Raw genomic sequence first — 71,288 nt, 5'->3', positions numbered from 1 at the left:
CAGATTTGAATCAAAAGATGAGTTCACAGAAAGTGAAGCGTCGGGTGGGAAAATATGAGCTTGGTAAAACTATCGGTGAAGGAACATTTGCAAAAGTGAGGTTTGCAAGGAACTCCGAGACGGGGGATGCCGTTGCCATCAAGATCCTTGACAAGGAGAAGATTCTGAAGCACAAGCTGGTGGAACAGGTCTATTTCAATTTATCGTATCAATTTTTATCCCTAACTTCGTTGTCCCTTTGATGATGTTTTTCAATGTCTTTCATAGGGAAGTGCATATCTGGTCCTGTCAATAACTAGAAGTTGAATTTGTTTAAAATATACGTCATTAGTAAGTTCCTTTCAAAGTTAAATTTGTTTAAAATATGTGTCATTAGCAAGTTTCTTTCAAAGCTGAGGTGCGATTTGTTTAAAATATGTGTCATTCGTAAGTTTCTTTCAAAGCTGAGGTGCGATCATCGCATTCTTATTAGTAAATGAATCAAAGCTGTGTCAGGGAGCACCTCTGCTGTCCAACTGCTGCACTTGATTCAGCTGGCTTGCTTCCAAGATGCTCCAATCTGGTTTGTTTCGCACTTGCTAAATCAGCTAGAAATTTATGCATCATAATGAGAGGTTCTTACGTATATTACCCACCTTTTTTTATTTTAAGTGGCTATATATTCCCTGAGGCAACAACAAAAAGCAATTTAACTATAAAATGGTATTAGACATTTTAAGTGCACCAGAATTGTCACTTATAACTTCAGTTGTCTCTATGTAGATTTATGCTCAGTTTATGACTTCCTCTTGTTTGTTTCATCTTTTTATATGGTTTGGTACTCACTGTCTTTATGTGTCATACTTGATTTGATTTTAATTATTGAGTGTTTTTAGAGAAGTATTGCATGAAGCCACCATTTTATAGGCTAGTAAATTAACTCTGATGAAGTGCAAGTACATTAATAATATGATTGGGTTGTCAATTGTCATAGCATTCCTTGCTCAGTTAATCTTTAACTAATTTACTCTTAAAAGTTGCACTATGCTAAGATCTATAATTACATTGTTGTCCAGATTAAGCGGGAAATCAGCACTATGAAGTTGATAAAGCATCCTAATGTTGTTCAGCTGTATGAGGTAGGGCTGGCAGGCTTCATTTAGTTTCAATTATTTTGCACAAACAGAACCCTTTGAACTCTCATATTACCTCATCTTTTTTAATGCATATTTGATAGATATGATTCAAACGCTTCTTCTCTATGTTCAGGTTATGGGAAGCAAGACAAAGATCTTCATTGTTCTGGAATTTGTTACCGGAGGCGAGTTATTTGACAAAATCGTAAGTTGTGAGCCTTATTATGTTGTCTTATAATCTTTTCTATGTTGGAGTAGGCAATGTACAAGAATACAAAATAGAAAGTTGCAGATTTGTGTTTGTAATTTGTAACATGACTGAGAATTATATATATACATATATATATTCAAAATTTCATATTTTCTGACCTTTGTGTTGACTGATGAAAATTTTGTTGTGAAGGTTAACCATGGCCGAATGAGGGAGGATGAAGCGCGCCGGTATTTCCACCAGTTGATTAATGCTGTTGATTATTGTCATAGTAGGGGTGTTTACCACCGAGACTTGAAGGTAAATTGCTTTTAGTGTTACTTTCTAATAATGAAGTTTTGAATTTTAAAGTTTTAACATGACATGAGTGTCAAATTCTGCATTTGATGACAGCCAGAAAATCTTCTACTTGATGCATATGGCAATTTAAAGATTTCTGATTTCGGATTAAGTGCGCTCTCTCAGCAAGTCAGGGTAACAACACATCCCTCACTGCTTTATTTATGCACAAAGTATAGGTGTATCTCATTGCATCCATCTTGGCTTAGTTATTAAATAGTTTTTCTATTTGCCTAGCTTATTATTTCTTCTCTAATGCTATTGATGTTGAATACTTGAATGTAATTGAAATATTCCATTTACTTTATTGATTCTCTTCTAAAGTGACAACTTTAACATGATGCCCATTCCAGGATGATGGCTTGCTTCATACTACTTGTGGAACTCCAAATTATGTTGCTCCTGAGGTGCTTGATTATTCTTATGTTCCTTGTTGAAAATATATTTTTATAAATTTGTAAACTTAAATCATTCAAACAAATATTTTCATGGTAGGTCCTTGATGATAGAGGATATGATGGAGCACTGGCAGACTTGTGGTCCTGTGGTGTTATCTTGTTTGTATTGCTTGCAGGCTACTTGCCTTTTGATGAATCCAATCTCATGAATCTTTACAGAAAGGTGAAAGTTGTACCCAATTCGGATGGCTTTTTTGTCTCTATTCCTTCTTATCATTAATTAAATGCCACATTTTACATGCAGATTTCTGTTGCTGAATTTACATATCCATCTTGGCTATCTTTCGGTGCAATGAGATTGCTTACAAGAATTCTCGATCCCAACCCCATGACGGTATGCACTCGTATTACCATCCAAAGATCTCAATGTGTATTATATACTTTATATGATGTTTGTTAGATTTATTTTTAAACATGGGATGCTTTCCAATCAAAAGGTAATGAGCTGGCATTTGTCCGCACAGCCTACGTACAAGTAGGATGGATTGTCAGACATCAATGAACTTTAAATATTGATCGATATGTGGATCAATAAAGCTCTGCATATCATATGTATTCAAGTGAATCCAATGGTACTCCTATTTTGTACAGATGGAACACATTTATGATATTGAACTTGCTCACGGGAATATTGGCCAAAGTAAAATCAATGAACTCTCATGACTGTATCAAGCATGTTTTGTGTATTTAATTTTTAAAGTTTTTTATACTTAGCGGCTATCACTAATTGTTAACACTATTTAACAATTAGGAGTGGGAATTTCACGGAATCTTTATTCTTCATTTTACGCCGTAGTTTGGTGATTCTAAAATTTGCTAGTTTGATGCTTTTTAACCTTTGCTTCATTAACTTCGTCCAAATTGATTGTTTGTTGTCTTTATTTCAGTGTTTTTTAATGTCTTAACTGTTTTTTTCAATGATGGATTGCAGCGAATAACAATCTCTGAAATATTGGAAGATGAATGGTTTAAAAAAGGCTACAAGCCACCTGTATTTGAAGAGAAATATGAGGGAAATTTTAACGATGTAGAGGCGGCTTTCAAGGACTCTGAAGTGAGTCAAACAGAATTTTAGCATTCAAAGTTTTAGTAGAAGTTTCAGTGTGATATATATACTTCTTTGAAGCATATGATACTGTTTATATCCAGATATATAAAGAGTGTTACAATTACGGATATTTGATAATGTGCCAGGAAGCTTGTGTCACAGAGAAAACGGAAGAGCAACCTGCTGCGATGAATGCCTTTCAATTAATATCTATGTCAAAGGGTCTCAATCTTGGAAATTTGTTCGATGTAGAGCAGGTTTGAATGCCTGATATGTTATTACAAAAACATTTTGTCTGATGGTGTTTGTGACCCTTGCATACTTTTCTCTTCTTTTATAGGAATTCAAAAGGGAGACAAGATTTACATCAAAGTGTCCAGCTAAAGAAATCATTACCAAGATTGAAGCGGCAGCGAAACCTCTTGGCTTTGACATTCAAAAAAAGAATTACAAGGTTTTCTGCCTGTTTTTTACTATTTATTATAATATGTACATAATGTCATATCTCAGGTTGAACATTGTAGATTTTATGCACAAATTGTTTACTCAAGACACCCGTTTTTCGTATTTTGGCAGATGAAACTAGAACATGTTAAAGCCGGGAGGAAGGGAAATCTCAATATCGCTACAGAGGTTAGATTGAAACTTTGATTTGCATTAACTATTGACTTGGTGGTAAGTTCTTTATTGTAATATTTGGTTCTTGTTAAACATCCAGATTTTTCAAGTGGCTCCTTCTCTTCATATGGTTGAAGTGCGAAAAGCTAAAGGTGACACATTGGAGTTCCACAAGGTATACTGCCTTTAATCTTAATAGCAAGAAAGAACCAACTTATTTATTGCATGAATAACTTCAGTTACAAACACAGTTATATAATTCTACTTGTTTATTGCTGAAGACACTCCAAATTAACAAAATAAACGCATCGACATCATTATAATATTCATCAGCATGCAACTTTGTTCTATTATTAACAACTGCATTGCATTGAATCACTGCAAAGAAAGAAATTTTTTCGTATGAGCAGTTATATTTTAATTCGTTTGAAATTCATCTGTTTGTAGTTTTACAAGAAGCTTTCATCAAGTCTCAAGGATGTTGTTTGGAAATCAGATTCAGATATGCAAGAGCAAGCTCCAAAGTAATTCACTACAAAGATATTACCTCAGCTTCCTTGTCCTCTATCGGTAACTCCCATTCCTGGGAGGATTTTGTGGAGTATATCATGTCATATTTTCATTCTTTTAGTCTAGTTTCTGTTGTAAATGTTAGGCTGAAACATTTCTTTCATTGCTTTCCGCTCGTCTGATGGAAAGTGTGCTAAAAAGCCTTAGTGAGTGTGTTGTACTTGTGTACAGAATTTGCTTTATGTAATATGTAAATCCTTAAGTATAATGAAGTATATTTTCTTTTTGGGTAAATTATTCACTCAATTATTCGGTTGATGACATTGGGTTGATGTGACCGTCCATATCACCAAGGTTTTACCATGTTGGTGATATGTCACTCATTGGCATTCCAACGGCTAACAATGCCATGCGAAAGTGTTAGAGAAAAAAATGATGTCTCTATAGCCATGCCGCGTTGACATGATGAGAAAAGAGGTGGCATGTATCATTATGTTACGAGCACTAGTGATTTAATTGAAGGCAATTGAAATTTTTTATAATTCGATAATCGAAACATAAATACCCAAATAATTGGGTAACTTTCTACATATTTCACCCTTTTTCTTTTTTCCTTCGAGTTTTAGCTTTGTTGACACTAAATTCAAAACTGAAGTTGAGGAATTTTAATGAAAAACCACAGATGCAGAGTGTAGAACACTAATCTGAGAAGTCCTTCTCCATAACCTCCTCCGGCGAGGCGCTTATTCAAGACTCAAATTTTCCGATCATTCTTGTTATCTCAAGCTTCAACAACACCACTCTGGTTTTCATCAGAGGCATCATTTGCCATCTTTGGATCTTTATCTTCAACCAACTTCTTTTCATCAAGAAGAACCATCTTGGTCCATTCTCTGAATATCTCAGTTGTGTTTTCATCTGCCAAATTTAAAGCCAGAGTTTAACATAAACTAATTCATGAAATGCTATACATGAGCAATGAATGAACAAGAAATACCCAGTCTAGGGACAGTGTGGCCATGAGGGAGCCTAATGATCAGTGGATTGTGAAAGGCACTGGCCAAGTCCTCTGAAGGAACTTTAAGCCAGTCCTTGGCTCCTATAAAGTGCACAGATCTCACTTTGATGGGGTCTTTGTAAGCAATTTCATAGATGCTTGGATCTTTGAACTTGCTCCCTGAGATTGAAACAAAAAACTTGAAGGGTGGATGGTCTTGCAATATCTTTCCCTGAGAAATAAAACCAAAACCTTAATGACTTTGAGTATATTAAAACTACATAGACAAATTAAGTTCATTTTTCTTAAGCATGTTACCTGAGCTTGGTAGCCGAGTAACAAGGCAGATAGTTTTGCACCCTGAAACAAAGAATAAGTACCATTCAGTATATGTCTTTCATTCAAAGTCTATAAACAAGAGAGTACCTGAGAGAAGCCAAGGAGTCCATCAAAGGGGCCATGTTCAGTGATGTAATCACACAAGAAGGAAACAGACTCATCCAAATTGGTGTACTCATTAAATTCCTGCACACACACACACACACACAGGATGTGATCAAAGATGGGAATCAAAACCAAAATACCTTGCCACATGACACTTGTTTATAAATAAAAAAATTAAAAACCTTGACGAACTGAAACCACTCAAAATATGGTGGTGGAAAGATGCCCTCTATGTCTGACTTTCCAGTAGCAGGGTGCTTACCATCTGGGAAGAACTGCAGATAATTGACACCATTAGCATGATAGATTGAAAGATAGGGATAAATCTACAGAGAGAGAGAGAGAGAGAGAGAGAGAGAGAAGAAGAAGAAGAACCATAGAGAAATGTTGTAAGATAGAGGGATCCCATTTGCTGATCTGTTTCTGGAGAAAGCGTCCGCTGGTTCGGAAGCCATGAAGACACAGCAGCTTCATCTTCAGGAGATGTGTTCAGCAGTTCTTGGTACCAAGATTTCAAATTTGATGCCTGGAAAGAGCTCTGGCCTACAGAGCTAGAAGACTTCAAATTTGAATTACCAAGAGATGAGAGAAAGAAGCTGCAATACAAATATCTGTCCGCAGTAGTTGTTACCTACCACTTTCAATTCTCCCAACTGTCAGGAGTGTGTCTCATCATAGGTAAGGGGTAAAAACAATCCAATGAAACCATGACTGTAACTGCCCGTTTGGATGTAAGTAATCATCCCCCTCTAGAGGGGGATGTTTACTAATCCCAATGGATACCCATGTTTGGGTATCCATTGGGCTGGCTTGATTACCTTTGAGAGGGGCTAAGAAGTCACTTGGGGAAGGTAATACTCATTACCCCCAATATTGGGGGTAATGGTCATTCCTAGCACCTTAAAAGTCCATATTGCCCCTTATTAATATTTTTCAGATCTTTTCTTTCTCCTTTCCTCTCCATCCAACAAACCCTTTCTCCTCCTCCCATCTAAAGAATTTCACCAGCTGAGAATTTGTGATTGACAAAGGAATGCGTTAATCTTGGAGGTCTGCACAGATCAACCATTATTGATCATCATCAACAAAGGAGCGCGTGGATTTGTGAGGTCTAAACCTTCAGCAACTTCAATCGTTTTCTCTACAGGGCTGCAAACATCAAGGTAATACTTGCATCATGATCCTTGTGTATCTTCCTGCATATCTACTGAGCATGGCACCAAACATTTGACTGATGTTCTACTGATGGTGTGTGTGTGACGTCTGAACCTTCAACAATTCCTACATTTGACTGATGGTAGGAATTGTTTTACTGCATTTTGATGCTTTGTTTGCATAATGGAAGACTTGAGCTAGTAAATGCCCATCCATATAAATGACCAGGAACTTTCATTTTTCTTTTTGAACTCCAACAAAAGTCAAGATCAGCAAAGCAAATAAAATGTCACATTGCTTTTTTTTATCAACTTTAAAGCAATTATGGACCAAATTTGAAGTGGGTGGGAAGATTTATTTTTGGTCTATATATTTTTTTATTTGCTCCACTGAACTCAATATTTAAATAATATTAATACTATATTTATGAAATTCATTGAAAATGCATGTCTCTGTCACTTTGGTGAAATTGTATTAATATTTATATTACTTCAAGCCAAATTTTCAAGTTGAAGAATGCTTGCAGGAATGATTTTCATGATTAATTGTTACCTTTTTTTTTACAAAAATCTTTCTCCATAATTTATTGTTTCTGAAGTACTCTAGTTCTTTTGGATTGCAAACAATGTTTTGCCAACAACAAAGCAATGTTTTTATTAAATTAATGTTTTTTACAGTATTCTGACTTTTTTGGAGAACATGTCCATGATGTATTCAATAAAACAACAGAACATAACAACATAGGCATAGAACTTGTCAGGCATTTATTGTTTGTTCATATATTAATTAATAAAGCATAAAATAACAACATATGCATAATAATTTGTAGACATTATTGTATGAGATGCTTATACAATCCATGTGTAATTCATTTTCCAGAAATGGATGAGATTGAGGAGCTCCGGCTATATTTTGCTATCTATATGTGCTACTTTTATGTTTTGAACATCATGATTGCTACTTGTGCAAACGTGGAAAGCAACAATAGAGGTAGAATGATTCAATGCGAGATTGAGTCATCATCAAGTAGACGTCGTAAACAATATGATTACTTGAACAGGGTGGTTTACGAAAGCGACATTAAGTGCATTGACAAACTGCGCATGGATCGTCAATGTTTTCATAAATTATGTCGATTGCTAACCACCAACGGTGGGTTACGGGGCACGAAAAATGTATTAGTTGAGGAGATGGTTGCAATGTTTCTAAACATTATAGCACATCATGTAAAAAATAGAATAATTAAATTTGACTTCTTGCGATCTGCCAAAACAGTTAGTCGACATTTCCATGTCTGCTTTTAAAAATCAATTATTCTATGCCATGGTGTTCTACTTAAGAAGCCTGAACCTCTCAATGAAAATTCAAATGATCATAGGTGGAAGTGGTTCAAGGTAACAACATTCGTCTATTTTTGTTATTTCATTTTATTATTAGTGGACATAGTGTAAGTGATAACTTTTTTTTTAACCTAGAATTGCCTTGGAGCATTGGATGGTACACATATCCGAGTGAATGTGCCTAGAGTTGATCGACCACGATATAGAACAAGGAAATCTGAAATAACCACTAATGTACTCGGTGTTTGCAGTCACGACATGCAATTTATATATGTCTTGTCTGGATGGGAGGGTTCTGCACATGATGGCCGAGTTCTTAGGGACGCTATTACGAAACCTAATGGACTAAAGGTCCCAAATGGTATACAAAATTTCTATAAGTTTATTAAATTAATCTCACAAAAAAATATTATGTAATACAAATATATTTTCTTATTAGGTTTCTATTATTTGGTCGATTCGGGATATGCAAATTGCCCAGGATTTCTTGCACCTTTTCGAGGTCAACGATATCATTTGAGTTCTTGGAGTGATGGCCATCAACCAGTAACTCCAGAAGAATTTTTTAATATGAAACATGCCAGTGCTAGAAATGTAATCGAGAGGACTTTTGGCCTCTTAAAAATTAGGTGGAAAATTCTAGCTAGTCCAAGCTTTTACAGCATAGCCACCCAACGGCGTATTATCAATGTGTGTTGCTTGCTACATAATTTCATTAGAAAGGAGATGATTGAAGACCCTGCAGAAGATGAAGTGGGCACTCTATCTTTGGAAGAAAACATAGAAGATGAAATTGGTAATATCACAACCGTTGAACCAACAAATGAGTGGACTGAATTAAGGAATCAAATGGCTGTGGACATGTTCAACACTTGGCGATCAAGCCAAGTGATTCATTAGCTATTTATGTACTTTGAATGCTTTAATGCAAAACTTTTTCCTTTGGTATTGTATTCGTACATTTTAATATTATATATGCCAAACATGTTTGAGATATTTTGTATTTGTGTGCCATATATTTTATATTGGTTCTTAATTTCCCAAATGATATCATCTACCTTATTACTTTATTTATTTTATGTTTTTGTATAGTATGGACTCAGAATCTCAACAAAGGGGTCGTGGACAAAATAAACGATACTGGACGGCAGAAGAAGACAAGGCTCTAATTGATGCCTTGGTTGAGCTTTCTGTCAATCCCATTTGGAGGGCTAAAAATGGGTTTCGAGGTGGATATCTCCTTCAGTAGGAAAAAATGATAAAAGACAAAATTCCACAGACCATGTTGAAAGCAGTGCCGAATATTGAATCCCGGGTAAAAATTATTGAGAACTAAAACCATCGCAATTGTCGATATCTTACGTGTTAGTGGGTTTGATTGGAACTATGAACGTAGTACCATCATGTGTGAGAAAAAGTGCATATGATGAATATGTCAAGGTATAAATAATTATTTTGAGTAATTTTTCTTATGAACTATACATGTTATTTATGGTATTAATTTTTCGTTCTTATAATTGATATTCATGGTTTGTATGGTATGCATGTAACACAGGGCACATAAGGAAGTCACTTGGTTTGTATGGGAAGTCTTTTTCCATTTTTTTCAATTATCTTGTTGCGCTTTTTACAAAAAGATAGGGCTTATGGCAATGCAAGGGCTGATATCGGAGATGAGGCAAGACAGTGGAAAAATGAGGGACGATAATATTTTTCGAGGAGGATGTGGGTTTTTCTCAAGTGCCTATTGAGGAATTTTTCTATGCCTTCTCAAGAAAAATGATGAAACTCCATTGCCAACACCTATGGAATCGAACAGAGCGTACTCAAAGACATCTACACAAAGAAAAAGAAAAGGAATTCCAACAGAATCAACTATGGACCAAATTTCATAGAATTTTTCGCAGCTTTTGTAGAAATGGTTGGTCCAGAATTTAAAATCTTGGCTGATGCGGCAACAAGAAATGCAGAATCCGCATCTCGACATGCTCGATGCATCTGCTCGTAATACATCGAAATTGCAACTATTAGAGAAGAAGCTAGGCTAGAAATTGAAGGAAAGAAAAAAATTACTAAGTCAAGTACTTTTTTTAATATTGAAGGACTTAATGACGATGAGGCACTAATCATGTTGCAAGCGTTGGCAAAAAGATGAGGATCAACTTAAGGTGTTCGGGACCTTCCAAATGACAAGAAATTACGGTTTTGTCGCATATATTTAGCCAAAATGCCGTATATTCCTCCCGTGGTGTAAATCAACCTCGGTAAGCATGTCGTATTGCCTTTTCATAAGTTTCTTATCATTAATTTTCATATCTCTTGTATATGACTAGAAGCAATTCCATGAATTAAAATTTCCATGCAACTTGCCTTTCAATTGATATTTCATTCACATAGTTTTTTTTATATATTATGCAATTCATTTTTTTAAAGCTCTCAGCACCTTGTTATTTCATCAAAGCTATAATAGTGGGTTCTAATGATTTTTCATGCACAAACTGATGATTGTCACGTGAATTTTGTATCATCAAAGCTATAATAGCTATAGTTAATCACATTTTTTATGCTTGTTTTTATGTTTCCTAACTGACTTTTTTTATTATTTTTTTATTTTAATTTGATCTTTTATACAGTAAGGAGGAACAAAAAAAGCTGAATATCACCTCTCGACGTAGAAATGGAAGCAAGGAATTGGCAGTTGGTAACAAGTCAATGATGTAGTAGTGTTTGAAGGGAACTTCTCTTCATATTTTGGTATTTACATAAAAAAATACTTTTGGATGATGTTATGAATGAATGTTTTGTTTTTTTGTGTGTTTCTATGTGGCACCTGTAGGTGGAACAAGATGATGGTTTGTTTATCTTAATACTTGTGTTTGGTTGATAATTGTCAAGGAACAAGATGAATTATATATTTTACCTTAATACTTTGGATGATGTTATGAATGAATGTTTGGTCTGTTTAGCTTAATACTTAACTAAAATAGTGTACAGGGACCAAATTTAATATTAGAATTTTACTTGGATGGGATTTTGTTTTGTTTGATTGTATTTTGTGTTTTTTTAATGAGTGTGTGAAACAAATTTGAACAAAATGAGATTGATAATATTTCATATGAATTTTTTTTAATTAAATGAATTATGATAATATGTAATTATAATATATAATTTAATAGATAATTATAAAATGAATTATATATTTTAATATATAATTATAAGACTTATGAATTATGAATTATGAATTTTGTGGTTTGTTTGATTGGATTTTGTGTTCATATGGTTGTATTAATTGAATGATAAATACATATTTTAAAATTTAATTATAATGACTATAGTTAATTACATAATTTAATACATAATTATAATATATAATTATAACGGCTATAGTTAATTACATAATTTAATAATTAATTATAATGATTATAGTTAATTTAAATATTAAAAATAAACCCATTTGTGAATTATAAACATTATTTTTATACCAAGGGTATAATAGTAATATTCTCATTCATTCTCATCTAACTTTTTACATTCCCAATAAATTTCTCCCCAACCAAACAAAATTTTCATTCCCATCCTCCTACCTAAAAGTTTTTCATTCCCATCCTCCTACCCTAAAAGTTTTTCATTCACACATTCCCATTCCCATTCCCCAATCCAAACGCTACCTAAATTTTTTTTTTTTTAAAAAAATAAAGGTGGATAAATCATTATTTTATTAGAAACGAGAAGTACGAGACAAGATTAACACACAGAAGAAAATAAACACTAAAGTAAGAGAATAAAACAACTAAGGTCTCATCAACAGTGATGCAATTAGTACAAAAAAAAAAGGAAAACAAATAGAGGACTGAGAAGAGAAAAAGAAAGAAAACAGCTGGATCGGCAAAAACATCTGTCTGAAGTCACAGGTCTATTCGAGCTGCCTGGAGGAGCTAATTACTCCTGAGCTATGGAAGGATCTGCATCGCCTATATCGTTTGCGATTAGTGCGCTCATGAAGTAGAGGGAGCATTTTATCCTTTGGGAAGCTTCGTTAAATGTTTGCAACTCGTGCGCTCATAAACTTGGGTCGTTTATTTATTTATTTATTTATTTATTTTATAAGATAGATAAAATATGATTTATTAAAAATAAAAGTAATATAAAATGATAAGGACAAAGCAGCTAATTTAAAATTGAATGAAATAAGAAAAACAAAATAAGATAAGATTTACAGGTTCACTGGAGGTGAATAAAAAAAGACCACAAAGATAACTAAAAAAATACCAAGTACAAAGGACGAAACATGAAGTCTCACAAAATTGAGGTTTTTTTTAATCATTAGGAGTGATTTCTTAAGTTTAGTCTTTGGAGAATTTGGAGCTGTATTTATTCAAAACAATAAGCATATGATTAATTTTGCATGGTTGAAATTTTGCATCTAAAAAGGATAAAAAAAATTAAAATAAAATAAAATTTGTTGCAATTGTTGTAGAAGATAAGAAAAATAATCAAATTTATTTTTGTTTAAATCGGTGAAACTGGTGGTGTGGAAGATAATAAAATTTATTTTTTAACATTCTAAAAGAAAGTTGAAAAATAAAAAAAAACCAATTTTTGTATAAGATAGTTTACTTAATATTTAGATTGAATTTTAGTGCATAAAAAATAATATTAATCAAGTTTAAATTCTAGTTATTGAAAACCTATATAACACGTGTCACTTTTTAATGTCAACAAACAACTTTTCACATGTTAAAGGAGCTCTACACTACAGACCGATGGATCAGATACTCATTGGTTTGTTTACCACTGTTTGCTTTATGCATTTTTTACTTTGGAGATTAATTTTCACTATATTAAGGCAACATGATTCATGCATTTATATATAAATTGAGTATTGCTCACGCTTTACCTCACTTTTGTCCGGTGTTCGGTGAGATTGCAACAGAAGAAAGAAAAGAAAAAGAAAAAGGGAAACAGAAGCAGGGAACTTGTACGCAACCTTCATGCATATTGTATTACACAACTTCAAGATCATTGAAAAATAAAGATAACCTGGATTCATTACTTGAGGCTTATTCTAAAATAAAGTAGATAAATAAAATTCATCCACAAAAACTCATAATAATATAAAACAGAGAAAAACCACAGATACAGAGTGTAGAACGCTAATCTGAGAAGTTATTCATAACCACCTCTGGCAAGAGGGTTGATTATTCAAGACTCAAATTTTTTTCATCATTGCTATCTCAAGCTTCAACAACAACACTCTGGCTTTCACCAGAGGTATCATTTGACGTCTTTGAATCATTATCTTCAGACAAAGTCTTTGGATCATTATCTTCAGCCAAACTCTTTCCATCAAGAAGAACCGTCTTGGTCCATTCTTTGAGTAGCTCAGTTGTGTTTTCATCTGTTAAATTCAAAGCCAAAGATTAACATAAACTAATTCATGAAATGCTGTACAAGAACATGAATTAACAACAATACCAAGTCTAGGGACAGTGTGCCCTTGAGGATGCCTGATGATCAGTGGATTGTGAAAGGCACTGGCAAAGTCCTCTGAAGGAACTTTAAGCCAGTCCTTGGCTCCTATAAAGTGGACAGATTTCACTTTGATGGGTTCTTTGTAAGCAATTTCACAGATGCTTGGATCTCTGAACTTGCTCCCTGAGATTGAAATAAAAAACTTGAAGGGTGGATGGTTCTGTAATATCTTTCCCTGAGAAATAAAACCAAAATCTTAATGACTATTGGTACATTAAATTTCGAGTAGTATTAACTACATAGGCAAACTAACTTCATGAGTATAAGTATGTCACCTGAGCTTGGTATCCGAGCATTAAGGCTGATAGTGTTGAACCCTGAAACAACCACAAGTACCAGTCAGTATCCCTCTATCATTCAGCTGTATCTCAAACTCTTTAAAACTAGAGAGCACCTGAGAGAAGCCAAGGAGTCCGTCAAAGGGGCCATGTTCAGTGATGTAATCACACAAGAAGGAAATACACTCCTCCAAATTGGTGTACTCAGTGAATTCCTGCACACACAGGATGTGATCAAATATGGGAATCAAAACCAAAATGCCTTGGCACATGACACTTGTTTATTAAAAAAAAAAACCTTGGCGAACTGGAACCACTCAAAATATGGTGGTGGAAAGATGCCCTCTATGTCCGACTTCCCAGCAGCAGGGTACTTGCCATCTGGGAAAACCTGCAAACAATTGACACCCTTAGCATGATAGATAGATAAATATAGATTTCGAGAGATGAAGAGAGAGAAAGAAGAACCATAGAGAAATCTTGGAAGATAGAGGGATCCCACTTGCTGATCTGTTTCTGGAGAAAGCTTCCACTGGTTCGGAAGCCATGAAGACACAGCACCTTCATCTTCAGGAGATGTCCAGCAGCTCTCGGTATCAAGTGTTCAAGATTTAAAGACCAAGAGATGAAAGAAAGAAGCAACAAGACAAATACCACACAGTGGTAGCTGATACCTACCACTCTCAATTTTCCAACTGTCAGAAGTTTCTGCCAATTAATTGTATTACTAATTCAAGTGGTTGGCCGGTCAAAGATCATAAACCTGGTGCTATGTATCAATCTCATGAGGTGATGCTTGCAAGATGTTCATAAAATTCAAACCAATAATACATCATTCCCATAATTCCCAACAAAAGAATCACATAAAGGGTCATTCAAGCATCATATAAATTTCTAGAAAGAACAACCATGACTGGAATGAATATATGACTTCAATAAACTTCAATTCAGATAGGAAAAATACCTACAGACTATCCAAGCCAAACCCAAACACTCCAAACATAATATAGAAAGAAACTGACAGAGGACAAAGATTCATAAAATACATAAAGACATAACATGAGAGAAGGCCGAGAAAGAATGATCCTTCTCTCAATCCACAACTTGGGCCAACCAAATAATTTACCTGCAAGAGACCAAATAAAAACCATATTATGATATACCATCTGTCCAGAAACTTTTATCTTTCAGATGTTACTGAAAGGGCTTCCTCACTTGGCCATCATGACTTTGACAAACTCTTCATAGTTGATCTGGCCATCACCATCAACATCAGCCTCCCGTATCATCTCATCAACTTCCTCATCAGTCAGCTTCTCACCGAGGTTGGTCATGACATGGCGGAGTTCAGCAGCTGAGATGAAACCATTCTGGTCCTTGTCAAAAACACGGAAAGCCTCCCTGAGCTCCTCCTCAGAGTCAGTGTCCTTCATCTTGCGGGCCATAAGGTTGAGGAACTCTGGGAAGTCAATTGTCCCATTACCGTCAACATCCACCTCATTTATCATGTCCTGCAGCTCTGCCTCTGTCGGGTTTTGCCCCAGTGAACGCATCACAGTTCCCAGCTCCTTCGTTGTGATGCAACCTGTTAGTTTCCATGCAATGTTTGACAAATTAATCGTACGCTCAATTAAACCGACACAAAATCATATTCAACCAATCCTAGTAACCTTTGACTGAGTAACTATAATACCAAAGACTCAAAGTCACAGGTACATACTTTGTGTGAGGAGAAAGCCAGAAATAGCAATCAGGGGCCAGTTAATTATCAAATGGTCAAAACTAACAGTCTACTTGAATAATTAAATAATTTAAAATAATGGTCATAAATGACAAAAGATCCAATTTTGGGCATGCAAACTCCTCAAGCAGATATTTCAGAAAAGTAGATTGTTGCATTTTGCATATATAATTAGTTCCTAAGAACATAGAAGCCAAGCCTAAGGAGGAGGATATAATGAATATCACTTCAAGGAACTTTGCAATTGGCCATCCGATGGCAGTGCTAAATCATCAAACACACAAAAACATCACCTTGTGTGATAGTTTTGCAAGCATATTAACACACAAATTAGAAGGTCAATCAGATCAAAATTAGTTGTATCATGAAAAACAACATAAACAAAGGCAAATAAGACAAGAGTCCCATGCCAGCTTAAATTTAAAGTTAAGTGGAGAAATTCTTAGATAATTGGTTTTCACCATCTTGAAAACTTCGAATAGGTTTTACTTAATCATGCATCAACAACTATAAACATTCATGGGCATCAATTTTGCATTACACACAGGATCAACCATGCTGACAACTATGTTATCTATACCATGTCCAGATCTATTTAATAAAAAATTTTGGTACAATCACTAATCATACACAAATACTACACACTCAAGGTTTGGTTCAACACTTCCAATGTTAATAAAAGCGACCATTTAAAATATTTTACTAAAGATCTATAATAAATATTCCCTAAAGAATACGCTAAGCAATCGCTAAAAGGCACTGAGTATGTTTTGAATAGTTTACCCAATAATTTAAAACTTTTACATCATTTTCATAATGAACTTTAAGATAAAATCCAACAAACATTTTGCTGGTAGAAAGCCATTATAAGGTTACAACCAAATCAACACCACTCCAAGAAATACAAAAACTCATATCCTCATGAAGGAGAACAACCACAGTTTACAAATCGGATTTCATCATTGTGATTCAAACTACCCAACATTATTAAGATGTTTTACTTCCAGGATCTACGGATCACAAACGAAACATGGCAAACTAGAAAGGACTAACATCGCCGAACATCAAACCTCTGCAAATCAAAATCAATATTTGTTCGATTGGATAGAAAAAAAAAGCAAAAAAACAGGTTGGCATAGATCTAATATAAACAAACAAACAATTCGATGCCTGATCAACAAAATTACATCTCATGATCCAGATCACCAACCAAAACAAAAAAATGACTGAAAACCCTACAGATAACACCGATCACCACGATTCAATAAAAGAAGAACCGGATCAAAGGCACAGGATCAAGCGCACAAGGAAAACAACAGTAAAAGTGAAAAAAATCAAGAGATTAATGCGGATCGAACGCGAAAAATGGGATAAAAAATCAAAAGAGAAGTCATAGGGATCAGATCAGACCGTCTCCATCCTTGTCGAACAAGCTAAAGGCCTCCTTGAACTCAGAGATCTGATCATCGGTGAGCTGATCCGCCATTGAAGGTGCTGACGATGCTTCTCCGACGAACTTCGAGAAGAGAGATCGAAGAAGGAGAGATGGAGAGATAGAGATGCAAACAATTTCGGGGGTTGTTATTTTATACGCGTGGACAACTCCGAAGTCCCTAAAAAGACGTAAATACCCTCCACTATACCCTATAATTACACCACTTCGGGATAAGGTTGAAAAGGGTATATAGGAAATTTTCTATATTACATGATTTTATTTCCCTTGGTTGTAGAGTATGATATTCAGTGGGTCTTATTTTATTATTATTTTTTATATGTTAATAAACTAGACCAAGAAGGAAACTTTATTTACAATTTTTAATTTAAAAGTAATAAATAGTCCTCGTTGATGAGTTAATTATATAGACTACTATACATGTCCTGTATGATTTCCTTGTTAATTTAGATTCTTTAAAATATTTTTAAAATGAAAAATAAACAGGATATTATGTTGTAAAAACTTATTTCAAATGCCAACTTATTTATAATAATTTTTTTTTGAAAAAGATGGATAAATAACATTCATTAAAAATAAAATGGTACAAGATAGTTTAAGAGTAAACCACTAGATATGGTACAACAAAGCCAAAACAAAACAGCGACCTAGAACCAGCTGAGGAAGCATAACTCCCTCCAATTCTTCAACAGAACTCTAGCCCGTGCTCTGACATGGGGTCTCCTCATATGTTGTAACCACCTCCGGATTCGCAACACGAGGTCCCATAAACTAGAGGCTTCTATGAATGGTCTTCATGGAATCTTCCAACTTCTCTTTGTTATACTCTGTAAAAGATGAGAACCAGGAAGTAGCATGCGGTCAACTTTCAGAATAATCACATGTGCATGCAAGAAATTGGCGTTAAAAATACAATCATTTCTAGCAAGCCTGACATTCCAGACAAGCGCTTTTATGACTAAGTCCCCCAAGATCCTAAATGAAGGACTCAACGACGCCCTCCAAGAATCCCACAGGCTACCCATGGAGGAAGGTGGCTCAGGCAACTGTAACAGGTTAACAAAATAATCCCAAAGGAGTTTAGCGAAAGGGCACTGAAGGAAGAGATGATCAACTGTCTCCATTGCCGAATGACACAGAACACAGGTTGTAGTTGGGAGCTTGTTGCATTTTCTTTTTGCCAAATTCTCAAGTGATGGGATCCTATTCTTCCACACAAGCCAACTGAACAGGTTGATTTTTCGAGGGCAAATGTTGCGCCAGAAGAACTTCGCTATCGGACATCGCAACCCACCATCGTTTAGAAAATTATAGAAAGATTTCACCGTAAATAAACCATTTCCTGTAAGAATCCATCTTTTCAAGCCCTCCAAGGTCTCATCATTCGTATGCAATGTCTCCTCTCCCGAGTTAGGATCATGCAAAATACGACCTCTAATAGTTGGCAAGCAGCAAGATGCCCTTTTCCAGAATTAGGAAATTCGGCCCGAAAGATTAGGAAATAAATTCCAATGCGACAAACTGTAATTGAATTTGATGACGCGTGCACCACACCAATTGGAATCAGTGACAAATTTCCACTACTATTCTCCCAAGAACACCTAATTGAAGTTGCACAAGTCCAAAATACCCCAACCCCTGCTTCCGGGAATGATAAAGATTCTTCCAACTAACCAACTGACACACCGGGTTGTCAATGTCAGGACCCGACCAAAGGAAATCTCTCCTAATCCGGTCAATTTTCTTGATGACCAACTCGGTAATATGAAAATAGACATCCAGTAAGTAGGAAGCACAGAGAGAACCAAGTTCACCAAGGTAAGTCGACCACCAAGAGACAAGTGTTGCACTTTCCAGGATGAGAGACACCTTCTAACTTTTAGAATTAGTCCTTCCCAATCCTAACACCGAGGTCTTCTCCCAGAAATTGGAATCCCCAGATAGGTGACAGGCAACAACCCCACACAGTAGTTAAGAGTTTTTACTGCCCGATCCTCCGGTAGATTGCCCATCACACTTGAAAAGAGACAAGTCTTATCAAAATTTGTTGCAAGGCTGTCATGCCTTCAAACAAAAACAAGATCAGCTTCACAATCCTAAGGTCCTCAATACCTCCCGTGGTGAACATCAGTAAATCGTCCACGTAGTGCAGATTGCACTTGCTCCCGTAATCTCCCAATAGGACACCAACTAAAACTTTGGACCTCAGCGCGTGAGAGAACATAGCGCTTAACACATCCGTGACTAAGACAAAAAGCAAAGGGAAAGCGGGTCCCCTTGTCGCAATCCACGCTGATATCGAATGTAGCCATTAGGAGACCCATTCACCAGAATGTTTGCATTAGAAGAGAGCAGAATCTTTTGAATCCAGCCAATCCATCTGCCTCCAAATCCCCAAGCAACCAGAAGATTAAAGAGAAAGTCCCAATCAACCAGATCAAAGGTCTTGGTAAAGTCAACCTTCAAGATATGACCCAGTAATCTTCGCTTATGAATACTGAAGAGCAGCTCTTCAGCAGTGGCAATGTTATCCAGGATGCACCGTCCTTTCGAGAATGCAGATTGGTCAGAATCAACCAGATCATTCATAACCTTGCTAAGACGGTTTGCTAGCAGTTTTGATAAAATATTTAGAGAAGAATTTATTAAACTGATGGCCCGGAAGTCCCCCGGAGACTCTGGGGAATCAATCTTAGAAATGAGTGCAATATTAGCCCAGTTGATGCGCTCTAAGTTGGCTCTACTAAAATAGAAATCCTCACACAACCTCAGAAGGTCCAACTTAATTGTTTCCCAGAAAATCTTAAAAAATTGCATGGGTAAGCCATCATGACCAGGGGCTTTATCCCTCCTAAGTCAAAAACTGCCTCCTTGATTTCCTCTAAAAGAAACGGTTGTTCTAGATGAGAAAGGTCGACATGTCTTTTGTGTTCCAAAAGCTTCAAGAGGTCCACCTCAAATCTTGAAGCCCGCTTCAAGCCAAACTACTGTTGAAAACGAGCAGTGAAAACCTTACTGATATCCTTAGAATTAGACAAGGAAGCATCCCTTATGAAATAAGCAAGGGATGAAATTTCTATTTTTTCGCCCACCACAACATGAAAGAATTTTGTATTTTCATCACCCTCCTTAAGCCATTGAAGCCTCGATCTTTGTCTCCAATAAATCTCTTCTTGTTTACGGGTCTCCTCAAGCCTATCCAATAGGATCAGCTCCTGTCTAGATTCCAACGCCGATAAACAGATAGTCTCCTTAGAAATATCTAACGCATCAATCTCATGTAGTAAAGACAACTTTTTCAGTTTGATTGATCCAAAAGTAAACTTAGCCTAGTGTCGCATGATGTCCCCTAAGGCAAGGCACTTTTTTAGTGAGAATAAAAGCACCATAACCTCTTGGAGTTAGATCCATCCACCAATGAGAAACAAGCTCCAGGAAACCATCTGAAGTGGTCCAAGCCAATTCAAAAAGGAATGGTCTTGGGACAGAGCAAAATGTACCCACCTCAAGGGGGATAGGCACATGATCGGATCCAAGTCGAGGGAGACTTTTCTGGAGAATCTTCAGGAAGTTATCCACCCAAGAATAGTTGACAAGAAAGCGATCAAGCTTAACCCAGATTGGGTCCATTTCATCAAGGCATTAGCATGTCAGACATCATCTAAATTTGGAACACCCGAGGGTTTATCCTCCAAAGAAAAGATTGCATTGAAGTCACCACAAACAATCCAAGGAACATTTGTCGCACCAGCACACTCCCTCAATTCCTCCCAGAATGCAACTTTATGAGACCGTGCATTTGGCCCATAAACCATAGTGCAATGCCAAATAAAGTTGCCCTTTTTGGAATAGAACTCAACCATTAAACTAAAAGTGCCTACCCTTTCTAGTTTACCGGTGAATAGAACACTATTCCAACCCACGATAATGCCACCCGTCGAACCCCTGGCAGGAAAGGAACTCAAAATGGTCTAAGTGGCTACCCCCAATCTCATGCCATAATGCCAAAGAAAGCATATCTAGCTTAGATTCTTGTAAGCAACAAACATCCGCAAAGTGCAAATTTAAAAAATCTTTCACCAAAAATCACTTACTTGGTCTTCCTAAACCGCTAACATTCCAAGAAACAATATTCATGAACAACAACTAGTTACCGCGGACCTCCGCGGAGGTCTCCGCCACACCCCTATCAGAACGGGTACCTTCAAGTAAACGAATTTGATCAATGCAATCATTCACAAACTCAGGAAAATCAACACCACATGCACCACAATAATTAGCAATTTGCACATTGGACCAATCCGAAATAAGGAGAGGTGTTTTCTGAGAGAAGTACCTTCCAAAGCATCCCCATGTGAAGCTTTCTTTTTAGAGGACTTAGGTGGCTCCGTCTCCTCATCAAACCACGAGGGAGGTTTCTTTGGCCTACCGCCTCTTCTGGTACACTTAGGTTGATCAGAAGTTGAAGAACTCTTTCCCCTAGGAAGATCTAGCATCAGTTGGCGAAGATTCTTTTCGAATTCAAACACTAAATAATTTCACTCGGAAATATGGTCTGGTGAAGCACCATTCGGGGATTGCGTATCAAGCCCTTCCAAATCCTTCAGCTCCATATTAGAACCCTCAACCTCGGGCAGCCGGGATAACTAAAGCCGGAACCAATTCCCAAACACCTGCTAAAAACTATATTGAAATCCTGAAGAGGGTGCCATGGAGGGGGAAACAATCTTATTGTTGAAATCCACTCTTGAAAAATCTGAGTTTCTCACAGAAGAAGGCCCAACATAATTAGATCCACCCAACACAGTGTTCTCTGTTTTCTCAATAGCAACAAGATCCAGCCAAGTAGCTGGCCCATCCCTCGGGTTCGGCCCTAAGCCAGTAACATCCTCCGAACCAGGCCCAATAACCGTAGAGTCCGCCAACGTTTGAATGGAAACCTCATACGCCTTCAGGCCTACCTCTTGGCCCACTTTACAAATCAATAGAGGGTCCCCAGAGAACGCATCAAAATTTGTTAGATTCGTCTCTTAGCCGAAGTTTAACTTCAACCCAACATCCAAGTCCGTTGGGCCCTTAGAAGCTTTCAATACATGTCTCTCAAGTGGGGCGATCACCTCGGATGAATGCAAGCCCTCCACGTTTTGCAAAATCAAAACCTCAGATGTGGATAGTCGTGACTTTGCAACCTTGTATGACGCTACCTCGGACGCAACCCCTTTATGCATTTTTAGCACGCCACCTGTCAGAACCGATGGAGCATGCTTGTCCAGAGACCGAACCCTCCATTGCTTGACACGTCCTTATCTCAGCTCAGAACCTTCGGAGCGACAGGCTTCTTAGAACGTACGTGCCCCGGGTGACTAAGCCTCTCCCCGATCACCGGTCTGAACCTGGACATCAGATTGTCCATCGTCCGTTGGCCGAAGTTCTGCCGATGAGGCGCGCCCTCCTCGCCTCCAGCGTGGGAGCGTGGCTCGACCACCATTGACTGAGGAACCAACTGGTCACATTTCCCGTTAGCCTCAATGGTCGTCAGAGGCCGATCACCCTCTGACCTCAGCTCATGGCACACATCCCTGTCTCTAGGGCTGGAGTAGAGCTCGACCGCAACAGAGGATGCCAGTTTCTGAGTCTTCCTTTTCTCTGTCGATGGGATCTCATGAGTGAAGTGGCGTTCAGGAAAGGCACCGATCTCCGCATCAGTTCCATCCTTCGCTAGCACATACCATCCCAGTTCTTTGTGAAACTTTGGAAGCGTCCCGCGCTCACCAGTGATCAAAACGACGTACTTCCTCATACCTAAACTGAAGTCAATCTCCAGAGGAAGAGACACACCAGTTCTACGTCTCACCAGCATAGAGATAAAACGCTTATGTGGAACCGTCGCCTAAGAAAGCGCCACCAACTTCCCCGCCGCGTGCAACACTTCCGCAATGATGCTTGAACGTGACCATATATTTCCATATAGTTTCTTTATTTAATAAAAAAACATATATTATCTAGATATATTTAAATACCATATATTATAAAAGAATCCAACATATGTAACTATCTAATATTTTAAATCTCCTTGAACTCATATTAACAAAAATCTTTTGATATGTGATATTTGATATTTGAGGAGTGTTAATTTATACATATTTTTATTTTATTTCTAGTATATTCGGAGACTTAAATACTCATTTTATATTTTTAAGTTTTTTTTTGGAGCAAAAGGAATAAAAACATAGAGCATTTGGGACTGGAGCGAAATAGCCTATCTATGGGGTCATACACACTCTTTGGATCTAGTCCCGAATCCACACTCCCGTGGATCATCTCTATAGATCTCCCCATAGATGATTCTGAAAAGGCGTAGCACGGCCCCAAATGTGATTTTGAATACCCAACTTCAAACGCATCCACACCCATCATCCATGGGAGTGTGGATGATAGCGTGGATCATAATTTTAGGGTTTTATATAATCACCACCATAGAAAATAGAAGGGGAGATCGAAGAGTTTTCAAGCTGAACTTCCACCAAACTTGGAAAGGGCCTCAAACGAGGTTTACCGCTCCTTTGGAGGTGGATTGCACCGAGATTCAAGCACTCAAGAGAGTCGTCCAAGAGATCGAAACGGCATATACTTCATCACTTGTATGGAATTCGACGAGGCATTGGAAGATTGAAGAAAGGTCCTTACCTTTATCTATTAAATCAATAAGGGTATCTATTATGATTTATATTTTTGTTTACTTTCGTAGATTGTGTTGACTTTGTGAACATGATAGCTTAAATTTTTCTTGAGTATTTGGATTTGAGAAAATGTATGATGAACTTGTAATCGGATATCAGGGTTTATTGATTTATGTTGGTTCTTTTGTGGTTCATTCATGTTGTGTTGAATGTCTTTAGATTGTCTATAGCGAGAGCTTCTATCCTTGTATGATTTATGCATTGAGATTGAGAAATACTATGTAGAGATTTTGCATGAATGAAAGGACTCAATGGTGTGTATAGAGATAGAGCATTATGACTCCTCTGCCTAAAGTTTAAAGCGAGAGCTTAACCTAACTTAGGAGATTCATTGAGTGTTAATGTAGCTATACAACACTGAGGTTAAAGAGAAATCTAGCCTAGGTGTTATAGGGGACTAGTTGTTGATATTGGTAGACTTGAGAGAGATATCTTCATGATTCTAGAATTTCCAAAGTCCAAGAAATCCGACCTCTAAATCAATATCCATAGTTGATTACAAGTGTGGTCATATGTGGAACATTGTCTAAATACCCACTCCATCGATTTAATCTTCATCTTTGATCTTCACTCTTAATTAAGGTTCATCTTTAAGATCATCTTAGTTTTCTTTCACCCTTACTCGACCTCATTTCAATTGGCTTAATTAATGAAAAAAGGCGGATAGTATGAGCGGACTATAACAAATAGAACAAAAGGAGAGGGTAGATAAAAAACAATATCAAAAAGTTACAACCACCAGGGGTGGATCCTGGCGTTCAACAACACCAACACCAACAACAACATCAACAATGAAAAAAGACAACATAAAAACAACATGCACGACAACTTAAAACATGAAACAAAACATGACATGAAACAACAGAGCTACATGGCCATCAGATTTGATCATTCTTGTTTAGGCCATCCATTCTGTGTTAATCGCCTTAGTCGGTGTGGTACCCTAGCTAGGAACTCCAAGATGCATTTTACTATAGCAGTTGAGTCTTCTAATCTCGCTTTCTTGGAGTCTACATTTGCATTAATCCATGACAAAAACATATATATAATTTTGAAGATAATCAATAAATGAGGTGAGTATTTGTCATGGAAAATATGGACATTTCTATCAAGCCATAAATTCCAAGTTATAGCTCTAACAAGTAGATCTCTAATGTCCCTAAGAGAATAATAGAGTCGGGGTCTCCAAGAACCCCACAACTTGTGCAAGAAGCAAGGGGGTTGGGGATCCTAAAAAGCTGAGTGACAAAGTTCCATAAGCATTCGGCTATAGTGCCTAAGAGAAACAAATGATCTCTTGACTTCGCTGGCACCTGACAAAGTACACTTGTAGGTTGTTGGTTGCATTTTCTTGCAACCAAATTCTCCAATGTAAGTATGTGGTTGCCCCATGCTAGCCACTTGAATAGTTTGGCTTTTCGAGGGCACAAGCCATGATTGAGGAAGGTGTAGAAGTATTTGGTAGTGAACTTGCCATTTGTCATTAGCCCCTACAGTTTGCCATCTTGTGAATCATATTCGTCAGTTACATTTCTACTTAGCCTATTGGTGACCACCGGGTCTATTATAGTGGGACAATTTTGCAGTAAGCTTATAAGCTCCTGTATTGTTCCAAAATGTTGTTGTGAGACACTAGATATCTTTGGCCAAAGGTACATGGTCATGTAGTTGCTGACTCATTGTCAAACTAAAATAGGGTGGCGCAACCGTCCTGGGGTTGGGGATGATATAGCTAGGATCTGAATGCAAGTAGATAACTTAGGATCCCATTCTAGAAGAAGGATTTTCTTCTAGGTGATCGGTAGAAGAGATTTCAAGTAGGTGCGTTCGGGTGATAATTAAATTGAATTATTTTTGCTCTGCACAAAGAGTACTACTTGTAATTTTCCACCGCTATTTTTCACAGAGGACCATGTTGAATTCCTCCATATTCAGAATACCACACCCCTTTGTTCCTTTGATTTACAGTCGCTTCCAATTCACTAATAAGGGTCTAAGGCTGCCAATATCTGTGTTGGAACAGAGAAAATTCCTCCTCACGTGGTTGATAGCTTTGATCACTAAGCATGGAAGTTTAAAAATTGAACCATCCCAAAATATTTTCTATTTTTATGCAAAAATTATATTTTTTGTATGTGTACTTTGATAAATACTAAAATAAATTGTAATCACCTAGCATGGAAGTTTAAAATCCAAACCCTCCCAAAATGTTTTTCCATTTTTATGCAAAAACTATATTTTTACAGGTGTACTTTAATAAATACTAGAGAAATTGTTCATATCATCCCTTTATTACTTGATCAAAAAATTCTTGGACTATTTCATATCCCCAAAAAGTCTTTCCTCTTTTTGACACCATATAATAGCCTATTTCTCAGTATTTTTGTCAAAAATGCCCCTCAACAATTTTAAACGGAAACACCAACACACAAACACAAACACAAAACACACAATGGGGTAAAATTAAATTTTTAAATAAAATAAACTGATACCGTGATTGAAAAATAAATAAATTAAAAACAAAGAAACTACACAAAAAATTGAAATGTCATATGATTACAAAAGATATTTGAAAATTTACAAAGATTAATAAATAATTTTTCTTAAATACTAAAATAAAATGTGAAATATCCAATGAAATTAAACTAGCAGTACACATCTACTTAGTTCTGGGTGAACAACACATCACCTCAAGGACATAAAAACCCTCTTATGAGTTATGAGTGTACTACAATTATCACAGCAATGTACCATTGGAGGAACCTAATCAGTACTAACCAACAAACAAACATAAACAACCAACAGAAATGCATGCTTCCACAGTAGCAACATTGTAAACAAGCTACAAACCTACAACCAACATCACACCAAATTTAATTCCAAATATTTATTCCCACAAATTTAAAAAAAAAAAAAAAATTCAAAAACACAATCTTTTCCTACAAGTCCTCAATGGAAATGAGAGCAACTTGTAAAATCCAACCATCTCCTTAACCAACTCCTCAACCAAGTCCCCAAATATATCAATCTCCAAACCAACCCCTATCCTTCCAAGTTCCCACCTCTCCTCCCATACACCATCTTCCCACACTTCCCTTACGTTCTCCGCCATGGCCTTGCTCCTCTTCTGCCGAGGCCCTTCCTTTCTCTTAATTCGCATTCCATTTTGTTCAAAAGATTTGTCTCTTGAGTTAACCACTGCTACTCTTTTCACTATCACCTGCAAATAAGCAAACAACATGCATCATTTTAATGATGTTAATATTACTAAAATTTTTGTGTCAAATTCCAAATTATTAAACTAAATTAAATTAGCCAACCTGGTTGGGAGAACACACCCAAAGGTGATGTTTCTTGAGTTCTTGATCCAATGGCTGCAGTTACAGAGAAACACATTCAAAACGTTGAACCAAATAATTATTGGTAATTAAAAAAAAAAAAAAACTCACATTTATCGGATTTATTGGCGCGAAACCTCGGTGACGTAATCACGTCGAGCACCGACACTGGGCTGGGCTGTTCGCCGTTAATGTCCTTAGATCCCGCTTTCACCGTCAAATCTCCACAGTCCAAACGGCATCGAACTTTAACCTGGCCACGCTCATCGAGTGAACCAACGGTGTTGATCTGTTTCGTTCGGAGCTCTGCCAGCTGTACGGTCTCGATGATCCGCTTCAAGGCCTTTAAATCCTCATCGCATCTTTCCAGCGCTCCCAAGAGCTTTCGCCGCTTCTCCGCTGCGGATTCGGGGAAGCTCGTTGGAGCGTCATCGAGGCCCATGAGCCGCGCCACCAGTGCCGACGACCGGCGAGGGCTATCGGCGGAGGATCGTCGGATCTCCGGTGTTATCGTCGGGCTACGTGGTGTCTCACAAGATCGCCGCCGGGGTTCTCCGATAGCCAGCATTGCGAGTGTCTTCTTCTCCGGCATCAAGGTATGTTCCGATCCCTTCTTCTCCACTTCCTTCACCGGCTCCGGCGACGGTTTCACAGGAGATGGTCCGGTGATCTTGTCCTTTTTGCTAGCTGGCGATAGATGAGACCATTAGATAGAGAAAATCGAGCGAAAATTAGGGTTTGGGATCTAACCGGAGGTGAGGCGCTTGCGGGAGTGACGGCCGGAGAGTAGTCGGAGAATGCCGGAGATGCAGCCGACGGGGGGCTTATGGCGGTATTCCGGCGTGGCTTCCCGGCGGGATGATGACGTCTGCATCGTCTCCCTATTCCGATCTCCTATTCCTTTGTTCTTAATATTTGGAATAAAGGAATAAAGGCCATTCGAAGGAGGAAGAGAAGAAGAAGAGCTTGTCGTGGGCGCAAGAAGACAGTGTATGGATACTGGAAGGAATTAGGTTGTCCCCAGATAGCATAGAGTGTGTGAAAATGGGCATGATTTTGAGAGGAAATTATGGTAGAGCCACTCTGGCCAAGAGGGCTGTTACATTACATAGGAAACTGCTGCTAATTCTTTTTGGAGTTGAGGGTACTACTGTGAATTGGTTTGTAGTGTTTAGTGTTTGGTTGCTTTTTAGTCGCTCGATGGAAAAGAAAAAGATGGCTACGTGTTTAAGAAAAAGTTAAAAGCTATCTTCTTATACGAAGAGAATCCTATGTGAGACCAAGTAACATTTGGTCTTTTAGTTAAGATCCTGATTAAATTCATTAATATGGATCTGTTTTAGCTAAGTGTATGGTTGAATCAAGATATCAAATGAATAAGGTATTCACTCTTGTATAAGAGTTTGGGTGTTCAAATCTCATTTAACTTGAGCAAGGGTTTAGTGTGCACGGCTTGTAACTCAATGTTGTTAGTGATGATGCACTACTAAATGTTCAATTTTTGGTTGTGTATATATGACTATAGTGTATTATTATGGTTGATAAATACTAGAAACCTAGAAGGTTGATATTATTATGAAAAAGATTATTATGTGATACAATTGTTTAAGAAATTAGTTAATTATTACAAATAGATTTTTATATTTTAAATTAGATTAAGGATTATTATTTTAGAATTATTTTAAATTCTTTGAGCTTCTTGAGTTCAATGCCAATTTATTTTTTTGGAAAGATGAAATGGTACCATCAGAGCTTTTAACTTCCAACTTTTTTAATGCTTTTTGACTGCATTAAATTAATTTAATATTCATGATAATGAACCGAATTTTACAGATGATAGTTTGGTACAGGAGACATATTTGAATAATAAGAATTTTGTATATCATTAACATAAGAGAACACAAAAAAATCTTGAAGAGAAATTATTTTTAGAATCAAATAATTTATAAAATAATATTTTTAAGATTTTTTTTAACATACACATGTCATCCGTTATTTTCCGTCAAACAATAGTCACATACTAAGTTGGTTCATGATATTTTATTAAAATGTATAAATTAATCATCTCTGCAATAGGAGAGTGGTTAATTAATTACTTGCAAAATGAGAGGTTAAAGGTTTTCAAAAAGTTAAAAGGTTAATGATGTTTATACAAAAAACAATTTTTATATAATATATGTCTATACACACGCACGCTGATGTACTTATGTTTTTACTCTTGAATCCGCACTTGGAGGACCACATGGTTTGCAATCTACAACAAGAACTCTATATTTAAATAGAGGTCCACATTAAAGAAACCTGAAGCTCAATTGTATCCAATTGAAATTTGAGAACAAATCAAATGGAGGAATTAAATTTTAGCTACCCTTAGCACCCTGCAATACACACCTCTCTTTGTAGTGACTGTCATCAATAGATGCAGGATTCAGATCATGACTAAAAAGTGGCTCAGTAACTTGCCATAGATCCAGGAATAGCATAGTATTAATTAAGCTTTCTATTGCTGTTATTTGACCGATCATGTAACGGTAATGAAAGGACCACACTCCAGCAAGCATGCCTTATATGCAAATGCTCTTTGTAAAAGAAGGGAAAAAGTAAAAATAATGGTGACAGTGGTGACTAGTGAGCAAGATGTTGGAAAAAAGAAGAGTTATTCTTCTTTCCTTTTGCTTTTACAGTAAGGTAGGGGCCCGGTTGAGTGATGTTAATAGTGACTGGTGGTGCTTTGTTCTTACAGCAAAGCTGCAGGGAAAAAGTAGTGGAACGAGGGGACATCACTCATTTAAGCATACCTTCTTACTTTACCTTCTCTTCTGGCGCGCAAAAGCGTGCGGTGTGTTTGGTGGGGGTACAAATGACATGTTATCACTTGAATATCTCTGACTCTCACGAGAGAGAGTTTAATGATTTGAAATGAAGTGATGGAAACCATGCTGGTCTTGCTGTTCCATTAGAAAACTTGCCTCCCACAACTTTATGATAATTTTTGCCTCAAAACTGTTGGACCATTTGCAAATCTCCCAATTATGATAAGATTGCTAGCTGGGCAAGATAGTGTCTTAACAAATAATTGGATGAACACTGGATTTAAGGAAAAGTTTTGGTTTGACATGGAGGTTTTGCCAGATATTTAATAGTGAAGTTTCTTTTTTGGTACTCTAGTCCTACTATTTGAATAATATATCTGGACTATTATGCTGAGCTCTGAGCTATCTTTTCAATATGTGCTGATTTTGTGAATGCCACTTGGACACAAAAAAATGAGTTTGTTATGTTAGATGAGTCAGTCTTATGTATAAAAGTTATACATGCAGGAAGAATGTACATATATATACATAATTTGTGTAGTTATGTGTAAATATATATATAATATATATTTAGGAAAACATGGACAGTATTTGTGCACTCTCCTGTAAAAAAAAAGGTACAATATCAAATACTCTATTATAATGTGTTTGCCAATGTGATATTTAGATATACCAGTATTTGTTTGATTACAATGTAAGGCTATTAGGATCTTGGGATAAGAGAGCTGAAAATAAATGGCTCCAGGAAGTAATATAAAAGTAAAACAAGACAGGGAAGGGAATAAATGAAAAATTAATACATCCCAAAGGCTGAAACAATAATAAGATGATGGAAAATAATCATTGATATGAGGGGTATAAGTGAACATGGTTGCCATTGTTTCTGGTGTTATTATTGTTAGCACTTGATCTGACTGACCTGAACTATTTTTAAGGCACCCCTCCGAACATCCAACCTGTATTCACTATGCAGTGTTTGGATGAATGCGCCCATCGGTAATAGGGGAGTCACTTCAGGGCCTTTTCTAAAGTTCTTGAGGCTGGCAATCGGGTGAAGACTACTTTAAGTTTGATTCATTTGATTAAAATTTTCATAATAAAATAAAAATCTAGTCTCCACTCTTATCTCAACTTCCCAATTATATAAAAAGATTGGTAACACAATTTATTTTAATCAATTTGATATGTTTTAATCATTTAATTTGTTTAATATGACTTAATTTGTATAATATAAAATTTTGTAAAAACCTTTAACAAATATAATCTTCTGCATGATTGCATCCTAAAACATAATTATTACATTTGAAATAGAATTTTTTTAAAAAAAACTTGTGTGTATTTTTTATCTTTATTAATGGCAAACTGATCAAGCTCAGCTGGCCACGGAGAGTCTCATTAGGACTAGGGCTAGTCCATCGGCCAGCTTACCCTAGTAACAGGTCATTCTTAACATTGGAAGCCATGCAAAGGCTTAGACGTGGTGACCTTGCTTAGCCATAGAAAACTTCTTTGTGATTGGAGCTAACTTGCCTTAACACCACTACAGCTAGGACAAGCCCTTATGTGGCTCAGTGGACTAAGTGAGTTTGCCTAGCCAATAAACTCACTTTGACATTGGCAAGCCATATAGGGGTCTGGTCTAAGTTGGTGTGAGCTCTCTAGTCACGGGAAGTCTACTTGTGGGTAGGACAAGCTTGTTTCGGCCTCAAAAAGTCTCAATTGGCATGCTTGGGTTGGACTGGCTTACTCAATTAGCAGTCCTACTTAGGCAATGGTGAGCCAAGGGGCTCGTGGGGACTTGGACCAGCTCGCCTAGCCGACAACTCTCAAGAGGTTGGGCAAGCACTAGGTGAGCACGTGGGTGAAAGAATAGGGGAAAAGGAAAAGGTACAAACATAAATTGTTAAAAAGAAATAATTTAAAAAATTGAAATTATTAGGGACTTAAAAGTAAATTAAATTTTTTAAAACCCTACATGGTCATGTGCATTTCCACAAACAAATTATTTTGACAAGAAGATGTTTTAAGATAGAGTGTTATACCAACTATGGATATGGTACAAACATGATCTTTTGCATGGTATTTGTTAATTGTTGTGTGTTGTAATGGTCATTACCTATTACATCAAAACTTTACCCTCATTAACATACATCTTGAGATTTTTCCCCATTAACTATGTTTTAAGGCTTGGGATTATAGCTCAGATTAGAAGAAATTGTGCCTTTAGTAAGGTCAAAGTTAGGGATCTTGATTGTTGGCTTGATAATTAGATTTGATGGCAACTTTCCTATGAACCGAATGGGACCCTTGCAGCTTATAGTTAAAAACTTGAATATCTTAATGACTTGTGCCAAGTCTTAAGTCGCCTAATCTGCTCCTCTTCAGGTCCTTTACTATGGAAGACACCCATGTCGATTGGTTGTTGATGGAATGTCTAATGTCACAACTCTCCTCAAACCAACGCTTTATTGTGAACTCCCTATAACCTTTTCTCATTGATAACACTTGGTTTTTTTGCTTAATACTTTTACTTTATTATTTTTGTTGGAATTTTTGGGAAAGGATTGAAGGTTTTGCATGCGTATTTAGTTTATGCCTTGTGGGTGCAGCCGTTTGTCCTATTTCTAGCTCGCTAGATAGGGTTAGGACACGATAAACTAATACAAAATAACAAGATCTTCACCCTTGATAATGTTACTAGGAAAAATTGGAGTGGCTCTAGAACTTCGTACTTCCTTTAGGTAGCGAATATGAAGCCGTGAAGCACTTGTTTTCCTTTGCCCCTACTTGGAATTAGCACATGATCTTTTAGCTATTTGAATGGTTGTCCACTTGGTGACTATTCTGCTGTTTGACACTTTGGTTGCTAGGTTGTTAGTGTTTAAATAAGTCTCCTTGGTTTAAGAAGTAATTTGTTTTCTCAGCATGTATTTATAAAGCACATTGGTTCAATAACAAACAAGTTAAGTTTCCATTTAATTTTGTAATTATCTTTATGGTATCCAAGCTCCATTTCTCTAATGAGACAGATATTATTAATTTTATTTTAAAAAACCTCGACTTAGCAAGAAATGGCCTCAATTCAACCACAGTTGTTAATGCCGACTCCTCAATCTTTACAATGACAAACAATTAAATCATCCAATTCAATCCAGCTTCCTAATTGCAGATCAAACTTCATGGTAGTTCCAATTTTATAGCTTGGAAAGCTCAATTCACAATGCTACTTGTAGGCCATAACCTTTATAGTCTTCTTGATGACAGTAAACCTGTCCTAGCTAGAACCTTAATCAGAAATAACACTGAAGAAGACAACCCATCATACCAGATTTGGATCCATTGAGATCATTTAATCCAACAAACAATGATGGCATCCGTTGACACCTTCATAGCGTCAATAGTTGTTGGTGTCTCCAACGCTCAGATAGCTTGGACACTTCTACACACATCCTATACCAACAAAAGTCACGCCCATGTCTATAGCTTATGGGATCAGCTTAATCGAGTTACCAAAGATGACAAGACTATTATAGAGTATCTCCACCAAATCAAGACAGTTTCAGATGAACTAGCTATTGCGGGATCATCCATAGCCACAGAAGAACTCATTGTCAAGCTTCTTAGAGGTCTAGGACTTGATTATCGAGAAGTCTCCTTTGCGATTTACAATCGTGGTATCCCAATCGCATATAAAGAGCTCTTTGAGAAACTCCTTGACCATGAAATTTTCCTTCAACATGAAGGACAACGTGTGTCCTGCCCAATCACTACTTCCCTCAGTAATAAGACGTCTGCTTCATCTCACAACTATCACAACAATCATCGTCCCCTACCCCCATCATATTGGATTTGGATTAGTTAAGATCATTTAATCCAACAAGAAATGATGGTATTTGTTGACACATCTATAGTGTCAAGAGTTGTCAGTGCCTTCAACGCTCAGACAACTTGGACACATCTACATACATTTGATGCCAACAAAAGTCATACCCATGTCTATAGCTTATGGTATCAGCTTAATCAAGTTACCAAAGATGACAAGACTATTGCAGAGTATCTCTACCATATCAAGACAATTTTAGATGAACTAGCTACTGGCAGATTACTCATGACCACAGAAGATCTCATTGTCAAGATTCTTAGAGGTCTAGGACTTGATTATTGAGAAGTCTCCTTTGCAATTCGCAATTGTGGCATCCAATCGCATACAAAAAGCTCTTCAAGAAACTCCTTGACCATAAAATTTTCTTTCAATATGAAGGACAACGGGTGTCCTCCCCATTCACTACTTTCCTTAGCAACAAGATGACTACTTCATCTCACAACTATCACAATGATCGTCATCCTGCCTCCATTCAACATCAACAATCACAACCAACCATGGAAAGGCCATACCAACTGGATGATTCAACAACTACAATAATAAACCTTAGTGGTGATGCCAAACCTTCAACTAATCCCCTAATGTTGTCCGGTGCCAATTGTGTAACAAGATTGATTATGTTGCGACGGTTTGCCACCCTAGGTCTCACAATCACTTTGAGGCTAAATCAAACTACGTCAACGGTTTTCAAAAACCTGACAATTTATGGATCATTGACTCCGGTGTATCGCATCACATAACTATTACACCACACAACATGGATGAGTATAATGGCACCAAGGGCGTTGTCATGGGTGATGGTAACAAAATTCCAATTACTCATATTGGTTCTACTTAGTTGCATGCATCCAACAATGCTTTCAAACTGGGATACCTCAAGGGCTGATCCGAAAAGGTGTTTACAGTTTGGAGAGGCTGCGAAGAAGGTCTTTTTCAGGAACACTTGGATCAAAGTAGGCAATGGGAGAGTTTGTTCTTACTGGTATGATTATTGGGCATCTATGTCCCCGTTGGCGATGGAATTTCCGCAGGCGTTTAACTCGTGTATCAATAAACATCGACGAGTCTCAGACCATCCTTCCATAGATTAGCTATCTACAGAAGGGACGACCGATCAGACATGCTTGTTTAGTGCTATTTGTCATTAGCTAAAGTTATCTGTCTTGCTAAGAAAGTTGACAAAATTTCAAGTCTATCCCGTACTCTGTGTCCTTGCCATTAAACGGACCCTAATATCTATTTCCAAATTTTTCCAAGATAATCTAACCTTTATTGAATTCTTTGCTTTTCATTTTCTTGTTAAGGATCTATGAATACACATACCATTATGTGCGACCGAACTAAGGATGGACTATATGAGTGGCCTGTTCTCTCTTCCTTGAACTTCCACAATTCGAATTGGCCTCCTTAAATGTTCCCATCGCCATTTGGCATTGCCTTCTTAAATGTTCCCATTGCCACTTGGCATCGTCAGTTAGGGCATCGCCATGCTAAGATTTTAAAGATAATTTAAAATAACTTTTCTCTTCTTGTTTCACGACTAGACAATTAAAATTTTTGCAATTCATGTTTATCACATAAAGCACATGCAACCTTTTGCATGATTTACTTTGTCAAGTTATAAACCACTCCAAATGATTTTTTTAGTGATTTATGGGGACCATCTCCTGTTCTTTCAATCAATAACAAATTATATTATTGCATATTTGTTGATCAATACATGAAAAACATTTGACTATATACTTTAAAAAAATTAAAGTGAACTAAAAGGCGTTCTTAAAAAATTTCATCATTTAGTAAAAAAATACTTTAATGCCAAAATTCTTTCCTTTTACATAGATGGTGGTGGAGAATTTAAAAATATGGATTCATATCCCCTTATCTCCATTCAAATGGTGTCAAACATCTTTTAACTCCTCCATATGCACCTCAATGGCTTGCACTTGCTAAACATCCTCACTGACATATTATAGAAACTGCACAAACACTATGACATGATTCATCCCTTTTATTAGCTTTTTGGTACTTTGCTTGTCTTCATGCAGTTTATCTAATAATTTGCTTACCAACCCCTCTTTTAAATTATTCTTCTCCTTTTAAAAAAATTGTTTCAACAAAAACCAAATTACCTGTCTTTTAAAACTTTTGGGTGTTTGTGTTTACCCATGGATCAAACCATATTCAAAAAATAAACTTGAGCCCGGGTTGATACCTTGTGTTTATTTGAGTTTTTCTTTAATTCATCATCATTGTCATCAATGCTTTCACCCATTAAACAATAGACCTTATTTATCTCAAGATGTGCGTTTTCTTGAACAAATTTCTCCTTTCAAAACCTTGTTCTCACATGTTGCTAAACAGAAATTTAAACTTTTAGCATGGGATAATCTAATCCAATAAACAATCATGCCATTTCATTACTCTTCTTATCAACAAATTGCTAGATTTCCCCAATTGTATTCCTCCTTATCATCCCTTCAAATTCTATTTTTCATACTGGCCCTGGATCTAACACCGCACCAATGAACTCAACATCAACTCCTCATTCTACCTACCTCCTTTGTCAATCCTTTCACCCACCACCGTCTACCATCCCTACAGAATCTCACTTGCCTTTTGCAAACAATCCATCTAATCCTTCTGCCATAGCTTGTCCTCAAGCAAACACCACCATTTGTGCCCTTTCCAGTCATGTTGTTATCCGATCTCAAAATAATATTCACAAACCCAAGCAAATCCTGGATTATTTGGCCCATGTTAAATCCTTCATCCCAAGAACCTTTAAACAAGCCAATTAATACCCTGAGTGGAGAGTAGTTATGAAAGCTAAGTTTGATGCTTTACTGAAAAACTAGATTTGGGAATTGGTGCCTTGTGCTCTTGATAAAAACATTATTTCTTGTAAGTGGTTGTTCAAGATTAAGCAAAATCTTGACGGGTTCGTGGACCGATACAAAGATCGACTTGTTTCCAAGGGATTCCCTCAATGACCTGGCATTAATTTTCACTCTATATTTAATAGAGTGGTTAAAACCACAACTATTCATATTCTACTCTCTCTTGTTGTCCACCACAACTGGGTACTTCGATAACTCGACATCAATAACTCTTTTCTTCAAAGCCGTCGGGATGAAGAGCTACTGGGTTTGAAAATGATACATTTCCTTCCCATATTTGTCGTTTGTGTAAAGCAATATGGCCTCAGACAGGCTCCTCGTGTATGGTATATTGACCTTACAACTCATATATTCCCGTATTTGTCGTTTGTGTAAAGCAATATGGCCTCAGACAGGCTCCTCTTCATTTATCACTACTATGCTACTCCTATGTATATCCTTGTTTATGTCGACGATATTATCATTACTAGAGGCAACACCATCATGGTTAATCAGGTTTTCTCTTCCCTTGCTCTTTGGTTCTCTATCAAAGATCTTGACATTCTTATTTACTTTCTTGGTGTTGAAGTCTTGCAACGTCCAGACTGTCTCCTCTTGTCTCAATCGCATTATATCAATGAGATTCTCTGTGATGACAATATGCTTGAATGCAATGATGTTCAGACTGCTATGAGTTCTTCTAAACTTTTCCAAGTAACAAATGGCATGCTAATAGCATATGCTACTCGATATCGAACACTTGTTGGTAAACTTCAGTACTTGTCTTTTACTTAACTTGACATTTATTACTCTATCAATAAATTATCCCAATTTATGCATGCACCTTCTACCTTACATTGGACATCTCTTAGATGAGTACTCCAGTATCTTAAAGGGATGGCTCACTATGGGTTGCAACTATTACACCATTCGGGTTTTCATTTTTCCATGTACTTTGATGCGGATTAGGCTGGTGATGTCCGTGATCATGTTTTTACGTCCGGCTACGTACTCTTTTTTGGGCTTAACCCTATTAGTTGGTTGTTTAATAAGCAATCCACCATCACTCGTTCTTCTACTGAAGCAGAGTATCATTCTATTGCAAGTGCTCTTGCTGAAACTATAGGGGTAAAGAATCTTCTTCTTAAGCTAGGTCTTCCAATCAAAAAACTTCTGATTATATATTGTGACAATGTTGGAATTACCTATCTCTATAAGAATCCAATGATTTATAGTCACAAGAAGCATGTTACCATTAATTTTCATTATGTGCGCTATCAAGTTCAACATAAGTTGGTACAAGTCCTACACATTCATGCCGATGATCAGTTGGTGGATACTCTCACCAATGGTTTTCCTAAGCCGGCTTATACAAGTCATCTTTTTAAGTTAGGCCTCGTTACACCTTGTCTAACTTGAGTATATAAGGTGTATTAGCCCATGATCTTTCAGTTGTTTGAATGGTTGTTCAGCCTTGAAAGACCTTTGGGGCCTCCTAACCTCATTATTTTAATTGACAAATATCGAGTATGGGAACATGGCAATGATGCCCATTTCTTGAAATATGTAGCTTAAAAAACACACAAACAAAAAAAAGTTTTCAAACTAAGCAACATGTTTACTCAAAATATAGTTTAATGTAGCTTGTGTGACCAACTGAGTCAAGTTAGCAACTCCTGGCTCTCTGGTAAAGAGAAGTTTGGCTTTCTACCTAGGGATCGTTTGGTATTTTACAGGGAAACGCTTTCCCTGTAAACTATTTCTTTGCAAAATTTTTTCATGTATTTATTTTCCCTATAAAGTAACAATCTGGTGTTTGATATGCACCTTGAATATTGTAATTGAAATATATGTGAATGAATTCCTTTGTTTGGTATAGATAAGCTTTCCATGCAAAGTTATGATTATTCTCAATTTTACCCTTTAATAATAATGAAGTAAAATAAAACCATACCTTAAGTGCATGTTTTAATTTACACATTAATCAATGGTTTATATATAAATAAATTAAGAAAGTTGCTTATATATTCGACAAAAGTAGGTATTTAACTCATGCTCTTCTATTATGAGAAATATGATTACCCGAACTTGATGATCCACGAGGCACACTTCTAGTATGGATTCTTAAAAAGAAATTCAAAAAATTATAGGACTAACCAATATAGATTGTCTTGTCCTAGGGTTTTGAAAAGGAAGAAGTGGTGGAGAAGTTCTTCGTTAAAGCTGGGTTCTTAAAAAGAAGACAGACAAAAGAGAAGAATTTTTAATTTACAAAAGGTTAACATTGGAATTTTACATGTCTCATATTTTCCCAACCATGATGTAATCCTTTTCACATCCCCTCCCCCGATAAATTTTTTTCCCTAGTCAAAGGGAAAGTAATTGCAAGTTGACCATTACTTTACATAGTTTTTTTTTCAACCAAACACATGAAAACCTTTCGTAGCATTAACTTTCAAGGGAAAGTTGTTACTTTTCCCCATACCAAACGGCCCTATAGAGTACCCACAACCACATAACTAGGAGACATCTTAGGACAATGACAGTTGCCCTTAGCCCCTTGCTAACCGCTATGTTAGTCTTTTCTTAGGTGTTGTTTGTTTGCAAGGAATGAAATTGAGGAGGAATTAGTAAGGAATGAAAATAAGGGGGAATAGATTATGAATGGAAGAAAAACTGTGTTTGATTGGAGGGTATGGGAGAGTAATCCATTGGGGATGGGAAAAGTTAAAAGAAGAAATATGTGGGAAATGTCTTTTATGCCCTTATTGAGTGAATATTAAATAAATAAGTATATTAGTTAATAAAATTATTTTATTTGTAATATGTTATCGTTATTGTTTTATTTTTTTTTTTTTTATAATTAATTTTACAATTAATCTTTATTATTATTATTATTATTATTATTATTATTATTATTATCATTTTACAATACGTGGGAAATGTTGTTTTTTTTACAATGTTATATTCTTATTTTTATTAATTTATAATTAATTTAATTAATTAATGAATTAATTATTATTATTGTTTTGTTGGCAATATTATTTTATTTGTAATATGTTATCATTAATATATTTTTTTATGGTGTCCTCAAAATTTTTTCTAAATAATATATATATATATATATATATTATTTTTTCCAATTCACTGTGTTTTTTTTTTAAAATGCAAAAAAGTTCCAACCAAGAAACAAGAACAAACAAGGAATAAGAACCTAAACAAAGAAACATACAACGAAAGATAAAACAACCATTTCAACATAGACAAAGTAATTTTCTTGGCATAAAGAAACAACTATGTGAACATGTCAACAAGATAGAAACACAAGTTCAAAGTAAAAATGAAATGGTGTCTTGAAACAATTTTCTTGGCATAAAGAAACAAAACTAAAGAAGCAAATCGGAGACATAGTTAACATCATTAAAATATTTAATTTGCATGGAGATGCTAAATCAGGGCGAATCTTGTGTTTGTGTCCTCAATCACTTCTTCAACTTTTTAGGTGCTCTGCAATCAAGTAAATCAAGCAAGTAGAACAATTAGTCTATGACCAAACAACAATTAAAGCTAAAATGTAGAGTCAATAGATTAGTAACATTCAATAACCTAGTGAAACAACATTCCAAAATGATGCTGTGAGTTTCTTCTAATAACCTGACCAAACAACATTAAATCAATCAATCAGTCTTGATCAACTTATGAAACAAACATTGTGAGAAAAACTTAATATGAATATTGATACTAGGTGGGGAAAACGATGATCTTGTTAGAAATACGTGACAAAAGCGCAGTTTCCTACTGTTCGGTAAGTTGAAAAAGATTTTCATTTGTGTTTCATTATTAGGTAATTCCTGCAAGATGAACATTACCTCATCCTTCGTCAACCCATCAATTTCAAATATAATTTCACCTAGCAATCTTATCTTTTTGTTATGCTCTGCAAGAGCAATTTTCTGGGCCTCTTCGCGGGCTGCTTCATGAGCTTCGCGAGCTGCAGAATTAGTATCGCCTGAAATCTTGGACCAACTATTCCTGCAATATTATTCAAATTATCATTTAGTTTATCAGATGATTGGTATGTTGTTGGCACTTTCCTCTTACGTAGGGGTGTAAATGAGCCAAGCTACTCTTGAGCTACTCGAGATCGGCTCGGTTAATGCTCGAATTTGATTCGATTTTTCACGAGCCGAGCTGAGCTCGTGCTGCTCATTTACGTTGACGAGCCGAGCTCGAGCCCAAAAATACTTAGCTCGTGAGGCTCGCAAGCCTAAACGAGCTTATATATAAAATATTATATTATTTATATATAAATTACAAAAATATATAATTATATAAACTATATTAAATTACAAAAATACTTTTGTATACAAGCTAATCGAGCTTAAATGAGCCGAGCTCGAGCTACTTGAGCTTTTCAGCGAGCCGAGTTCGAGCACAAAAAAATGGCTCGAACGAGCTCGAGCCTGGTGATACTCAGCTCGGCTTGTTTACAACCCTACTCTTACGATGCATTTTTTGAGGTACCAGCATCAGATACCATTGGTGACTGTGTTGAAATGGGTTCTTCGATTGACATAAAAAAAATCATCGCTGGTCATTTCAAAGAAAGCCCTATCATCATTCAAATTAATGTTCTCATGTTGATAATGCTCTGCATCATCGGTAATATCTTCTCCTGCAGTGCCCTGTGCTCTATCTTTTGCAAATACTTGGACAAGCTCATTGAAAAATGGAAAAGATTTTCCATAAAGACCTGCAGCTTCTTTGTGAACCTACATTGCAATGAAAAGTATACTTAGTAATACAAACAACATATAAAAATAACAATATAAATTTACCAGATAACAATTTTTACATACCTTAACATATTCGTCATATGTACTTTTATCACATTTAATAGTGCACCATTTGTGATTCCAAACACAACCACTTATTCCTAGTATGTCGGCAATTGCAGTGGCTTGTTCCTAAATAATTTCACTTGCAACTCGATATTGGGGACGGCCTTCAGAGTTGTTTGGGGAATCTTCTCTTTCATCATTCTTTCCAATTGAATTTGGTACCCATTTCTGAACCTTTTTTCTGCCCTCCAATAAAGATTTGTAGATAACTCAACTATTGAGTCAATAAGCGCTCTATCCTCATCTATAGTCCAGAAATGCTTGTTTTGTTCCCTGCCCCTTGATTGTGATTGTGAATCCATACTAGGGAAAAAGGAAAACAACCTAAGGAAGAAGAAGATTTATTGAGTAAGTAAAACATATTCAAGTGTCACATAAAACACAAATGACATAAGTCAATATGAAATTTTCCACCAACCAATTATATTTCATGACACATCTACAGTCTAGAAATGCTTGTTTTGTCCCCTGCCCCTTGATTGTGATTGTGAATCCATACTAGGGAAAAAGGAAAACAACCTAAGGAAGAAGAAGATTTATTGAGTAAGTAAAACATATTCAAGTGTCACATAAAACACAAATGACATAAGTCAATATGAAATTTTCCACCAACCAAATATATTTCATGACACATGTTGCCAAAAAAATCCATAATGAGTACAATCTCACAAAAAATAATAACTAGAGAGGAATAAAAATACATAGAAGCACACGTGCGCATTATGTCAATATAAAATAGTATATGTCAGCCTAATTAGCAATTGTTATACATATCGATAACCATGCCAAGTTTAAATTGTGTCCACTCATCAGTTGGTTCAACAGATGTGATATTTTCCATATCATCTTTTTCTTGTTCCTCAAGGTTGAGATTATCAATTTTATCTTCGGCGGGGTCTTCTGCCATCTCCCTCCTAATATAATTATGTAGCAGGCAACACGTGTTGATGATACGCCATTGAGTGATTATGCTGTAGAAACTTGGACTAGATAAAATTTTCCACTGATTTTTTAGAAGACTAAATGCTCTCTCGATCACATTTCTCACACTTGCATGTTTCACATTGAAAAATTCTTGAGGTGTGCGCGGTTGATGTCCATCGACCCATGCACTTAAGTGATAATGTTGCCCTTGAAAAGGAGCAAGAAAACCAGGGCAATTTGCATATCCAGCATCCACTTAGTAGTAGAAACCTAAGAGATGTAAAAAAAGTACAATTTGTTTCATAGACCGTTGTGTTAGTAATATTAGATAGACACAAAAAAAAAAATTAGATGCACATCTTATTTACCATTTGGAACTCTCAACCCATTAGGCTTCGTTATATAGCATTCCTAAGAACTCGTCCATCATGAGCTGAACCTTCCCAACTAGACAAGACATATGTAAATTGCATATCTTGACACAAACACCGAGTACGTTGGTTGTTATTTCAGACTTTCTTGATCTATATCTTGGATGATTAGCTTTATGCACATTCACACGGATGTGTGTGCCATCTAATGCTCCTAGACAACACTAAGATGGGGAAAAAATGTCACTTACAAAATATAAATACAACTAAAAAGGAAAAAAGTTAAGTTATTTACCTTAAACAACTTCCATCTAAAGTCAGTTGAGTTTTCTGGTACCGATTCTGGTTTTTTCAATAGAACACCATGGCAAAGAATGACTGACTTCAATACAGCATGGAAATGTCGGCTAACTGTTTCTCCAGATCGGACAAAATCAAATTTAATTATCCTATTCTTAACATGGTGTGCTATAATGTTAAGAAACATTGCCATCATTTCTTGGACCCCGACATTTACAGTGCCTCGCAACCCACCAGTACTAGTTGATAACTGACACAAATTATGGAAACATCGTCGGTCCATACGCAACTTATCGACGCATTTTAATCACTTTCGTAAACCACACGGTAAAGGTATTCTTGTTGTCTACGGTGCCGTGTAGATGTTGATACAATTTCTTGTTGAATCATTTTATTTCTATGGTTTCATTGTTTGATTGCACATGTGGCGATCATGAGGCTTAGCATGTAGATGTAACACATAATCATTGCGGCATTTTGTTGAAGTTGTTTAATATTCTTCATATCTAATATAACAATTACATGCATAAGAACTTAGTTACCACAAAGATGCACATGAAGGATCATGCATTTAAGTACATTCATTTCTTGATATATGCAAATAGATAGTTTTATATGGGTATATATGCAAAATTCCAAAACAAGAACACAAACATGCAAAGAAATGCTAATATTCTTGATGCTTGTGAGCCTAGAATTGTGTATGATAAAATGTTGTTCTTTTCATATTATATTAGAGAGGTAATCTTAATTATCACTTCAACAAAGGGTAAGACTTTGACTAGCCTTGAATATTAAAGTATCATTTTCAAAGACTTTCAAGATCAATTCCAATTCACCATTCCAACAACTAGTCCATAACCAGCTTAGATAACCATCACCAAATTACTGCTCCATAACAATCAATCAAGAACACAAGGACTTTATTCAATCATATCAAAATACCAATACATACAACAATCTATAGCAAATACACTCAAGCATAGCTTCCAAGTTTTACCCAACAAATTCAAGTATTAATTGAGTTTCCATGTACCAGACTCGGAATTGCCACACAAATGTCGGCTACTTCGTGAGAACCACCTGACCAGTAAAAACATAATAATAAAATGCCAAACCTTGTGACAAGCCTAATATTGTCAATGGAGCTAATGCGCAGGTTAATTAATTAATTTGCATATATTAATTCCAACACGTCTAAGTTCATGAATTTTAATTCGTATTTATAACTTGCATGCATGCATGCGTTGAGTATTATATAGGTTTGTTGGGAGAAATTTGCAAGGTACTTTGAGGTGGAACTCAAGGAAGTGAAACTAAGGGAAGGGTACTATGTTATGGATCCTGTGAAAGCTGTGGAGATGGTTGATGAGAACACTTTGCAACTATCTTAGGTTCAACACTCAATGGAGAATTTGAAGAAGTTAAATTTCTCAATGATCTTCTTACTGTCAAGAATACAAAGACCGGGTAATTATGTGTATATATATACATGTATGTTTGTCTGTACATATATTCTAGGTATTATTCATATATATATATATATATTGTGTAATTGTGATCAGGTGGGAAACTCCAATTCATGTAGATGCTGCAAGTGGGGGCTTTGTTGCACCATTCTTGTATCCTGAACTTGAATGGGATTTCAGGTTGCCACTTGTAAAGAGTTTGCATAAATATGGTTTAGATTATGCCGGTGTTGGATAGGTGATTTGGAGGAGTACAAAATATTTGCATGAAGAGTTGATTTTCCATATTAACTACCTTGGAGCTGATCAATCTACGTTTACGCTCAACTTCTCTAAAGGTAATATATATATATATATCTTTTTTTTATTAATAATATATATCTCTTCAATGAATTCAGTCTAAGAAGACACAGAAAAGGTCAAGGTTAGGAATAAAGTCCATTTCATACTTTGCCTAATCTTCACAAATTAATCCCAACCATATCAAAACCCAAACATGACAAACATCAACTCCCAAGTAACAATCAACACAACTGCAAAGATGTCTACAAAGAAGCAACAACACAGATAACTCATTTCCATGGCAACTCTTACACAACTGTAAACCTTTCATGATTTCTCTGCTATTTATGAATACCTTTCATGCTCATTTCCATGGATCATATGTTTATTTTACAGAGCATAGATTCACTAATATAAAAAATCAAGAATTCCATGGATTCTCATGCTCATTTTCATGGATCATATGTTTATTTTACACAGATGAACTCATACACAACTGACATAAAAACAAACATATCAGAGAGAAAGATCTATGAAAAAAATACAAACCTTCAAGATCGCGTGGTCGGTGGCGTCTGTCACAGCTGGCGGACGGCTTTCTCTCACAGACCGATGACGGTGACCAACGGGCGGTGGTTTCTCTCACAAACCAAAGGAAAAGGAAAGAAGAAGGACAAAACTTGGATGGGAAAGCATTTAATGTCAAGGGTAAAATGGACATTTTACAATCTAAATTGGGCATTCCTCATGAAAATTGGATGAATGGTAATCAGCCTTCTCCCCTCATCTCATTCCTCATAGATTCCTCCCACATTCCTAAGCCTGCCAACCAAACAAAGCATTAGGCCCATTCCCAATTTATTCCCAATCCAAACTTTGCAAACAAATAGCTCCTCATATCTTTTTATCATCAATTTTCTTGTGTACTCCTATTTTATTTATTTATTTATTTATTTTTGTTTTAATATTTTCTAAGTACTGATCTAGCCTTTTTTTTGTAAATGAATTTGTAATTCCCATTTTTATAAAAAATAAAACTATGTTTTAGTGTAATCTCCCTTGCTTCTAACTTCTTGATTGGGCTATGCCACAACATATTCCTAATCATGTTTTTTAGATGCATATGATTGTCCAAAATTGAAAGCTCAAATATCTTTAAATCGTAGATATTGGAAGTGCATGTAGTTCCTTTTGATAATGGTGCTCCATTGTGGTAAGACGTTAACAAGCTTCTTAGAGGCCATTCTCTTCTGAAACAATATCAGCCTTGAATATGTCTTGTTTTCATACTAGACAAGAGGGTCTCTTCTCTAGTGAATGTGTGCAATAGCCATTAAGGATGTTCTCAACCAAAAGAATCATCTGAGAAGAGACATACATATTATAGACAAGTGCAAATTATAAATGACAAGTGTTGATCACCATTCAAAGAGATTATAACCTTTTTTCTATACACTAGGCAGGAGCTTGTACTACCTTCATGGAGCCTTGTTTAAAATGACAGTATAGTACTTGGACTGAATTCTGTGAGTCAACCCAAGGCATGATAGTATATATATATATATATATATATATATATATATATATATATTTTTTTGTTTTTTTGATAAAAGCAACAAGCATTGCCCCATAAAAAGATTGCCAAAGGAATAAGCATGTACGATGGTGCATCAGTTACGGTGGTTTAACAAGTGCTTAGAGATGTACCATATGAGACGGCTATCACACAAGACAATGGCAACCTATCACATGCGACTAAGATAATATATCAGGAATTGTAACCTGATAATAGTAAATCTCTTTGTCTTATAACCCTAGAGAGATGAAGGATGTGGCTCCTCCCACAAAGAATTCAGGGGGCTTTTGGTTTGGAGGAGTGGAATGGGAATGACTCCTTATATTGGGTAAGGCTTTGTTTGGATGTGGAGTAATGGGAGTGGGAGAGTATTGAGGAAGGAGTGAAGGGGTTATGATGGGGTATTCACAATGACCTAAAAAATGGGGGGTTTCTTCATTACTGACATGCAAAATGACCATAGTGCCCTTGAAAAAATATTTCTCTCCTTTCTCTCTAGATCATTCATGTGGCTGTGGAGACTGGAGAGAGATCACGATTGACGGGGCGGCTGTGGAGAAAAGTCGCAATCGTCGAGGGTGTTGAGAGAACGGTGAGCAGCAAACGACCGACGACTATTTAACAAAATACTGGTTGGTTTTTCTCTGAAGATCTGGATTCTTTCTTTTGCTTTGAATAAATGCTGGCTTTTTTCTATGTTTTGATCCAACAGATCTGTTTTTGATTGTTTTTTTTTTTGGTCTGATCTTTAACCTTGTTGTTTGAGTTGTTTTTTTGTTTTTTTTGTTTTGTTTTTAATGCTGATCATCTGATCCGGATCTTGGGACAAAATTTGGTTTTGTGTTGGCGTGCAAACTTTGATGTATTGGATCTTTTTATGGTTTCTCATTGTGAGCCATTTGTGGAGATGACAAAGATCTTCAACTTTTCTCAGTGAAGGATTTCTTTATTTTTTCTTTTTCTCTTATGTCTTGGATAAAGGTTCTTTAAAATGATGCAAGTAATCATTTAGCATCTTTTGTTGGCTGATTACTCTACGAATTATTTAATTTAAAATGCTCAAATTTTCCTGTATTAATCTCAACACTCACTCTATGTTTATCTTAAGCAGTATTAATCCTATTACTCACTCTGTATTAATCCCAAAAAAATACAAATAAGTCATAGCAATATCCACTTTTTCCATTTGTTGTTCACAAGAATGTTTGTTGAATGCATCTCTTGGATTGACTGATAAATTTTCAAACTTAAAAACTTTTAGATTGTACCACTTGAATAACCATGCCTATTGCATTCAATAAACTAATGTTTTAGTCTACATTGCAATGCTTGGTTTTTTTAGTGAAAGAGAAATGATAAGCAACCATGTTCTTGAAGACCATCAATTATGATAATGTTAACTATTATTATTATTAATTTTATTTCAAGTTACTGGGAATGATTTATGAGTTTAATTTATACAACTTTAGTAGTGACATAGTCATACAATGCAAACAAATGTCATGCTATTGTATTTATTATGGTATGTCAATCTCTGTGACTTTTGTGTTGGAACCACTCTAGCATGATTTTATTTTTAGTTTTTAGTTTTTTTTTAATAAATGCTCTGTTTATTGTGAATAAAGTAAGGTAAGAGGACAAGGATCATCTACCAATTTGAGTTTAAGAGATCCACGAAATCATTCTCTATTAATGACTAAGCAAACATCATCCTCTGTTTATATATATTACAAGTTTTAAATATAATAATTATATATATTCCCACATGAATTATTTTTTTGTTGTGCTTCTATATATTGATTATGCAATAGTCTTAAGTTACTTCAATATTAATGTTTTCTCTACATGAGTTCTTTTTTATAAATAATTTTAGATTTTCTTTCAAGTTATTTTCATTTTTTTTAGTTAAGACGAGGAGAATTAATATATGTGTTATTGTTAACTTTTAGATTTTGACAACATGACCACGCTTAAACAACTTCGGCTATGTTGCGTTATGATCATATGTTATATGTACGTAATGACACTCATGATCACTACATGTTTGACAAAACGACGTAATGAAAGACAAAGAATGATTCAACATGAGATTTCATCGACATCTATTAGACACCGCAAGCAACATGAGTACCTACACCGTATAGTTTTTGAAAATGATGTTAAGTGCATTGACAAACTACGCATGGATCGACATTGTTTTCATAATTTATGTCAATTATTAATTACAACTGGTGGGTTACGAGGCACGATAAACATTGCCGTCCACGAAATGGTCGCAATGTTTTTAAATATTCTTGCTCACCATGTTAAGAATAGAGTAATTAAATTTGGTTTTCTTCGATCGGGCGAGACAGTTAGTCTGCATTTCCATGCTGTGTTGAAGTTAGTCATTCTCTGTCATTCTGTTCTTTTGAAAAAACCAGAACCTGTACCAGAGAATTCAACTGATTTTAGATGGAAGTGGTTTAAGGTAATAAACTAAGTCTTGTAGTACTCATTGATATTCGGTAACTAATAATTTATTTTTTTACTTAATGTAGAATTTCCTTGGTGCATTAGATGGGACACATATACGTGTAAATGTACCCAAAGTTGATCGTCCAAGATATAGATCAAGAAAATCCAAAATAACTACTAATGTCCTCGCTGTTTGCAGCCAATACATGCAATTTATGTATGTTTTGTCTGGTTGGGAAGGATTAGCTCATGATGGCTAGGTCCTTAGAGATGCTGTAACCAAGCCTAATGGATTAAGGGTTCCAGATGGTAAATAAAAGAATTATGTTTTCAATTGGCTCTCAAATCCTACCAATAAATTGGTCAAAAACCTTTTACTAATAAATTTTCTCGATTTACTAGTTTTTTACTACTTAGTGGATGCCGGGTACCCAAACAGCCCTGGTTTTCTTGCACCTTTTTGAGAACAACGCTACCACTTAAGTTCTTGGTCCGATGGCCATCAACCCCTTACACCTCAAGAATTTTTCAACATGAAACACGCTAGTGCAAGACATGTGATCGAGAGGACATTTGGTCTTCTAAAGAGCCGTTGGAAAATTTTATCAAGCCCAAGTTTTTATAACATCGTCACCCAACGACGCATCATTAATGCTTGTTGTCTACTCCATAACTTTATTAGAAGAGAGATGGCAGAAGACCTTGCCGAAGATGAGGTTGACAATCTAACCCTAGATGAAAATGTAGAAGATGATATAGAAAATATTACGGCCATTGAACCAACGGACGCGTGGACACAATTTAGGCATAACATGGCCGTTGACATGTTTAACACTTGGCATTCAACTTGATGGTGAAACGAAAAAGAACATCATTTTATATTTAATGAGTCCATGTGAACTCAAATATATATGTTACTTATGTTTTATGACTTGTATGTTTTTTTTTTCATTGTTAATGTATTTGGTGTGAACATCATTTTGTGGTCTCATTGTTGATGTCTTTGGTGTGAACATCATTTTGTCTAATCTTGTCAGGTGAAATAGGAATTTTGTGTAATGTTGTCTACATGACATGTTATCTTGTTAACATTTACCACAATCAATTTATGGTTTAATATTGACCATTGCATGTATTTTTTTTCTTTATGTAGAATGGAGTCAGATTCACAACCAAGGGGCCGGGGACAAAACAAGCATTATTGGACTGTGGAAGAAGACAAAGCCCTTATTGATGCGTTAGTTGAGTTATCTACAAATACATTATGGCGGGAAGAGAATGGGTTTAGAAATGGTTACCTTAACCAATTGGAAAAAATGGTTAAAGAAAAGATTCCAACGAGCACCTTGAAAGCATTTCCCAACATCGAGTCTCGGGTAAAATTGTTTAGAAGCAAGACTACTGCAATTGCCGATATTTTACAAATAAGTGGTTCAACTGGAACTATGAGAGATGCACTATTGAATGTGAAAAAAATGCATATGATGAGTATGTTAAGGTACACATAATTTGATTTGGTGATTATAACATGAACTATACATTTGACACTATATTGTTAACTTATTTCTAATGTAATGTAGAATCATAAGGAAGCAAGTGGTATGTATGGCAAGGCTTTTCCTTTCTTTAATGACTTGGTTGCAGTCTTCGCAAGAGATAGAGCTCAAGGAAGTGCAAGAGGGGATATTGGGGATGATGCAGAGCAGTATTCACATGAGAACATCACTTTGGATGACGACACAGGCTTCTTTGAAATGGCGAGTGATGATTTTGACATGGCTAGAGAGGAACCTTATCCGGCCCCATCGCCTATAGGATCAGAGACAAGCACCTCAAGAGGACGTCGAAAAAGAAAAGCTCCCGTGGATCCATCAATGGATAAAATATCTCAAAATTTTCAAATTTTCGTGGAAATTATTGGTCCAGGGTTTAAGACACTTGTTGAAGCCACAACTCGTGAGGTGCAACGTGATGAAGCTCGTGAGGTGGCCCTTCAAGCTCGTGAAGTGGCCCTTCAAGCTCGTGAGAAGGCTCATGAAACTGTTCTTGCTGAAATTCACCAAAGAAAAAATTTACTGCCTCAAGTAATTTTTGAAATTGAAGGTCTTTCTAATGATGAGGCGATGTTCATCCTACAGGTACTTTTGTAGCTCGCTAATCATTTCTTATTCAATTCCTTTTCGTTTGAAACGGTTTACGACAATGATGCTATGTTGCTTATAGGTTTTGCCTAATGATGATGATCAAATGAAAACTTTTTTTGGGTTGCCTGAGAACAAAAAGTTGCGTTTTTGTCATGTGTTGTTATCAAGGTTGGGCTATACCCCACCTAGTATGTAATCACTTTGGTTTTATGTAATTTGATCAGATGGTTATAAATATTTTGATGTTTGCATGTTGAATGAATGATGTTTGTTGTAATTTGATTGGATGATTAAGAATATTTAGATGTTTGTATGTTGAATGAATGTTGCATGATTTTGTTGTAAGTTGATCGGTTATTTTAATGTTTGTATGTTGAATGCATGTTGAATGATGATTGTTGTAATTTGATGTTTGTTATAATTAGAGAGGTTTTCATTAACTAATTTCTTTTTGGAAATATTTTTTAGGACATTAACCAAATTGTAATTAGTTATTTAAATCTATTAATTATTTATTTATCATAATATTAACAACAAATTTGTATATTAATCAATATGAATGGCTAAAAAAATAATTATTATGGTTCATAATATGTTTATTTAAAAATATATTTAAATTGGTAATTATCTATTTATTATAATTAATTACTCGCTAATTACTGATATTAACAAAAATTTTGGAAATTTTGTGACTTATTAAAAATAAATATTTATTTATGATAATTAATTTACATAAATACTTAAATATTTATTTAAAATATAATTTTTTTAATTCATTTGTATAAAGGACATAAAAGTTATTTTATCACACTTTTTTCTTTTCACTTTTCCCATTTCTAATAAACTATCTCTCCAATCCTTCCAACCAAACAAAGTTTTTATTCACATTCTTTTTCCAATCCTCCTCATTATCATTACCTTTCTACTCCATTCCATTCCATTCCTTGCAACCAAACGCCCACTCAATGAATAGTAGATGAAGAATATTATATAATATTTTTTTTCAGTAATTTTGTATAGTACTATACGATATCATAGAGTGGGTTGAAAACCTTGTGTCACTCACCAATCATTTTTGTGACTTCCCACGGTGTCATCGAGTGATTATCATAACAATATTTTTTTTAAATAATAATTATGCGATAATATGACATGTCAAACAGTGAGAATATTGCAATATTGCAATAATCATTAAAATCAAGGGTTCTCTCCAAAGCATAAATTAAATTTGAAGTTAATGGAATCATTAGTTCAGCAAGATTGAACCTTCCTGAAACCTTCTTTTATATTAAATATGCTCGAGTTCTTTCTTCATGACAGCCCTGGAAACATGGAAACAATGAATTGCTAAATGTGCCATGTTTGTCAAATTTCAAGCTGAGTAATTGCCAGCGAGGTGTCAATTATATATATAAATATAGAGAGAATTTTAAGTGCTTTTGTTCAATCATAGCATGTTTTAATATATGTAAAAATATTAAGGTTAGTTTCTTGTTTATCACCTTTAGATGCCGAGTCCCTATTAGAATATTATATGTTTTCATTACTTCCAAGGGCTGCAAATGATCTTAAATGTTTATAATTATTACTTGTTTATTGGCTTTAGATATTGAGCTCACATCCGTTGTAGCATTAATTCAATTTGATCATTGTTCTAACATCCAAAAAAATCTGGCATGAATACGTAAAAATAGGAAAAAAAAATAGAAATTGGCAACACAACTGCAAATATTTGTATTCATAAATCACTCAAACTCTTGAACATATTGGACATTACTAGAAAAAATTATAAACATATATGAAAATATTACCTCTATATTGAGTGCCTGTTTGGATAGGCAGAATTATGACATAATCTGTATAATATGCCGTAATTTAATATTTTCTGAGAATTATGCCATATTGGTTGTTTAGGTACTTATTTTAGAGTATAAAATTATGGCATAATATAGGCATTATGACATAAAAATATATTCCACTCTTAGTGGAATATTTTTTTATTGTAAAAACTCTCTCTTTTGATCCAGCAACCAGCCACCAGTCCACCGGTGGCTTGGCCATCCTCTGGCGATTAGCCACCGGTCCGGCCGGCGGTCCAACCGACCTCCGGTGATCGGTCATCGGTCCATCGACGGTCCGATCATCGGTCCACCGGCCTCTGGTGATACGCCGACGATCCACCGGTGGTTCGCCAGGCTTCCGACAACTAGTCACCGGTCCAGCGGCCTTCGGTGACACACCAGTGATCCATTGGTGGTCCGCCCCGGTGGCCTCCGGTGACACACCGGCGATCCACCGGTGCTCCGTCCGACTTCCGACGATTGGCTACAGGTCCACCGGTGGTCTAGTTGCCGACCGGTCCATCTTCGTAATTTTTTTTATTTTAGTAACCAAACAATCATTCTGTAAGAATAAAATATGCTATAATTTCTGTAATAATCACCTGCAATTCCTACATAATAAAATTATGTCATATTTTTTTATTTTGCAGCCAAACAAGCCCTGAATTTAAAAATAAATAAATCATATTTTATTAAAAATTAAAAAAAATACTAAATATGAGGAAGACGCGAGACTAAAACAACTAAGATGCAAACAGACTACTAAGATAAACTCAATGGTCTTTAAATTTATCTAAAATAAACATTTCCGTATATCACTCTCCATACAAAATAAATACATATCCATTGCATAAAAGTACTCAAAACATCCTTACTGTTAGAAGAGGGAAGAATGAAAGAGGAGGAGAAGAAGTAGATCAATTACTTATCTCATATTACACAACAAGTGATCATGGGGCTTTATATAGAAGCTAAATGTACAGGTATACATATGTATATATATACATACATCTAATATACATACACATATCTAACACCCCCCCCTCAAACTCAAGGCGGATCATGTGTCTTGAGTTTGGACAACAAAAATAGATGCTGATCACGTGTCTGGGCTTTAGTGAAGAAATCAGCCACCGAACCTCGAGAGGCGGATAATGAAGCGACACAAAGATAAGCACGAACATGACAACGAGTGAAGTGCGCATCCACACCAATGTGTTTGGTCACCATGCTTGACTCGATCGCCAGCAATCGAAGGGCTCCCTGCATCGATCACAGTGAATAGGAATAGGAGAATGAATCGGTACACTAAAATCCTCTAGAATGGAGCGAATCCAAAGCACCTCCTATACTGTAGAAGCCAAAGCACGAACCTCACCTCAAAGACTAGACTTGGCAACAACTGCTTTCTTAGTCTTCCAAACAACAAGGGAAGACCCTAGAAAGATACACTAGCCAAAGTGATGTAGACCCTATCATCGTGGGAGCTGCCCCCAAGTAGCATCGAATAGGCCTCGTAGTCAAGAGTGGACTCGCTGTGAGTAGAACAAACCACGCGAGACAAGTTACTAAGATATCGCAAAGACGCCAAGAAGATGTCCATAATGAACAAAGGTGGGAGCCGCAACAAACCGATCGAGAATGTGCACAAGATGAGAGATGTCGGGATGTGTAACAAGAAGATATACCAAGCTACCAACAAGATGCCGATAGCGAGTAGGATCCGTAAGGGAGTTCCATCGAAGCACGAAGTCGCAAATGCAACTCCATCGGTGTAGCGGCAAAGATGCAGTATCGGTCAAGCAAGAGCGAGCAAGAAGATCAAGAGTGTATCGCTGAGATAATCGAGTAACCATCAAGATGAGATGTGATCTCGATACCCGTAAAATAACGAGCGGAACTAGATCAGCCATCAAGAAGGTCTCACACAATTTCGCTTCACAAAAAGTGATATGAGCGTAATCATCACCAAGAAGAATCATATCATCCACATACGTAAGAAGAATGGTCCGCCACGAGGTGAAGAATGAATAAAGACTGCCGGGTCATGGATGCTCGAAGTAAATCCAGCAGCCTCAACAACTGTACTGAATCTCTCAAACCAGGCACGAGGAGCCTGCTTGAGACCATAGAGAGCACGGCGAAGATGACAAACAGATCCTGGAGGCACCTGAAGGCTAGGAGGAGGAGTCATGTAGACCTCCTCTTCGGTCCCCATGAAGAAAAGGCGCTCTTCACATCAAGTCGATGAAGAACCCACCGACGAACAGTGGCAACAACAACTAATGTACGAACAGTGTGCATGTGGGCCACAGGGGCAAAAGTCTCCTCATAGTCACGACAATACTCCTGCTGAAAACCGTGAGCAACAAGACGCGCTTTTATAGCGCCGAGAGATCCATCGAACGGGTCTTCACCCGATAAATCCAGATGACAAGTAATGGGAATGGCATGAGCAGGGAGAGGGACAATATCCCATGTGTGAGTCCGAGATAAGGCATCAAGCTCCTTAGTCATGGCGGTCCGCCACTCAGGGGATCGAACCGCCTCGTAGGGTACCGGCTCAATGACATCTCGAGATACTAGTGCTAGAAGAAGCATAACGGGCAATGGTGGATGTAAAGTGGAGCGATCTCGTAAAGAGTAAGGAGGGGAGGATACCTCAGGAGCTGGATCAATAGTAGGGGAGGCGTCAGAGAGGACCGGCATTGGTGGAGTCACAGTGGGATCTCGACGATGGTAAAGTAAACGAACTGGCGGGTGAGCAGGAGGGAGTGAAGAAGAAGTGGTAGACACAGCATGAGACTCAACAGATAGTGGAGAAGGAGGGTCAAGAGAGGAGTGACTAAGAAGCTCTGGAGAAGTGAGGAGAGGAGGAGAGGAAGGCACTGGGGAAGTATCTGCAGGAGAAAAGGGAGGGAAAAGAAAAGAGAAAAGAACCAAGGGAGATGGAGACTCAGTAGAAGAAGGAGGGGTATAAAAGAGGTTAGCTTCATCAAATGTGACATCTCGAGAGATACGAATACGACGGGTAGCAGGATCATAGCAACGATAACCTTTATGCGCAAGGCTATATCCCAGAGAAACACAAGAGACAGACTGGGCGGTGAGTTTGGTCCATTCCCGAGGTGAGAGCAAAACAAAACAACGACAACCAAAAAAACGAAGATGATCATAGCGAGGAGGTGTGCCATGAAGACACTCTCCCGGGCTGCGATCATGGAGATGAGAGGAAGGCTGGAGGTTAATTAGATAAACAGCCGTACTGACAGCATCAACCCAAAAGTGAGGAGGAAGAAATGCACCAAGAAGAAGGGCATGAGCCGTCTCTAAGATATGAAGATGCTTACGTTCTGCTACCCCATTCTGAAGATGAGCCCCAGGACAAGATAACTGAGGCAAGGTGCCCTCAGAGGACAAAAAAAGCACGAAAAAGCCTGAGAAATGTATTCACCATATGAGTAAGATCGGAAGATCTTGACTGAGGCAGCAAACTGGGTGTGAACCATGGCTATAAAAGATCGATAAATAGACAATAACTGACCACGATTATGCATAAAGTAGATCCAAGTAAAGCGAGTGTAGTCATCAATAAAAATAACATAATAGCGGTTACCTCCTTTAGAAACAAAAGGAGCGGGACCCCAAACATCAGAATGAATAAGATCAAAAGGAGTAGTAGTCTGAGATACACTCATAGGATAAGGAAGTTGAAGCTGTTTACCAAGTTTACAGCCAAGACAGACAATATCAGAGGAAGGAGAGACAGCTCCTAGGACACCAAGACGAACAAGAGATGACAGACGAGAGTGACACAAATGACCGAGACGATGATGCCACAGATGATGAGATAAAACGGCAGCATGACAATGATGAACATCCTTAGCGGAAGATGATAGATGAAGAGTATCTAACACATAGACTCCATCATGGCGGCGGCCAGCTCCAATCACCTTCCCACTGTGATCCTGCACACGACATGAGGTACGGTCAAAAATAACCTGACAGCCATAATCAGTAAGTTGACTAACAGACATAAGGTTCATGGATAAACGAGGAACATGAGATACAGAGGGAATAGAGAAGAAAGTAGAAGAAAAATGGCCAGTAGATAAAATAGGAAGCAGGGTGCCATCAGCAGTACGAACACGTGTAATATGTAATGGTGGACGAGAATGATGAAGATAAGTGGAATCATGAGTCATGTGAAGAGAAGCACCAGAATCAAGAAGCCATAGAGGACAGGAACTACCTGGAGCAGAAGGTGGAACCTGAGCTGACCGTGCATGACCAGTGGGATCTGCGAGGTGAGACTGCTGAAACTGGCGAAACATCGCCAACAACTGATGATCAGCAGGAGACAGAGACGGAGAAGATGATGTAGCCGGAGATGGTAGAGCAGGAGAGCCCTGAACAGAATGAACCTGTTGGTTGGAGTGAGGCAGCGGTAGAAGAGGTGGTGAAGGAACAGTACGGGGAAGTCCACGCTGCTTCTTCCGATACTCACGCTCAAGATGACCAAACATGCCACAGTAGTGACGAACCATACTGCGTTTCGGCCGTGTAGAAGAAGAAGGCCGAGATGAGACAGAAGGTGCCGGGGGTCGAGTAGATGATAACGAAGAGATAGGAGGAAGGCGAGGGGCAGTAAGAGCACTACCTCCCCCTGTAATAGAAGCCCGGAGACGGGTTTCCTCAGCACGAACAAATGTGAAGGCATCATCCAAAGAGTAGATCGAGGGGGCATGCAGTAACTGAGCCCGAGTTTGCTCAAACTCAGGACGAAGGCGCATAATGAACTCATACATACGTCGTGTCCCATCATGACTACGGCGACGAGAGCAAGACTCAGAACAAGTAAGGATCTGGGAAGCATGAGCAGCACAATAAGGAGGAGTCGGAGCATCAACTCGACGCCATAAGGCACACTACCGACTATAGAATCGGGTCGACGGTGTCCTCGCCTGCGAAGACTAGAGAGAGTCTGGTATAAGGTGTAAAGTTGCGCTCGATCGAACCACAGAGAGCGACGCTCAAGATAATCCCACATCTCCCGAGCAAAGGGGAAGGTCGCAATCCGAGTACGAATATCAAGAGCGACCGTCCCGATGATTATCATCTTAGTCGAGAATCGCCGCGAACCCATTTCTCAAACTGCTGCTCAAAGGCCGTGAGAAGGACAGAGGCCTCGGTGGAAGGAATGGTGTCAGGAATAGAAGGAGCCGAAGGAGCAGTACTAGTACCGTCAACGTGACGAAGAACGCGAATGCCATCGAGAATTCGCTTGAGAGTGAGCCGCCATGCAATGTAGTTGGTGCCATCAAGTACAACATCTGAATGATGGAGATTGCGAGCACTGAATCCATAGCCATCCATATTTAAATATAGATATAATAATAATAATAATAATAATAATAATAATTTTTTTTGATCACGTGTGTACAGTGACAATCAAATCAATGTGGTTGCTTTTGAGGACAGAGAGCTTCTTTGAGCTTGGCATCATATGTTTGGAAAAAGGCACAAAGCCTTGATTCAAGGAAATGGAGGGCTGGTGGGATGATCATGATTTTCCGGCGAGCAGGGGCCGGGCGCGGCCGGGAGCTAGGGGTCAGGGCGAGGGAGCCGGGGTCAAGTGGGCCGGACGGGCCGGGCAGGGCGAGGTTCGGGCGAGGTCTCGGGCGGGTTTGGCAGGTGTTTGCAGGGCAGGTCTCGGGGCGGGCAGGGGTGGCTGGGGCAGGGTGGATGGGCGGCGAGGTGGGGGGATCAGGGGGCTGGGCCGAGGGTCAGGGCCGGGCCGTGGGGCAAGGGGCGGGGCCGAGGTCGGGCGAGGCTGGGGCGGCGGGGATTTTTTAATGTATGAATGAGGGAAGAAAAGAAGAGGTGTAAGAAAGGAGGGAAGAAGAAAGAACTGGCCGGAGAGATGGCCGGAGAGATGACCGGAGAGGTGGCCGGAGAAGAAAACCTAGTCTGATACCATGTTAGAAGAGGGAAGAATGAAAGAGGAGGAGAAGTAGATCAATTACTTATCTCATATTACACAACAAGTGATCATGGGGCTTCATATAGAAGCTAAATGTACAGGTATACGTATGTATATATATACATACATCTAATATACATACACATATCTAACACTTACAACCTAACAAACATGGATTAAAAATTTTATTTATAAAACCCAACAAGCATGGATAAATTAATTAAGCACTAAACTCAATCATTTGCAGATTGATTGCCAAATCGCTGATGCCACTGCCAACAATCATTGATGCCCAACTCCTCATAAACTTCTCTGCTCATGTGTCTGCTATTTTTTTATTTTAATTAAAATATATTTTCCCAATTAGACGTTTCCTCCTCCTAACTCCCCTTTATATATATATATATATATATATATTATCATTTTATATTTATTCATCCTCTCAAACGTTTTCTCGAGCCCCAACCAAGAAGAAGCTCCATGAAATTTCGCTCTCTTTTCCATCAAACTTGTTTTACATGTTGTCCATCGAGCCCCACCAACATCACTCATCTTAATCACAACCTTCAAATGTTCAACGCCCACCACACCTACAAATTATACCAACTAACAAGTTGACAATATATAACCATTACAAGCAAAAGCCTTGCACTGATACTCTAAGAAAAATTAGCAAACATGCATGCCTTCATCTCCTTCATCCAAGAATTCAATCTCTTCCATATCTTCAACAAATGCTCCACAGAGAAACAACACCAGTTGCATTTCTCTAACTTGATAAAACTCTTGCATCTTGGAGAGATAGCCACCAGGATTAAGAGGATCAATGACAAGCTGCAATGTATTGGAGGAACAAAGACAAAATATTCAAGAATGACTTCCTTTCCCCAGTGGGAGGTTGTTGGAGGGAGAATCACTAAGGATGCTGATGAAATGATCAAGCTCTTGTTTGCAGCAGTAAAACCAGGAGTTAAATCTCTTGTGTTTGGGATTACCGGCAAGGGTGGCATCGGAAAGACAATGCTTGCTCGGAGAATATATGATGACAGGCTTGTGCAAGCTTGGTTTCAGGTGAAGGTTTGGTTATCTATATCTGATGAGGATTTGCTTTATGCTCAGATGTTGAGAGAAATCATACACCAGGCTGGTGGTTGGTGTTGTGGTGATGAAACCATGTCTGAGCTGGAGGAAATGCTGGTGGCTGTTGTACAAGGGAAGAGACTATTTCTTGTTTTTGATGGTGTTTTCAATCTGGATCTCTGCAATCAACTTCTGAAGCTTGTAACAAGCAGTTGTGGAGATGGGAGTAGGGTGTTGGTCACCTCCAGGTTTGATGACTTAGCCAGAGAGTTGGGTGCAGTACACCTTCACAAGATGTCTTTGCTGAGTGAAACAGAGAGCTGGTCACTTGCATGCAAGATGTTTGATTTTCAGACCAATATTGAGCTGGTGGACATTGCCAAGGATGGCATAGACAAATGTCATGGGCATCCTCTAGCTGTCAAGCTTCTCGGAGGAATTTTTGCAGAACATAAGAGATCTGAATGGAAGAAAGTAACTCAAGGTTTAGATGATATGAAGTCGGAAAAGAACGGATTTTTCTTGTCTGTCTATGAAGCTCTGCCTTCTCATCTCAAACAATGCTTCCTTTTCTGTGCTCTGTTTACTGGAAACAGAACCAGAGAACGTAGAGATATAATCCAGCTGTGGATTGCAGAGGGCTTGATAAAACCTGAAAAGAACAGAGCTCTGGAGGACTTGGCAGAAGTGTATTACTCAGAGATAGTTTCCAGAAATCTTCTTCAACCAGAACTTGGAAATCATGAGCAAGAGTTGAGATGCACCATGCATCAACTTCTCCGAGAGCTGGCTCGACAATTGACACAACACTGCCATTATATCAATGGGAAGGTAAGTTCACTCATACTCTTAGAAAAACCATCAGTGACTAGTAATCATGTACGTGTATTGGATCTCAGAGGAACAGAGATTGATGAGATACCAGATAGCATTGGCTTCTTAAGGTACCTCAGATATCTTAATCTTTCTCAAACGAAAGTTCGCAATCTTCCCGACTCCATCAGAAACCTCTCCAACCTACAATTTTTATCTCTCAATTCTTGTAAAAAACTGGAGAGCATTCCACCTGGAATAACACAACTTTACAACCTAAGAAGTCTGGATATTCTTCACACGAAAGTAGCACGTCTTCCGTATGGGATTAAAAACATGAAACATCTCAATTCCCTGATTGGTGGTTGTTGTTATTTGTTGGATGAGTTGAGGACTCTGTCTGAGCTCAGGGAACTCCACATAGAAAACTTGAACATGGCCAAGACCGGAGGAGATGTCCAGATGTTATCGAACAAGAAGTTTCTCCAACTTCTTGTACTGTCATGGAGTCATGAGCCTAAACCAATGATCACAGGAAACATCATCCAAGAACTTCGCCCATCTCCAAGTACCAAACGCCTCACTATTACTAGTTTTCCTGGCACTGAATATCCCAAGTGGTTCTCCTCATCTAACAACTTGTGCAATCTTACACTGTTGGTTCTTGAACATTGTTCATTCTGTGTACAACTACCATCACTGGGTGATTTACCAGAATTGAAATACCTTCGAATCACAGGTTGCAAGGGAATTGTCACTATAGATATTAAATTTTTTGGTGAAAAGGCTTTCCCAAGATTAGAGCGTCTGATAATGGAGGAGATGAACATGTGGGAGAAATGGGTTGGACCAAAGAGTGCATTCCCTTCTTTAAGATCACTGTTCCTGAGGAACTGTCCTATGTTGATGTCTCTTCCTCAATGCTTACAACGTGCCAAAGTTTTGACAGAGCTGGTCATACAAGGTGCAGATAGACTCAGAGCACTAGAGAATTTCCAGTCAATCATGGATTTGCAAATTGAAAGTAGTACAAACATTGAGAAGGTCTGCAATTTCCCTGCTCTCAAGAGATTGAAGATTGTCAAGTGTCCTGCTTTGGATGTTGTCAAGAATATGCCTTGTTTAGAGATTTTACATTTGGTGGATGTCTCAATGGATTCATTGCCTGTATGGTTTGGATCAGACATGAATGTCAAGCTTAAATTACTAGATATCACTGGTAATGACAGGCTGCTGAACAGAGTTAAGAAAGGAGGTGAAGAGTGGGAGAAGATTGCTCGAATTCCTCGTTTCATTGCATGCAATGCCAACAAATCTTCCCTGATTTCTTACTATTGAAGGCCGCATGGGTGCTTTGGTGAAAAATGGACTTTTTGTTGAGAGAATTAATGGGATGATTTTACAAATATATGGAGGGAACAAATCCTTAGCTTCTAGCTAATCTTGTTTTACTGTATTGTCATGAATGGATGATCCATATAGATCATTTTCCTTGTGTATTTGTCTCTTTATTGACACCCTTAATTACTTCTATGTTGTTCTTACACATTTACTCATGGTATCTACAATCATTTCTTATATTTTACTTCTTTAATTTCCTTTTGTATTTGTCTTTCTTCACAACGAGACCATGCTTACCCATATTATTTTTATTTTTATCTTTTAAAAAAATCCCTCTGCTCTATGGTGTCAATAACTTATTCACTATAGTGTGATATTTAAGAAAATTTGGTCCCTTGCCCAATGAAAGAGAAATAACGTGAACTTTGATGACTACAAAGTCATTGTCAGCATATTATATGTAATCTTCTATCTTCCATAAAATTCATTGGCAAGTGTTATGTGCATATCCATAAGGTCATTCAGGATCAAGCTGATTGGGATAGATTATTCTCACACAAAGCTCAGGTCAGCTTTTCATCTTTGGAGGTGCCCCTCACCATTGATGAAGTTAAATGTACAGCTTTTGCGCTTGGCGCTAAGAAAGTCCCCGGACAGAATGGCTTCACCATCTTCTTGTTCTAACAATTCTGAAGCAGGGCCTAAAAGGACCTCTTCAAGTTATGCAACAACTTCTATTGTCGTCATGCCAATTTGGAATTTATCAACTAGGGCAACATTGCCCTGATTACCAATGTTAGCTCTCTAACAAGCATTGCCAACTTTCATCCTATCAACCTCAAAGAAATCATCCCTCAAGGTCAATTTTAAGATCTTTGTTTCCATCATAAATTAGATCTTGAATGAGTTAGTCAATGAATCATAATCGGCCTTCATCATGGGTAGTATTATCATAGATAACATTATTGCTGCCAAGGAATTGATTTCACCCTACAAAAGAGGAAGCTACTTGGTAACATCTCTAAGGTTGACTTTATAAAAGTCTTCGAAATGCTTGACAAGAATTTTCTATTGGATATTCTAATTGCAAGAAGATTCAATGTAATTTGGATTACTAATATTATGCACATCTTTTCTTCCTCCAAGGCTAAATGTTATGATCAAGGAGCATTCCATGTGTATATTTATTGCTAACAAGATCTAGACAAGGGGATCCCTTTTCACATTTGAGTTCATTATTGCTACTAACATTGTGGACCCCTCTTTTTTAGCTTTTATTTATTTTAAAATTTTGTTTAAAAGAAAAAGCTGGCCGTTTTTGAAAACTTCCATCCCATGTGACCATGTCTCCCACGCCTTCCCACGCCACACTCATGACCTCACAACCCAATGTTTTGAAACCCAGACCGGACCGGCCGGTCGGACCGGTGGAACCGGGAACCGGCCAGCAGTCCGGTTCGGTTATATATAGATCATTGACTGAGTGTTGACCTGGTCAAACCCATTAAAACTCGCCGAACCGGCCGGTTTTACCCGAACCGGGTTGACCCCGGTTCCATATACGCCAAGACTGTCATCAAGAAAATGGGAGTAGTCAAAGTTAGAGAGATGGTGGAGATCGCAAATGGCAGTGACAATCTCACAGTTGGTGTCTATGTAGATGAGATAAGCAGGACAGTGGGTGTGAGATTGGGAGTAGGAGATGCATTTGGAGAGATTGGAGATGGAGACCGGAGATAGAACATAAGGAGGCCAGATAGGGTCGTAGATGTAGAAAATGGCTAGAGGTGAAGATAGAGTTGAGAGGCCCGCAGTGGCTATTGGAGTTGCCAGAGAGAGTGCATCTCTTGTAAGCTCAGCGTGTGCAGCCTAACCAAAAATGTCTTCAACTATGCTGCTGCACGCCGGTGGTCATATGTCAAAAATAATAAAATATCGATAAAGGAAGAAGCTTTCAAGCACTGAAGCAATTATAATATGAATTGATGTGACGGTGATAACAATATGTATTATATATATAATATCACATGTGAATTGGTGGGATGATAATTTTGCATATCATGTTCATGTTAAGTAGCATATTGGCATATCATGTTTGAATTAAGTTTGGAATATATGTGGGTTTGGATAATTAATATTTGTATTAATATATATATATATATATATTACATCATCCGGTTCGACCAAACTGGGTCATCCGGTTCAACCAATTGACCCATGACCCGATTATTTGGCCGGTTCACTTTCCGGTCCGGTTCTGGAAACATTGTCGCAACCACATCCATGCCTTCTGATCACATCTTGCCTTTTAAAAAAAAATTGTGAAACTGGGAACCGGCGTCTTCTTCCCATTTGCGCTGCTTGTGGTTTGCGAGGATGAATTCTTTTCTCCGTTAGGGCTCGTTAGAGGTAAAGATATAATTCTTTAGTTTGTTTTGATTATTCAAAATTTTTGTGGTTGATATTATGAGATTAGACTGTTCAGGCTTTGAATCAATGTTGGTATAATAGCTTGCTTGAAAATTTGAGGATTTTTATTTAGGGATTTAAAAAAAATGGGATGTTGTTGCCACCATCAGTGAGAGAGAATCCTCTTGGTCTTAGTTGTGTTGTTGGAGTATTTGATCCGGTACTTATTGAAGCATATTAGGGCTTGATTGTTTAGAATCTTGAATCCTTGGTTGATTGTGGTGATTATCCCTTTTGATATAGTCCTTGACAAAATTTACAATTGAAGATACCATTGATATATGGGTTTGTGGGGATAAAATTTGAGAATGTACGAGTCTATAGTGAAGATAATGAATTCTTGAGGTTTGAAGAGCTTTTCTTTGGAATGTGATTTTTCTTAGAAATTGGATGGCTATAAGGTTGATAGGTTTCAAAAACTTTTCTTATAGCATAGTAGAGATATCTATTTCATTTTGGAGATCTAGAGACATAATTTGGAAGATATCACAATGCAAAAATCGGAGATATTGATCTTGTTTAGCTGATTACCAAATTTCAAAAATTTGTGCAAAAGTATCTTATAAATTATACGCTTTAAACCCAGGTAACAAGGATAACTTTTCTGTGCAGCCCTTGATAATTTATTATTTTTTTCATGATGTAGAGTCTGATTTAGATTTAGACTTATATAAGAAAGTTGTAGAAGATGATTTTATCTTTGGCCCTGCCAAATTTCAGAATTTTTACCGTTGTAATTTGTGAGATATGATCAGATTTCTGTAGGTGTGCTCAATGGTATTTCTGCAGAAAGCATGAATTTTGGTCATAAAATTTGAGGATCTTAGAAGTTGAATCAGGACTCATGTTTGATAATAAAGTTGTTCAATTTTGAGTTAGTTATATGCTCCTAAAGTTTAATTTTATTTAAAGTTATATGTTGTGAGATATTTTCTATTAGAAAGGGCATGTCTGAAATTGTTGATTTGCATATTTATGATTTTTAAAACTGCTGGTTTAAATTTTGTAGATCTCAAATCATTGTGACATTTGGATATGTTAAAGATGTAGATGTCTAGTTTTGTTAGAAGATTGAAATTTCTAATTTGGGTTAGAATTCAAAAAGTTATACTAATTTCAATCTTAAGCGTCATGGGGGGATTGGTTATTAGTCTTGACTTTGGTAGCTTCATTAGTATCTTGAAAATGTTGCATTTCTATGAATTTTAGAATTTATTTTGTCTGTAATTATGATGGGTTATTCCCAAATTAGGGCTGGTAACGGGGAGGGAGGGGTCTCCCAGTCCCCGTCCCCGTGAGAGTCGGGGCCGTCCCCGAATGCCCGTCGGGGAGTTGTCTCCCGTCCTCACGGGGATCCCCATATACCTATAAGTTTTGCTTGTTTTAGAAAACTCTAATACTAATACACACTAACACACATGAAAACCATAAAAATCATTCAAAATAAAGCTCAACAAACCAACATATAAAAAGTTACAAAAACAAAATACTCCAAATGCTTATCAAGCAAAACATGGAATTTAGAATTCATACAAGTACAATATTACAATCTAATATAAGTCTGATACTCGAAATGTAGAATATAAACTATAAAGCCTTCTTGTCTTAGGATTTCATGGCACGTAGACGTAGTCTGTAGAGCTTCCTTTATGTAATCACATCAAAAAGCCAATCAAGTCCGTTGACACAATCTAAAACCTACACACAACAAATTCAATCAAATTAGAAAAGTAATAAGGATATGAGAATATCACATAACAAATTCTAATCAAATTTGAAAAACATGATATAGTCTTCTAGTAAAATCATAATCAACTTACAATTAATTTGTTAAACACAAAAACCAACTCAACACTTATCAACTCATAAATCAATTACGATTCCATCCTCATGTTGAACATCAACCTAAAATATAAATCAAGCAAAAAATAAATTCTATTAATATAACAATGTATATAACGTTTAAGCATTGAATATTTAATACCTTACCTCTTCATCCACCACATCCATATCATCACCAATTGTGTAACATGTAGAATGAGCGGTTGTTGAATTAGAATCTAAAAGAATATAAGCATTTATTAGATCAAACTATTTTGAGCTATAATAAGAAAAGTAAACTCATTCATTAAAATATGTAATACTTACATATTTCACCCATCTTTACTTACCTGTCATATGAGTCCATAACCAATTTTGTGTACACATTAATGCTTCAAGTGTGTTGGGATGAAGGCTACTACGGTGTGGACTCACAACTCTCCTACTTGTACTGAAAGTTGACACTAAAGCCACGCTAGACACCGGAATTGCCAAAATATCTCTAGCAATCAATTGCAGTGTAGGATACTTAAGTGCCGTTCTCCACCAACTTAAAATATCAAAATCACCTTTTCTTGGTATCAAACGCTCTTCCAAATAATGATCAAATTCCGTATTGGCAGTCTCCTTTTCAGTCTCAGTAGAAGCAACAAATAAATCAAAATTACTCATTGTTTCTGACTCTTCACTTAATGATGATTGGGTAGGATAATCTTTTGATGACTCAGAACAACCACCATATCCACCGATCTTGAACTTTGCTAAATATTCAAAAATTAAATGATAACAAATCTTTTGAATTTTATCAATTTCCATCTTTGCCACTTCATCACCATAAATAAGAGGGCAATAATACTCCAATAACTTCATCTTATACCGAGGATCCAAAATAGTTGCTACACTCATAATGACATGCATTTGAGTCCAATATTTATCAAATTTTTCCATCATTTTTTGATGCCATAGCTTGAATATGAGGTCGCCCACAATTAATCCACTGCTTCGATGCTAATTTAATATCACAAATCTTGGAAAAATAAATATTAGCAGTAGGGTACTTAGTTCCAGAAAATGCCTTTGTGATAGCATGAAACATTTTTAGTTTGCCACAAATTTCTTGAGCCATTTCCCACTCTTCATCCAATGGGACACATTTGTAAAGAGGCTCCCTTTGCTTCAAGCGTTTAAAAACATCCTTGTAACAAATAACAACATTAAGCATGAAGTATGTAGAATTCCATCTTGTCTTGCAATCTAAAATCAATTTTTTAGTGCAAGAAACTTTCAACTGGCGAGCTGTTTCTTCAAACTTCTCATTCCTTTTAGGTGTTGCACTCCAAAAAGCAACACTTTCATGAACTTTTTCAATAGCTTCATAAATAACCTCCAAGCCATCTTTAACAATTAAGTTCAAAATATGTGCACAACATCGCATATGCAAAAATGTCCCATCCATCCAAAGAGTATTACAAGATAACTTGTTCAGAAGCAAATTCACTAGTGAATCATTAGTAGAACAGTTATCTAAAGTCAATGCAGACAAATTTTGATCAATATTCCAATCCATCAAACAATTAATTAGCGTATCACAAAGCACATCAGCAGTATGTGGACATGGCACATAAATGAACCTAATCACATAAAATATGAAATGATATTAAAAGTATTTACATAAAACACCAAATAAATCTGAAATAAAAAAATAAAACAATAATACCTGATAATTCGACTTTGCAAACTCCATGATGCGTCAATATAATGTGTCGTAATAGCCATAAAACCTTTCTTCTGATTGCTTGATGTCCACATATCAGTTGTGATTGCAAATCTACTAGTATTTTCTTCAAACAATTTCATTGTCTTTGCCCTTTCATGCGCATATATTTTGAGAATATCCTTTTTCACTGTTCCCGAGAAATATTTTTAAATAATGGTTGGATAGCTCCAACAAACTTTCGAAACCCAAGATGCTCAACATTGATAATGGATACTCATGTAAAACAATCATGGAAGCCAACTCTTTTCTTGCAACCTCTTCATCAAAAGAAAATGTGCCAAGTGATACCTTTCCTTCGTTATTTATCTTAGCTTTTAAAATACTTTTCTTAATATCTCTTGTCTTCCTCAATGGACATGATGTAAAATGGTCATGTAAATGTTTCGTCCCATTCCTTGATTCTCCTCCAAGCTTCTTTTGACAATAATTGCATATTGCCTTCCATTTATCATCTATTTTTTCTTTCTTGAAATGATTCCATACCGCCAAAGTCAATTTTCTCTTAATGCCCAAGTTCACTTCTTGATTATCATTTGTAGAAATTGTTTGATTTGAAGTATTTGGTGTTGTTGATTCAAGGCATGCTCTATTCATTTGTGCTATAGATTGGCCGCAACTTTCAACGGGTGAAACATTTTTAGGTGGATTATAACTAGCCTCGTCCATGATGAATTGATGATGTTACTTATTCACCTAAAAATAAAAATTATTTTAGAGAATAAAAATAATTAGAGGTAGAATGATTTAACAAGCAAAAACATCAAGAGTGATTTAACAAGCATGTAGAGGTAGAAAAATACATCAAGCAACATCAAGAGGATAGACAACAAGAGAAGTAAAAAATAAAAAATAAAAATTAGCATGTAGAAATTATTTTAGAGTTAGAATAATTTAACAAGCAAAAACATCAAGAGAAACACACAACAATGAAAATATTGTGATTACCTGTTTAGTAGCCAAGCATCAACAGTTCTCCTCCAATATTGATTGTCACACTTTTGGAATACTCTCCAAAAAATAAAGAATCACATTTACAACTGTAGAATAAAAGTGTGCACAACTTTAAATTTACTTTAACAAAATTCTAATGCTTCAATTTGCATCTTAGCTCCTAAATTCATACACTTGAATTAAAACATAATAATAATAAATTAATTGGTGGGATGTGAATAAAATCCATAGTTAAAAAAAATCCTTAATTAACCCAAAATAAGATGCACACAAATTATATCATTGACACACCAACAAAAATTATAAAATAGTGACCCAATGCAAATAATAATAATAAGAATGTTCGGCAGCTTCACATAGTCTAAACAACCAATAGCTTGTCATAATTCTGCGAAACATCATTTATATTTTATTTATATGCATTTCTCAGTCTTTTAATTTATGTATTTTGTTTGTCCATTTTATTTGTTTATTTGTTAATGTCTTATTTTGCATTTTAGCCACTCAGTAACCAACTTCTTATGTATATTATTATTTTACTCTAATCAAGCTAAATGAGAGAGGAGAAATACAAAAGCTCACATGTAAGAAGTTTATTTAATAAAAGTTGAGTCAGCTTTCTTCTTTGTTGTTTTGTGGATTCTTGGTTGTTGTACAATCTTTTTTTTAAAATTTAATAAAGTTTGGTTTATTCATTTAAATAAAAAATTAGAAAAAATTATAAAAATGAATACCATCTACTCATAAGATAATAACAATAAATTCTTATTACCTAACTTCCCAACAACCAAAGAACAACTCTCCAGTCTCCACCATGGATAAAAAATTCGAACTTCGAAGTCCTTATGACCTTGTCTCTATATATTAAAGATAATTAAATCCCTAAATAAAAAAGACAGCCACAGAGCACATGGCTGAACAAAAGAGGTATTTACCTAAAGGACCTCATTTTACTTCAAAATTCATCCAAAATGTATTATCAAAGAGAGATTACTGCACACCCAATCCACTTAACATTTTAATTTATAAAAATCCAGTTGGTTCTATCAAACTATATATAAATGAAAACAAACAACATCTTGATGAACGACAACATATACCTCAGCATGGATTTGTACACAAGCCTTAACATCTATGAATTGCAAAGCAACGTTAAACATAACAAACAGATCAAGATGTTCATGGGACACTAACAATAACACTAATAATAGCCATGAATGAATGAACAACCCATGATGATTGATGACGGATGGATAAATCCAAAGCAAATAATGGATTCAAGAAAACAAAAATACAACAACATCATTAAATGTAAGACCTTGCGTGAGTGGCAGCTGATGCAAGAAGTGGATGACATCGGATCGGTGGTCGATGCTGGTGATGCCTGGTAATTGGCGGAGTTAGGGCAAAGAAGAGATTCAGTTCGGTGAAGACTGCGATGTGGGTAGCGGGCTACGGGATTCGGTTCGACCTGATGATTGATGGCAGTGAGTTAGGGTTTAGAATTGGGATTTCTCATATCATGTTTGTTAAAAACTTAAAATAATAAGCTTATATTATATATTATAAAATGGTAAAATTGTAAATAATTAAAATTATATATATATTATTTTTAACGGGGACGGGGATCCCCGCCCCCGCCCCGTTTACTAAACGGGGACGGGTTTGCCCTCTCCCCGTCCCCACGGGGAGAATGAACCGGGGAATCCCGGTCCCCGTCTGGTCGGGTCCTCGCGGGGATTGGGGATTCCGCACCCCGTTACCAGCCCTACCCAAATATAGGACTTTTTGAAAAAACTTGATTGGTGTGGATTCGAAATCTGGCTGTTAGATAGGTAAGTATCCCACATATAAATTTTTATTATATGTATATACTCGCAAATTTCTAGTTTTGTGAAC

General features: G+C 36.7%; 7 protein-coding genes across 12 annotated transcripts in view; 3 read left to right on the top strand and 4 right to left on the bottom strand.

Annotated features, from left to right (window-relative positions):
• Positions 1–4,340, top strand: part of LOC120264624 (CBL-interacting protein kinase 32-like) — a 6,071-nt gene extending 1,731 nt beyond the window's left edge. For 2 of the 6 annotated variants that reach the window (XM_039272446.1, XM_039272448.1), the window contains exons 2-15: positions 4–188; positions 1,056–1,118; positions 1,249–1,320; positions 1,519–1,626; positions 1,720–1,800; positions 2,019–2,072; positions 2,161–2,286; positions 2,368–2,457; positions 3,055–3,177; positions 3,318–3,428; positions 3,512–3,625; positions 3,748–3,804; positions 3,890–3,964; positions 4,237–4,340. In XM_039272446.1, coding sequence (XP_039128380.1) covers positions 18–188; positions 1,056–1,118; positions 1,249–1,320; positions 1,519–1,626; positions 1,720–1,800; positions 2,019–2,072; positions 2,161–2,286; positions 2,368–2,457; positions 3,055–3,177; positions 3,318–3,428; positions 3,512–3,625; positions 3,748–3,804; positions 3,890–3,964; positions 4,237–4,317 — 1,326 coding nt within the window. In that variant the 5' untranslated portion in view covers positions 4–17 and the 3' untranslated portion in view covers positions 4,318–4,340. Of the gene's footprint in view, positions 1–3; positions 189–267; positions 563–1,055; positions 1,119–1,248; positions 1,321–1,518; positions 1,627–1,719; positions 1,801–2,018; positions 2,073–2,160; positions 2,287–2,367; positions 2,458–3,054; positions 3,178–3,317; positions 3,429–3,511; positions 3,626–3,747; positions 3,805–3,889; positions 3,965–4,236 lie in introns of those variants that run through there. The other 4 variants (XM_039272451.1, XM_039272450.1, XM_039272449.1 and 1 more) reach the window with 4 other exon arrangements.
• Positions 4,341–4,665: 325 nt separating this feature from the next.
• On the bottom strand, positions 4,666–6,258 carry LOC120264625 (dihydrofolate reductase-like). The gene is made up of 6 exons (XM_039272453.1): positions 6,116–6,258; positions 5,923–6,015; positions 5,723–5,821; positions 5,615–5,656; positions 5,297–5,528; positions 4,666–5,217 (listed from the first exon to the last, which is right to left on the bottom strand). Exons 1-6 carry the CDS (start codon positions 6,212–6,214, stop codon positions 5,081–5,083), a joined length of 702 nt encoding a protein of 233 aa, XP_039128387.1. The 5' UTR covers positions 6,215–6,258; the 3' UTR covers positions 4,666–5,080.
• Positions 6,259–6,269: 11 nt separating this feature from the next.
• LOC120264626 (protein ALP1-like) lies at positions 6,270–9,176 on the top strand. Its single transcript, XM_039272454.1, has 4 exons — positions 6,270–6,418; positions 6,801–6,903; positions 8,487–8,596; positions 8,675–9,176. The coding sequence occupies exons 3-4, from the start codon at positions 8,494–8,496 to the stop codon at positions 9,133–9,135; spliced, it is 564 nt and encodes a 187-aa protein (XP_039128388.1). The 5' UTR covers positions 6,270–6,418; positions 6,801–6,903; positions 8,487–8,493; the 3' UTR covers positions 9,136–9,176.
• Positions 9,177–13,257: 4,081 nt separating this feature from the next.
• On the bottom strand, positions 13,258–17,357 carry LOC120264902 (esterase GA18864-like). Its single transcript, XM_039272791.1, has 8 exons — positions 17,197–17,357; positions 15,261–15,630; positions 14,514–14,727; positions 14,344–14,436; positions 14,162–14,260; positions 14,043–14,084; positions 13,711–13,942; positions 13,258–13,633 (listed from the first exon to the last, which is right to left on the bottom strand). Exons 1-8 carry the CDS (start codon positions 17,270–17,272, stop codon positions 13,470–13,472), a joined length of 1,290 nt encoding a protein of 429 aa, XP_039128725.1. The 5' UTR covers positions 17,273–17,357; the 3' UTR covers positions 13,258–13,469.
• A 2,866-nt stretch (positions 17,358–20,223) lies between these two features.
• Positions 20,224–20,869, bottom strand: LOC120265232. The gene is made up of 2 exons (XM_039273113.1): positions 20,632–20,869; positions 20,224–20,501 (listed from the first exon to the last, which is right to left on the bottom strand). The coding sequence occupies exons 1-2, from the start codon at positions 20,867–20,869 to the stop codon at positions 20,224–20,226; spliced, it is 516 nt and encodes a 171-aa protein (XP_039129047.1).
• Positions 20,870–26,555: 5,686 nt separating this feature from the next.
• Positions 26,556–28,716, bottom strand: LOC120264500. Its single transcript, XM_039272314.1, has 4 exons — positions 28,068–28,716; positions 27,429–28,004; positions 27,300–27,353; positions 26,556–27,199 (listed from the first exon to the last, which is right to left on the bottom strand). Exons 1-4 carry the CDS (start codon positions 28,189–28,191, stop codon positions 27,171–27,173), a joined length of 783 nt encoding a protein of 260 aa, XP_039128248.1. The 5' UTR covers positions 28,192–28,716; the 3' UTR covers positions 26,556–27,170.
• Positions 28,717–59,815: 31,099 nt separating this feature from the next.
• Positions 59,816–62,368, top strand: LOC120265231 (putative disease resistance protein RGA3). The gene has a single exon (XM_039273112.1). The coding sequence runs from the start codon at positions 59,816–59,818 to the stop codon at positions 62,366–62,368; it is 2,553 nt and encodes an 850-aa protein (XP_039129046.1).
• Positions 62,369–71,288: the final 8,920 nt, after the last annotated feature.

The sequence above is a fragment of the Dioscorea cayenensis genome, chromosome 7 (assembly GCF_009730915.1).
Source record: "Dioscorea cayenensis subsp. rotundata cultivar TDr96_F1 chromosome 7, TDr96_F1_v2_PseudoChromosome.rev07_lg8_w22 25.fasta, whole genome shotgun sequence".
NCBI classification, from domain to species: Eukaryota; Viridiplantae; Streptophyta; class Magnoliopsida; order Dioscoreales; family Dioscoreaceae; genus Dioscorea; species Dioscorea cayenensis.
The sequence above is the reverse complement of the archived record's forward strand: the minus strand, read 5'-3'. Positions and strand labels throughout refer to the sequence as shown.

Bases quoted from the DNA above. Each gene is read 5' to 3' on its own strand.
- LOC120264902 (XM_039272791.1), bottom strand. From the start codon at position 17,272: ATGGCGGATCAGCTCACCGATGATCAGATCTCTGAGTTCAAGGAGGCC. The intron at 14,261-14,343 runs GTTTTTTTTTTT...CTGTGTGTGCAG, and splicing joins AGTGGTTCCAGTTCGCCAAG to GAATTCACTGAGTACACCAA. The intron at 14,085-14,161 runs GTGCTCTCTAGT...TGGTTGTTTCAG, and splicing joins GACTCCTTGGCTTCTCTCAG to GGTTCAACACTATCAGCCTT.
- LOC120265232 (XM_039273113.1), bottom strand. From the start codon at position 20,869: ATGGACCCAATCTGGGTTAAGCTTGATCGCTTTCTTGTCAACTATTCT. The intron at 20,502-20,631 runs GTTATGGTGCTT...TTGATGCGTTAG, and splicing joins GATGGATCTAACTCCAAGAG to ATATTTCTAAGGAGACTATC.
- LOC120264625 (XM_039272453.1), bottom strand. From the start codon at position 6,214: ATGAAGCTGCTGTGTCTTCATGGCTTCCGAACCAGCGGACGCTTTCTC. The intron at 5,822-5,922 runs GTTTTTAATTTT...GTGTGTGTGCAG, and splicing joins AGTGGTTTCAGTTCGTCAAG to GAATTTAATGAGTACACCAA. The intron at 5,218-5,296 runs GTATTTCTTGTT...TAAATTTGGCAG, and splicing joins CCACACTGTCCCTAGACTGG to ATGAAAACACAACTGAGATA.
- LOC120264626 (XM_039272454.1), top strand. From the start codon at position 8,494: ATGCAATTTATATATGTCTTGTCTGGATGGGAGGGTTCTGCACATGAT. The intron at 8,597-8,674 runs GTATACAAAATT...TTTTCTTATTAG, and splicing joins TGGACTAAAGGTCCCAAATG to GTTTCTATTATTTGGTCGAT.
- LOC120264500 (XM_039272314.1), bottom strand. From the start codon at position 28,191: ATGCAGACGTCATCATCCCGCCGGGAAGCCACGCCGGAATACCGCCAT. The intron at 28,005-28,067 runs GTTAGATCCCAA...ATCTATCGCCAG, and splicing joins CCGCAAGCGCCTCACCTCCG to CTAGCAAAAAGGACAAGATC. The intron at 27,200-27,299 runs GTTGGCTAATTT...GCTTATTTGCAG, and splicing joins GGGTGTGTTCTCCCAACCAG to GTGATAGTGAAAAGAGTAGC.
- LOC120265231 (XM_039273112.1), top strand. From the start codon at position 59,816: ATGCATGCCTTCATCTCCTTCATCCAAGAATTCAATCTCTTCCATATC.